This window comes from Thermobia domestica, chromosome 12 (assembly GCF_964235325.1).
Source record: "Thermobia domestica chromosome 12, izTheDome1.hap1.1, whole genome shotgun sequence".
In the NCBI taxonomy this organism is placed as follows: Eukaryota; Metazoa; Arthropoda; class Insecta; order Zygentoma; family Lepismatidae; genus Thermobia; species Thermobia domestica.
The window spans coordinates 91,898,837-91,970,925 of NC_137465.1; the positions used below are offsets into that span (position 1 = coordinate 91,898,837).

The window sequence follows — 72,089 nt, forward strand, 5'->3', positions numbered from 1 at the left end:
GCCAGACGAGTTCCAGTGAAAAGAAGGAGGATTCATGGTGAGAGCCCACGGGCATAATCCTTCAGTATTTTATTAAGGAAGGTGAAGGCTAAAGAAGAGTTTGTCTTCAATTCTTGCTCTCAACATTAGATAACTCACAAAGGTTTGTGAATTACACTGTCACACAATCCACTGAAGGCTCAGCAAAACCTGATGATCGAGGACGCCACTCAGTTTGCCCCAATGCGACATCCGAGCGAGATGTGAAGCTCGTTGTTGAATTAATTCAAAGACTTCCTGTAGTGCCTTTCCACTACTGTAGAAATAAAACAACACGACTATATCTTCCCGAGGATCTGAAAAACGTGACTTATCTCTATACGATTTACTCACGTGGAATGAACGAAGAAAGAAATATTCCTGTGAGTGAAAGAGTTTTTCGTTATACATTAAACTCAAAATTCAACCTTGGGTTTCATAGACACAAAAAGGACAAGTGTCAGAAATGTATCGACTTTACTAACAAGACAGACGTAACCCAAGAAGAGAAGGCTGATTATACCCGACATATTGAAGATGATGAAGCAACTAAGGCTTGTTTCAAAAAACAGAAGAGTGAGTGGTAGTCAGGAAGGAACACTTATCGCGAGTTTCGATTTGCAGAAAGTTTTGAGCGTACCTCATGGCGATTCCATGCTTTTGTACTACAGAGGAAAGTATTTCGTATACAATCTCTCGATATATGAATCAAAAAGCAGAACAATTATGTATGGGGTGAGAGCGAGGGTAAACGAGGTTAGAATGAAATCGCTTCTATGCTTTCGAGATATATAGATGTAGTGAACGAACGAGGTAATGTTTCAACTGTAATCCTGTATTACGATAACTGTGCCGGTCAAAGCAAAAATAGAAATATTTTGGCCATGTTGAAATATGAACTTGAAAAACCCAAAAACTTACAATGAATCCATATCAATTAGTTGGTACCAGGTCACACATATATGCCTGTGGACAGTGTGCATAGTCAAATTGGGAAAGCATCTCATAAGCAAAAAATTGAAAGTTCATCCAAGTGGATTACCGTCATGAGAATGGCAAGAACAAAGCAACATCCATGAATTATAGAAGCATGTTTCTTTTAGAAATTGGTCAACTTTGGCAGCCCAAATCTTCAGTACTAAGAAACATGAGTCAGGGGAACCTTTCTTGCTGTCAAAATTGAGAGTTGTCATTTTTTCAAAAAATAGTGAATTTGCCAAAGTTAAGTATTCAATGACTAAGGACGCAGTGTATCTTACATTAAACTTCTCCCACAAGGACAAAAGCAGCCAAGCAGACTTTATGCAGCAGCCACCCCTATCAGTAAGGCCAAGTACCAGGATCTTGTCAAATTGTGTAATCAGAATATTCTACCAATGCATCTACACACGTTCTGTCAGCAGTTGCCACACACGGGAGAAGCACAAGATACTCTCCCTGAGACAGATGAAGATGAAGAAGAAGAAATTCAAGATTGAAACACGTTGTCATCATTTTTATTTTTTCTTGCAATAGTTAAAAATTGATAAAGTTACAGTTTTGTGAAGTTTCAACTATTTGCATTTATTTAGTAAATGAATGATGCAAATTTTCATTGGATCAGTAAGCTTAACAAATCAGTAATAATTTGCAATATTCTAAGCTTTAATAAATTAAAAAACGCTAAAAATAAATGAGAAAACTAAATAATGGTATCAGTTATTATTAACTTAACTATTCAGAATATTAGATTAAATTTTACATATAAAGGAGAGGTAAGCCAAAGCATTTTTCTTGCCAAATTTATTTTAAGCAGCATCATTTCAAGAAGCGTTCAGTATATTACCGATCAGTATACAACTAACATTCTTCAAGTAACGAATTGCCATTTATTTTTTCCCCTAAATGTCGCTTAACGCAATCTCACTATGACACCGTGTGCCTTAATGCATTAGTACATTTGAATGAATGTCGTTTGAAGCATTGATTTGTTAAAAATTTTGTAAGCAAAAATGAATTAAGCGCCAAAATAAGTGAGTATTTTTAAGCTATTATATACGTCACTGTCCTATTTGACGGAGCTTGTTTAATTATATTAGCTGTATTTTTCTTACGAAAATAGTCCAGAAAACAAAAAAGTTATTCAAGAAAAACCATCAAAATTTCAGTTTTTCGGCTCTCCTGTAAAATTTTCAAAATGTCGCTTACTGCATTAATGCTGGAAAGGGACGATATGTGGCATCACGCATACCTTCTATAGGAACGTTCTTACCTTAGTTATGCGTCATTCACGCGACGAACAGTGTAGTTCATCCAGGGTCACAATTTGAACCCTTCCGTAGTTAAACAATATTATATAAATTTTGCTCACTGTCACTTCCGATGTTCTCAATTGAAACGAAAATAAAAACAAATTCTTTACGGCAGTTAGTCGAAACACTTCCACCGGAAAAAGCATTAAAAGTTCACAGTACACCATTACGCTTGCACGAAAGCAATCATTTTTTAATCAATACTTTGCTTATAAATTTATCATAGGCGTCTTTACCTTGACCCGAGATTCCAAAAGATCGATTCCAGATCTCTTATTTCAGTCACTGTTCTAATCTTGGTGCCGAAATCCTGTCACAGAACTGACTCTGGATATAGAAGATATATCAGTTTCAGTTTCCTACATTCATTTGCAAAATAGCGCGGACAAAACACCGATTTACTATATTAATCAATTAAGTAGAAAACTCTTAAAATTAAGAAAGAAATATTCAGATTTGGCTCCTGGCAGTAGTAAGACATTCCAGCCTCGGCGCTAGAAGGGACGCTAATTTCAAACTACTGTAAAAAAAAAAAAAAATAGTATAGCCTCGGTGCCCATTGGACATTAATTTCAAAATATCATGCCAAAACTGAGAGAAACAATAAACATGCTAGTAACCAAATAATTATAATAATAATACTAACATTATTACAAAAATGCATACATACTCACAAATTAGAAATTGAATTTTACAAGAATCCACGACTATATATATATATATATATATATATATATATATATATATATATAGAGAGAGAGAGAGAGAGAGAAAGAAAGAGAGCGTTCAAAAAGTCTCCATACACCTGAATTGTCACATATTCAAAGCAACGATAAAATTATTTTACTCAAAATTTATTATATTTTATGGCATAAAAGCACTATGTACAGGGCGTAACATATACACATATTTTCACAGCAAATGTTGGAAATGGCCCCCATGAGCCTCCAAACATGCTTGCACATGATTCAGGTGTATAGAGACTTTTTTGAACGCTCTGTATGTATATATATATATTTTTTTTAAAGAAAAAGCTCTATGTAAACCTTAAAGATCATGGCAAAAAGACGAAAATTAATTCAAAAACAATGAGTAGAAAATAGAGGGGCACTGACGATATTATTATTCTCCGCCTATATGTGAGCAATAGATTTTAAGACCCTTAGAAACAACAAAGGGGAGATATTTCAAAATTTACATTACCTAATGTATGCAGCGAGAGATAAACGTAAGTATTGGTAAAGCCGATAAATGGGAACCAGAAAGCAATAAACAAAAACCAGAATTCAGGAACCCTACGCTAAAGAACTCAAGTAACGGAGTGCAGGAACCCATCAAGATAGAAATGGAATTGAAATACGTATAGTATCACATTAATTTTGTTTTTTGTTTTCTTATTGTAAGAAATGGGAGTTCAAGAATCGCGAAACCTGACTTGCTTCCTTCTCATTGTAAGAAATACCAATATTCAGAAATTAATGAACTACTCTATATGAATTACAATTTAATGGATTTCTTTAGGAAGTAAGTAAAACATATAGTTGGGTAATTGAGAAGTTAATTGAGTAGTAGTATGTCTTTATTAACCAATGTTTGCAAACCTTTGCTCATTCATGAACCACTCAATCAAAAAGAAGCAAAATTATCTTAACTATTTATAATTTTGGAAATCACACCATAGTTCAGAAATTAATACGTTAAGTAAGTACCTTCAGTCTATTGTCAATGTCTAAGCAAAACTTAATAGGTGATTAACTGTTAAAACAAAAGAGGGGAACTGAAGATTAAAGTATTCTTTTTTTTTGAAAAAAAAATAAGCATTAATCTTTTAAATATCGAGAATTATTTTTTTTTTTAATATCGAGACCGCTTCACTGCTACGGTATAAAGATAAGATTTCTTAGTGGACTGATGCTTGGGTAACCGAGTTCATCTGTTTTAAGAGATAGTGGCCAACACTCTTCCATTTTAGACTTATGGTCGTTCGCCTCTTCCCTTGTATCAACAATAAACCACATTATAACTAAATATAGTCAGTAGCAACAATATTAAATATTAATGAGAATGCTTAATAATAAGTAAACAAGTTACCAAGTAATTATAATTGCTTTGTGCAGCTGTAAACTTCCATTCGTTTCAAAACAAATTGTTTTGTTTTTACATTAAATAAATTCATGGTACCTACGGAATATTTACAACGAAGGTGGCAAAATTATGACTTTTTATAGAAATCTCCCATTAATAACCTCTCCCCGAATTTCCAGAAAGAAACTGACACACCTACTTCTGGAAAATTACTTATGACGCACGGACCATTGGACCAAACTCCATTAGAAACTTTTAAACAACAGTATCCCTTTATTTTCCTATGACATTCCACTTCTCCGACCAGCCATCGAATTGACCCCTTTCCCTCGGAAGAAGATTCATATTGTGATACTTTTGCGCCGTGGCGCCAAATTAAATGCTCACCCTGACGTGTTCTTTCAAACTTAAGTTAAACTCAATGTAGCTCATATCAAGATTCACTTATTTGCAAAAATAAAAAAACGGAACATTTATATAGTATAGAAAATCGAGACTCCGTAAAAAACCCTGTGGTATAATTAATGACAAAAGCTTGATTTTTATAACGAATCCTACTATATGTGGAAAGCTATGGTTGGTAGTGTTTATAATAAAAATATGTAGCGTTTCTTGACTCCTACCCCTGTTTTACCTTTCGGCATAGCATAATGAAAGAATTTGATACAATTTTGTCCATAGAACAAGGCCAAGGGTTTAAACCGTATACCTAGGTACAAGACCCTGGGTTACTTTCAAATCTACAGAACATTCTGGGTTTCCTCCCACATTTCCGTGTCACTACGAAACAACAAACGAACAGAAACCGTTGTTTTCTTTGGAAAAAGCACCATCACTCCCTCGTTCAGTGATACTTGAGAACGTTAATTTTCACCCTCTTTATATTCAATCCTCCGAATGAGTAGTAGTCAGCATTCTGACACCCTGTCAGGAATGACAGCACATTTCAGTATGACCACTCGCGTGGTACACAAGTTCAAATTATGTTCTTAATGATAAGTTGCCTATACATTTCTCACTGACAATGTGGGGTCAGCTCAACGACAACGGTTAGATAAATCAGCTGGCAAAAGATCAAAATTGCCCACAGTTCACATCTATCCATAGCACCTTGAAGTAAATTCAGAAGTAAATATTCCATTAATGTGTAGTCAGCCTCAATTACATCTATGTTACACAACTATAGAATTAGAATACTTTCCATCTTAACACTATCCAAAGTACCTCAAGAGTAAACAGTTATGCAACCCACATAACCAGTTATATTATAATTTGTGTTTTAATTATATATGAGTTTTATGAGTAAAATTTATACAACCGTAGTCCAGCCAAATGTGTTACACAAATATACTATTACCTATTTTTTATTGTTTTGTATTAAATAACTACATATTTGAGAAAGCAAGAATGTGAATTAAATTATAGGAAAGGTATGATTTCAACTTCTGTGATAATATTAAGAGTATCACATTTTCCAATGTATTGCGCTTCTGTGCTCAACGCTACTTTTTAAGTTAATGCGTCAATCGAATTAAAGAAATATTAAGAATTGCTTATATAACATATTTATAGGTAACATTGTAAGATCCTTCGCCTTGTGTATTAACAACCAAAATAATTACAATAGTGGAATTATACCTTGAACTTCAATGGCCTCCATGATGCTTGGTATGACTATAAAAAAGGAAACAGTTTCTTTGACCGTACCAAATTTTGTTACTTGCTGTATAAGGTTTTAGAAAGAAAGAAATATTAAGCAAAATTCTAATATTAAACAAAATTCTAACTTCCCTCTTAACATCAGTACTTCTCATCCAGCCAGTGGCGGCGATTGGACGTTAGAAGTGGGGGAGCAAGGCACGATCTGAATATTTGTATATCAGTGTTAGTTTTCCTGGTTGTTTTTAACGCTTTGACGGAACGTTGTATAACTAATAGAGTACTATCTTTTTTAGTTAACATACCAAATATCGTATTTCATATTTTATTAAGTAAATTGACAAGAGCAACGCAAGTAGTTACTCATAAATAACGAAAGTGTAAGAAGAGATTTTGTTGCTTTCTCATGAACACCTTACAATTCTGATTCGAATATTGTGTGATCAGATTATTTAATAACAAATTTGCAAAACAAATAAATAGAAGGGATAACAGCAATCATAGTAATGAATAATGAGGCTTGTTTTGTAGAAGTTATATTGAAACTGAGAATTAATGAACAGCTTATATTTTTAATCCCACACATGTCATTAAATGTATGTTATTACTCTTACTAGGGATGTACTTGAACCTGAACCCACAAAGTGGGGGTGATTTATATATTTCCTGAAAGATTGGGTTAAGGTAAGATCAAAACCGGTTACCAAAATTGGGAAGCTCTCATGCATTCCGCTTGAGGACAGCACATTATTCATTATTAAAATCTTAAGCGTGTCCATAAAGTCCGTTGCAACCTAGAAAAGTCTGAAACGGTGATATATATATATAGTTCTCTCTCTCCCCCGATATATATATAAGTGTCTTTCATCATTTTAAAAGTACAACGTATCAAAGTAAAATAAATTGTCCCGGGGTTCCACGCAGGTCCTAAACGGGGTCCAACTCAAAATTTTAAAATGGAACCGGGGTCAACTTCCACATGGTATGGAAGTTGGTGTTGAATGAAAGAAGATGAATCAAGTCTCGATTCTCTACGATAATCCTGGGTAAAATAGCGTTAGGTCAAAATATCAACACAATCTTCATTGCAAAGTCTATGGCCATTCATATGAATCTGTAACGGTGGGATAGGTGTAAAAACAATAATACGGATATGTCATTATTTCAAAACTATAATGATTCAAAGTAAAAAGTGTTCCAGGGTCCCTCGCAAGATCCCAGACGGGGCCCAACTCAAAATGTTGAAATGGGAAAGGGGTTCAAGCTGAGCATCATATGAAAGCTGATGTTAAGTGAAAGTAGATGAAACAAGTCTCGACTCTTGTTGATAAGTCTGTGCAAAATGGGTCAAAATGTCAACAAGCGTATTGATACATTCTAGGTTTTTTCTACACTTGTCTCGCCATTTCAGATTTATAAAAGTGGTCATAGACTTTTCAAAAACGCTTTTGTTGACATTTTGACCCATCGCCATTTTGCACAGGGTTATCGTAGAGAGTCGAGACTTGATTTACCTTTTTTCATACAACACCAACTTTCATACCATATGCAAGTTGACCCCCCTTTCCATTTAAAAATTTTGAGTTGGCTCCCTCTGGAAACCTGCGGGGGACAATTTATTCTACTTTGATACGTTGTACTTTCAAAATGATGAAAGACACGTTTTTCTGTTTTCATATCTGTTTCAGCGTTTCAGATTTTTCAGGGTTGCAACGGACTTTATGGACATGGTTAAAGATTTTATTAAAAATGAGTAAAGTGCTGCCCCCAAGCGGAAGGCATGAGACCTCCCCAATTTTGGTAACCGGTTTCGATTTTAACTTGACCCCAGCTTTTAGAAAATATATAGGCCTACATCATCCTCACTTTGTAGGTTCAGGTTCAAGTACATCCCGGGTTAGATAACACTAGTTAACAAATTTAAACTTTTTGTTTGTTACATGAGAAAAATCACCTGATCTTAAAGGAACTTTTTGCGCTGAATTCGAATATGCACTCGGTTTCTCTCCATCACGTACAGTTTTCCCGTAACAGAGGGATTTTCGGGAAATTCCCTCAAAAATTTCCCTTTTTCAGATATTTTATTCCCCTAGCTCTTGTCCCCTTACATATAGTAACATAGAAATTATACCTAAGTATACCTTGATTTATATTTAATAAACCCTAAAAGTTTCGTAAAAATCGCTTTGTTCTTTCTAGAGAAATAAATATATTTGTATATATACTGTGTGCACTGTTTATTGCACCTGATAGTAATGCTTTCAGATCTCCTAGGTTGGGGTAAAAACGATTTGATTTATTACTACAAACACAGACATAAAAATGAATATTTACAATAGTCAACAACACACTTGTATTGCTCTCTGTAAATTAGAAACGTGTATAAAAATAGAATGTACTTCCAACGTATATTTTTTAAACGTACAGTATATGTATATCTTAATACATATATATACAATTCTCCAAGTTTTTTCGTTTTGTTCATGAAATGGTTATCAGTATTTGTTATCAAATGTAACAGAATGCAAAAGAAAGAAAGAATGGAATACAGACTCATTGTTGACAACAATGAACTAATGCAGTCTGAATTTTCCACTACGGTATCGTTTCCCCCCTCCCCCCGCGCATTTCTTTCTTTCTTGTGTTCTTGACACCTGGTGAGGGAGTTTTGTACATTTTTATATTGACGTGTGGTTTAACACTACTTCACTTTCAAAGTTGTCTTTGCTGCTAAGAGTGCTTTCATGTTTGATCTTAACGGCATTATACCCAACTAAGACCAGAAGTTTAGTTTGTGATCAGTACAATGGCGTCAAGAGGACGGCGTTCGTGTGTTAACTCACCAAATAGTTTTTGTTATGTGTGTGGCCAGTTTGTAGTTAAAGGACAGTGTAGATCCATTACGCCATCGGTGAAACTAGCATATTATATATATTTCGGATGTCGTGTGGGAGATCAGGACAAAACTTGGGCACCCAACATAATTTGTGCGTCGTGCTACGTCACTTTACTTGCATGGGCCAAAGGGAAACGGAGGTTCATGAAATTTGCTGTACCAATGGTGTGGAGAGAACCCACCAACCATCTGGATGATTGTTATTTTTGTCTCACAGTAGTTAAGGGACATTCTAAAAAAAGCAAATACACAATAAGTTATCCCAACGTTAAATCCGCAATTAGACCTATTCCGAACGGGGATGAACTTCCACTTCCCGAGCCCCCTACCAACTGGGAAGAGATATGGCCAAAAGACTCTGATGATGATCATGACCTTGATGAACCATCGACATCAACATGTACATCCAAGGATCCAACGTTCATCCCTGACTGTGTTCGCGAGCCACATTTCATCCGGCAATGTGAACTTAATGACCTAGTCCGTGATTTGCACCTGACAAAACAAGAGGCGGAACTTCTGGGATCAAGGCTCCAGCAGTGGAACTTATTGGATGCAGAAACGAACATATCAGTGTACAGGAAAAGGCATGTTCAATTTTCAAGCTATTTCTCAATGCAAGATAATGTGTGCGTATGTACGGATATAAATGGGTTGATGGCGGAGCTAGGAATTCCTTACGTTCCAGAAGAATGGAGGTTATTTATCGACGCGTCAAAGGTCAGCCTTAAAGCTGTCCTTTTACATAATGGAAATAAAAATCCTTCTATACCACTTGCGCACTCAGTGAAGATTAAGGAATCCTATGACACCATGTCAACTTTGCTAAATCTTATAAATTACAAGGACCATTGTTGGCAAATATGTTGTGATCTCAAGGTAGTTGGTATTTTATTAGGACTGCAGTGCGGTTACACGAAGTACCAATGTTTTTTATGTTTATGAGATAGCCGAGCTGATGACAAACCTTATGAAGTGAAGGAATGGGAACCTAGAGTGAATTACATACCTGGAGAATGCAACGTCAAATACGCTCCTTTGGTAGATCCTAATAAGATATTACTACCGCCACTTCATATCAAGTTAGGACTTATGAAAAACTTTGTCAAAGCCATGGACACATCTGGTGAAGGTTTCAAGTATTTGCGAGATAAGTTCCCTAACGTGAGTGATGCTAAGATTTCAGCGGGAGTGTTTATTGGTCCCCAAATTAGGAAATTAATGCTTGATGATAGCTTTGACAGCAAGTGCTGAGCTAACTGCCTGGACAGCATTTAAGTGTGTTGTGCGCAACTTTCTGGGCAATAACAAAGCTGAGAGTTACACAGAAATCGTACAGGACATGATACAGAAATACAAAGAGTTGGGTTGTAGGATGTCTTTAAAAATCCACTTTTTGCACTCCCACCTCAGCTTCTTTCCTGCTAACCTAGGTGCTCTCAGCGACGAACAGGGGGAAAGATTCCACCAAGATATAATGGCAATGGAGAAAAGGTACCAGGGACGATGGGATCCTTCAATGATGGGGGACTATTGTTGGGGTCTTGTTAGAGAATGCAACATTTCTTACAAAAGAAGGAAGTAGTGTACGTTTTTGTAACCCAATGGAAGTTTCATATATTGTGATAGTTTTGATTGTCTTTTCATGACCTTTTGGTACATTTGTATTATTGTTTATTGTAAATTGTCACACTTGTAAATTATATTGTATTATATTTTATATATGTGTTTGTGGTAATAAAGCAAAACGTTTTACCTCAACTTAAGAGATCTGAAAGCATTACTATAAGGTGCAATAAACAGTACACACAGTATACATACAAACATATTTATTTCTCTAGAAAGAATAAAGCGATTATTACGAAACTTGGAGGGTTTGTTAAATATGAATCAAAGTATACTTAGGTATAATTTCTATGTTAGTATATGCAAGGGGACAAGATCTTGGGGCGTAAAATAAACGAAAAGGGAAATTTTTGAGGGATTTTCCCGAAAATCCCTCTGTTACGGGAAAATCGTACGTGATGGAGAAAAACCTAGTGCATATTCGAATTCAGCGCAAAAAGTTCCTTTAAGAACAGGTATTTCCTTTTATGTAACAAAACCTTTGTTAACTAGTGTAATGAAACACAGTAAATACTACAGGTATATCTGTATCCTACGACATTTAAAGATATACGGAATTGCAATATTAATTGTTTTTAATTGCAATTCAAACCCAATTCCTGTAGCTTTCTTAACTCAACGGGAAGACAAATAACCAATACGTACTCACGCAACGACAAATATTATATGGCACCATTTTTTCTACGAACCAGTAATACATACAAAAACTTTTCATTTCCAAACGAAACTATATACATTACGGGGTTACTTCAAAAAGTGAATGGGGGCAACTGCCCCCTCTTGCCCTCCCGAATCGCCGCCCCTGCATCCAGCAGTGATGTGACGCACTGATTTCAAATAAAAAGTTCCAAAAAGCAAAAGAGGGAAGTGTGATATCAAAATAGGTGATGTTACTATACAGTGATCTTTACAATCAAAAGATAAATAAAAATGTAATGGTGAGTGTAGATCCGTCACACTGCCTCCGCTTCTGTATTACCCATTTATTATTGGCAGAGTAGGTATTACAATACTTTTACGCCTCAGACTGACCATTCCAATATTGCTTCCCTAGATGTGTAGAGTGACCAGTAAATGCCATCAGCTATCTCATACGTACCAGTCTGAAAACAGTAATCAATTTCTAAAGCAGTCATTTAATGGGATCAAGCTGATGCAGTACAAAAAAAAAGAAAAAAAATCCTTTCAAAAGCCAGACATGCTAGGAGCCAGACAAAATCAGGGTTATAATACAATGATAATAACGATGTAACCTATATCTATTACTTCAGTATTCGATGTGCCTAACTTGGAACCAACACTGTGAAGCAGGATTCTGTTATTGCCCCTTGCTGTGTGCAACGCTTTCCTAACCAATCAAAATGGGATCTTACCTATTGAGTCGACAGCGATTAAGTTTATCAGAAACCAATGACGACTAGAAAGCAATCAAAGAACGACCACATAGCTCTTTTTTATGCACTGTTTCCCCACTATAGACCTACAAAACGGCCACCCAAGCTTCTTCGCCTCATTTCGTATAGCCAGAAAAATAAGTAGCAGGGTAACTTTCAATCCTCTAAGAGAAAACTCACTGTAACTTAGAGGAGAGAAAGCCATAAGTACTGTCCCAATTGTCTACGTAATGCAAACCAACGCCCGAAGAACAGACATGTCATACAAACATGAAAATAGATACCAAAACTAACAGTATAAACAAACAGCCTCTCTTATAGTGCATCGAGAGGAAGAGAAAATTGAAATTTTACGAACCAACGATTATCAGTGGAGGCTAAGACTCACCCCTTTTTTTTTTCAATTACAGTGATTAGATATTTAGGTGAAAAAAGGTGGAAATCCACAAGGAAATTTACACAGGCAAAAGACCCACAACATTCACCCTTATATTCAACTTCAAAATTGACATTGTTTGTTATAATTTAAGTGTATGTTCCTAATTTTAATAAAAGTTGTAGAAACAAAACGAAATGTTGAACTTAACTCTTGAAAACAGCAATGCGCTGAACTAAGTTTCCCCCATACTTTAATGTTAAATAATTTAATCAATTATTGCAAAGATTAATACTAATTTAATACTAGTGTATGGTGTTGTAGAGATTCAGTTATATGTGCTTATTCCGTATAAAATACGAAATATTTAGTATAAAAAAACTTGGTTCAATAATTTTGTGATTCCCTGAACAAAGAACTAATTATTGGCCAAGATCGCAATCTTTTGATGCATTTTTTTAGATTATTCCTAAAAGTTTTGGCCAAGATCGCAATATTTTCATCTCCCTCTTTTTGTCTTTTAGATCATTTCTAAAATTCTTGTAATGTAATCTTCCTGTGCTTCTAATATATGCGTATTGTTGCCTCCTATAAGGAAAACCGCTCTATGAATTAACGGATGTTAATCTACGTAGAAAGTAAAACAAACCACAAAAGAAAATATTTGTGTTCCTAACTAACTCGATCAATGGTTAAACGGATGTATGTACACTACCTGTTTATATGTAATATGACTGAAGCGATTTGGTAAAGGACAAATAATATTTTATTAATTTTGACATTAATATTTTGTAAACTTTCATATTTTAAATGCAAATAAAACTCAATTCCCAATCTGGTGCTGTTAGGTCGTTCAAACGTGTAAAGAAATTAAAGAAGTCTCGTAACAATTCAAAACCGACTAGATAAAACATTCTTTTAATAAGAAATATAACTTATGTAGTAATGTGTGAAGGCAATAAATCACTTCTACTTCAAGTTATGAGGTAATTCTAAAAATGTAATTGTAAGCGGAAGAAATGACACTACCTAAAGCTAGGAAGAAAAGGTAGGTGGACAAAAAGAGGAGTGAACTCGAGGGAGGTTTCAAGTGACGGTCAGACAAGAAGGATCAACCTCTCAAATCTTCACTGATCAAAATCTGGGTGAGTACATGCTGGTTACAAATTGATAACACACTTCTATTATTCAACTTCGTTGCCAAATTAATTCAACTCATAACCTAACTTCTAAATTCAATATGACAGTTGTTATTGACTTAGACGTAAGGCCACAGCACCAGTTTGGGTAATTATCTGATCTGATATCTCTAGTTTTATTTATGCAATCACAACTATGCATCTTAACAAATTAATCGCTCTACCCAAAATGAAATGGTTAAGTTTGTTATGAGATTTCACTCTAAATTGCCCTCATGCTAATATGGTTATTATTACATGAGCTATGTGTGGATATAAATTGTGTATGTCAACGACCGGATTTCGATCCAATAAGTTGGCATATGCTAATATGAAAGAAAAATTCACTTTTGCAATCCTGCCAAAAGCAAGAAAAAACAAATCTATAATTCTTCTTTGTTAATATAAATTTTATTCCATTATATTATTTTACTTTTTTCTTTTGTTGTCGGTCATTACAGTCCAGAGGATAAATGCATGATATCAAGAGAATTGTGCACTTTGGTATACCAACATGAAACTTGGCACACAGGTTCTGTGCGTCAATTTGTTCATCTTAAGATATGGAGGCATTTCGAGAATCGCCTATATTCAAGATGGGGACCAGATTTCAAAATGACTGAAAGTAAATACAGGAGAACTAAGTGGAAATAATTTTCGAGGTAACTGGCTGGAATTTGATACAGAAAGGTTTTGTTTGCTTCTTGACATTTATGCGTATATAAAGTGGCTTCTAGGAATACCCTGCATCGAAAATGGCTGCTAATTTTCAAGTTGGTGGACATTGTTTTAAGAAAGCTTTCATTTTTCGCATATGGATTATATTGAATTTGGTGGTTACAAAGTAAATGCCTCTTAAATGTTTTAAAAGTAAAACGTAAATAAGCTATCATAGAAATATAATATGGAGAGTGTCCCAAAAGTAATGGCGGAAATGAAAAAATCAAATGAAATCTTTCAGTTTTACGTACCACGGTTATGCCGGTTAGGCTAAAGGAGATGGTAATGATGAGAAATGAATGAAATGGTGAAATGAAGAAAGTGGGACGAAACGGGAGAACCCCGAGAAAACCCACAAGCAAGGTGTTTGTTCAGCACGAAGTCCACACAGCGCGAGCTGGGATCGAATGGCGGAAAATGAAACCAGATTCCTGGCACTAAAACGAGAAAAAGTTTTATGACATAGCCTATAGTCTGGAAGTGGACAGGGGTGGAGCTAGACAGCTTCGAATGTGGGGTGGAAAAGTTCACACTTAGGGAAGGAAATTGCCAATTCACAAAACCACATTTAAGATACGTGGAAACAGTTACGCAACACACTGGGAGTGATGGAATGCATTCGAAACTCGCGATTAGCACGTTGCATAGATGAGAGGACAGCATTTTGAACATTTTTTGTAGATACGTTTATTGTTAGGACGTATGATCTAGCAGTTGTTAGTGCTATTCTGTGTAAGATACTACGTAACAAATACAGTAGGTCGTTGTTTATTCTGCCTGTTATTTTATTACATGACCCGACTAGTTACGCTTGTTCTAATTTCTACCCTCTTTCTGCAAGTTTATATCTGGTATATCACTTTCCGTTCCTCCTGAGATTAAGCAACCATTCTCATTGATCTTTGCTTTGACTCCAATTGGACATGTGCATGCAATCGTACCACGAACAACAACATTTTTTTCTATATGGTTTCCATCTTTACTGCACCATTTCATTACCCCTGCCGTACATACGTTCGGCGAATCCCTAGAACTTCCTGTTGCAAAGAATCCTGCGTTGGCGGAAGGATTTCAATGTCTCTATTTTTTTTTGCAAACACTTTTTGCCTTGCGCTGTTGATGTGTTGTTCTTGACTGCATCTATAATAAAGCACAACCAAAAATCTTCCTAAAACAGGAAATATTTTGACAATATCTTCCTTGCTTGTTAAACGAGAAAGTGTTACTCCTGCTGAAGTCACGGCTTTGAATGATTATCATGCCGACCATGCAGATACTTTTCTTTTGCCTACGAATCTAGATGTAGTGTCACAAACTGTTAGGGCGTGAAAGGCTGGTAAACCCTTACAATATTCGGTGCCTGAAGATGCAGCAATGCCACTCATGTCGATGATTCTAAAATGTGTACTGGTTCCGAAAGATACAGATAGCTGTTCAAACTGAAGTTTAGAAGTGATGCAAACCAAGAATTACAACATCCGTATCAACAGTTCGTACCAAGGCACGGCAGCATTAACTGGAAAGACCGTGCGCAGCTTGAAGAAATATCCTAGTATCTTCTTCGTGGTTGCAGGGCATAAATCCAGTTACGTTGATCGAATTCGATCTGAAAGCAGATTGTCCTGAAGTTACAACTGTGTCACGGAACGAAATTTTTTATATTCTGTCTGCCAAAAGTAAGAAAAGCTCTTCTTTGTTTGCTTCTACGCGAAGAAGTTCGTCCCATTTCCTTGGAACTTTCTTCCAAGGTTGTACTTCACGCGTCTCTACTTTAAGCTATCAGTCCTATGTGCGTTAAAAATCGCATCAATTCTGAGAATATTTGTATGGCTGACGTTTTGGATCAAGTAAATGATGAATAGTCTTCGAAAGTGTCTGTCAAGGTTGAATTCATCATGTTGACTAAGGCTGTGCCATCAATGATTATCATAGTAAGGATATTCATGGCTTTGGATTGATTATTTTAACAAAAGAGACACTGACCAAAGCTTAAAACCCACTTTATTTTAAATTATAATTTGTAACTGTTTCGGATATCTAGCATATCCTTCTTCAGACACTATTTTTTTTTCGATACTGTCTGAAGAAGGATATGCTAGATATCCGAAACAGTTACAAATTACAATTTAAAATAAAGTGGGTTTTAAGCTTTGGTCAGTGTCTCTTTTGTTAAAAAAAAATGATTATCATATTTGCAGACTGATCGACCTTTTCTTCTATGATTTGCTTTTCCTTTTTTTAGGTAATCTTCTGACCATTCCGCCAGATCAGGCTTTCCACCGGATCGCATCAAACCATCTTTTTCTGTCAATGGTGGAGGAAACCATTGATTTTCATGTCGGAAGAATTCTGAAAGATTTACATCACGCACTTGATAAGAGATGTACACGGGTAGGGGAAGATTACTGTCTTGCTTCAGAAAACATAGTTGCTGTTTCTGCTCACGGAAACTTTTCTCGTATTAGTAGGATTACAAGAGTATACTAAATGTTAGATGGTCTTCTTCTGATAAAAGAAGCACTTGTCCCAATCAGTATCAGTACTTGATTCACTGTATGATGTATCTATTACCTGGAATGATCTATTTATTGTCAAAAATTCACGCAATACCAACACACAGATATTTATTTCAGTCACTCACAACGCAAGTTCACACATATAAGCATAAAAGTGACTTCTCTAGGCACTCTTTTAAGGAGCAACCCATTTCCTGCAACGATAAGAACAAGAGTTAGTCTATTAGTCATACTACAGAACTATTGAGCTTAAATAAGTAAACAAGATCAGCAGATTAAATGATAATAGAAAAAATATCTTGAAAGTATTAGCGGTGATATTGAGATGACACGGAAGCTGTTTCCAAATATCTTCATATTAGGGAATGGCAAATGAAACGTGTAAAACATGTTTCCAAACGAAAAGAGCAATATTTTCGTTAGTATCTTGAAATTGCAATCTGTCATTTTGAAAATCGCCCTACATTTTTATAAGGGGCTTTGAAACTAATTATTCTTTCACATGTAAAAATTACAAGTGTAACACAAGGAAAACATATAGTAAATTTCACTGTAGTAGTATAAAAAACATGACTTTTGTGTTGTTTTATAATAATTCCTTTCAGCCATTTTGAAAATTGGTAGCCATTTTGGATTAACTTGATTTAAAAAATGCCTCCATATCTTAAAATAACCAAGTGACCACAAAGAACGTTTATACCAAATTTCATGTTGGTATACCAAAATGCAAGATTTTTCCGTTATCCTCCGGACTATTAACAATGATCAAGTCTGAACGACTAAAATAGTCACTGGAGTTATTCAGACGGGATAACGGAAGACAATTGCCCTTCTCTCCTTTCTTTTATTTCTATGATATCCAATGCAAATTTTTCAGTTACTAGTAAAAGAAGGCTCGAGTGGATCAGGCTTAAATAATTGTTCATCAACCAGATTTATTATCCCAGGTACACTATCTTTTTCAAAGTGCCATAAGCAAAGTTGGAAAGAAAAATGAGATGAAATTGTTGTGTTTTCTTCAGTCATTTTATAAAAGAAATGGACTACCTACTTATATTATGGTTCTTTCTTTTGTTTTCTGTACGTGACAACTTGATAATTTTCTTTCACTGTGTTTTACTTATTATAATTTTAAAATTCGTTGTTAATTTATACTCATTAAGAAGTGTGGATTGCAGACTTGCCAACCTGGGAGAAATTTTAGACGAGAGACTTCCTATTTTGTTTCAAATAGGAATTTTTGTTTCAAAATCTTTTGTTTGAAAGTTTGGTTTGAAATTTTTTCGTTTGAAATTTTGTTTGAAAATTTTTGTTTCGAAATTTTTGTTTGACATTTTTGTTTCAAAATTTTTTGTTTGAAATTTTTTTGTTTCAAAGTTTGGTTTGACATTTTTAAAAGTTTGTGCACTCATTAGTAAAGAACCGGAACTGTTTAGAACAAAAACCTGTGACAACATTGTTTATCATGGTGCAATAGTACACGTCAGAACATGATAATGCAACGTCATCAGTTTTTGCATCATATATAAGTATCGTTCGAGTTAGTATTCATAATAACGTCATCATGGCTACTTGTCTGCAGTTTCTAAACACACGTGATGTGATGAAATTATTTACTGATTTACAACAGAATGTACCTTATAGAATCTTAGTTAGCCAAAAAATCCCTACAAAGTTTGGATTAAGAATCGTAGTGAAGCTTCAAAATGATAAGAATATAATTTTACCAGCAGGATATTTACCCATGGAGACATCAAAACAAGAAGATCTGCTGCGTTTCTTAAATACTGGATCTGTATCTTTATGTTACAAAGGATTCTCGGGTCGAAGTCATCAATTTGAATTTAGTACACAGCCGGATCAGTGAATTTATTTTCGTCAGCAATTGTGATGAAATCATGAATTCAAACGTAAGCACATTCCTTTGACATTAGACGTAGTTGTATGCTGAATGCGATCTATGAATTTGGTTGGCCAGCATGATGTCAGCAACTGTCATGAAATCATGAATTAAAATGTCAGCACATTTCTTTCCAATGACGTCTGCCGTAGTTCTACAAATCAATCAATACAGTGTTATCCCATGAAATCATTTGAGCAAGTGCGTTTCAGCAGGAAATATGTCTACTTCTAACGATAAAGAATTCATCTTTGCAAGCTATTATCCAATAAGTATATTTCAAACAAAACATGTGATGATTGGTATCAGTGCTAGAACATTTGAACCTGTGATTCGATTGGGCAAAGCAGAACAATTTAGTGTACAACTGAACTTTGGAGAATGGCAAATATTATGTTCACGAATCGACCAAATGAATGATTATTTTCATGATGAGCTAAATGTGACCATAGTAAATATCATTAGGCTCAAATCATGAAGTGTTGCTGCGTACAGTCCTCGAAGAGAAGATGGTGCTGTTACGTAAAAAGAGTACATTGCATGTTCCTCGCAACATGGTGTATCTAACGCAAACGGAATGGAACAAATTCATCAACGTATTCCAGTGTGTTAAACATGCAGTGGAAGTGTGCAACAAAACAAGTATATTCCTGAAAAAGTACTATTTTGAGATTTGTGTCATGCATATTGTTCATGTATCTAAATTTTGTGATGGTTGTCAACATCGTTCATGGGTGCATACCTGTATTGATAAATAGTTTATTTGTGATCAAATGGACATTGAGTTTCCACCAATTGATATTGCAATAGATCTTAAAAGACTTAAACTGGAATTAAAATTATACGCTAAAGACAAACTAGTGCAAGAAGTTCAAAATACATGGTATCGACAATATCCAGATCCTTTATCTGGTTTGGATGTATGTGATTAACCAGTGCAGTGTAATAAAATGATCTATTTCAATGATTTGTGTTTTTTTCATTTCAAGTAACCCCATGTTGTGACGTGTACTATTGCATCGTGATAAACCATGTTGCCAGAGGTTTTTGTTCTAAACAGTTTCGGTTCTTTACTAATGAGTGCACAAACTTTTAAAAATGTCAAACCAAACTTTGAAACTAAAATTTCAAACAAAAAAATTTCAAACAAAATTTTCAAACAAAAACTTTGAAACAAAAATTTCGAAAAAAGAATTTCGAAACAAAAATTTTCAAACAAAATTTCAATCGAAAAAATTTCAAACCAAAGTCTCAAACAAAATTTTGAAACAAAAATTTCAAAACAATTTTCAAACAAAAATTACGAACCAAAAATTTTCAAACTAAAAATTTCAAACGAAAAAATTTCAAATCAAAGTTTCAAACAAAAAAAATTGAAAAAAAATTCAAAAAAATTTTCAAAAAAAAATTCGAAAAAAATTTTCAAACTAAAAATATCAAACGAAAAAATGTCAAACCAAAGTTTCACCATGTTCTGACCTGTACTAGTGCACCATGATAAACAATGTTGCCACACGTTTTTGTTCTAAACAGTTCCGGTTCTTTACTAATGAGTGCACAAACTTTTAAAAATGTCAAACCAAACTTTGAAACAAAAATTTCAAAAAAAAATCAAACAAAACATTTTCAAACAAAATTTTGAAACAAAAATTTCAAACAAAAATTTCGAAACAAAAATTTTCAAACAAAATTTCAATCGAAAAAATTTCAAACCAAAGTTTCAAACAAAATTTTGAAACAAAAATTTTAAAACAATTTTCAAACAAAAATTACGAACCAAAAATTTTCAAACTGAAAATATCAAACGAAAAAATGGCAAACCAAAGTTTCAAACAAAAATTTTTTTAAACAAAAATTTCAAATACTTTTTTAATGTTAAACAAAACAAAACTGAATGCAGCAAAGATTTGAAAATTATCAACCAAACAGATTGCGCGAAAGATAGTGATCAGCCAATCACATTGCACGAAAGATAGTGATCAACCAATCAAATTGCATCAACAATAACTTTGGCAGTGTCAGATTAAATCACCTTGAAACTAAATTTCAATGTTGTAGCATGTATTCCCTTTAATACTATGAGTCATAAGATTCAATAAGGTTAGCTATCAGATTTCTAAAGCTCAAGGTCAAATCAATCACCACAAATGATCTTAGACTATGAGCTGTGACTAAAGTTCAAGATATTGTTTCAAATTTCGCGCCTTATGTTAAATTTCTGTTTATCACAATTCCCAAATTTAAAGAATACTTCCCTCGATATACGTAAGTCTTAGAATTAATCATATCATTATATGTTCAATAAGAGCAATAATGTCCGTCAATTATTTACCTGAGTAAAACCAACTGTTTTCTGCAAGTGTGTACTCAAACTTAAGAAGTACCACAACAAAGAAAATGAATCCCTGTACACTACCTCATCAAGGTCAATCACGTGGTACATCGTGTTGCTTACGTTTATATTTGGTCCATAGGCTGGAATAATCAAAATCAATGACGTAATTTCATTTGACAATTCTCAAATTATCCTACAAAATTTCAATGTACCAGAGTCCTGGACTCCTAATCCCGTCATAGGTCAATAACTGATCACGTAATCATACTAATAGTTGACAATGATTTACCCAATGAAAGAGATGCTATCCAATTTTAAGAACAATTACCAATTATTGATACGACAATAAGAAATAATAAACACTTCTGACCAGAGTATATACACTTGTTTATTAAAAACTAAATTGCAGTGTAACAGTTTCGACAACGTAACGTTGTCCTTATCAGACACTAACTGCTAGATCCGGCTGTGTACTAAATTCAAATTGAAGACTTCGACCCAAGAATCCTTTGTAACATAAAGATACAGATCCAGTATTTAAGGAACGCAGCAGATCTTCTTGTTTTGATGTTTCCATGGGTAAATATCCTGCTGGTAAAATTATATTCTTATCATTTTCAAGCTTCACTAAGATTCTTAATCCAAACTTTGTAGGGATTTTTTGGCTAGCTAAGATTCTATAAGGTACATTCTGTTGTAAATCAGTGAATAATTTCATCACATCACGTGTGTTTAGAAACTGCAGACAAGTAGCCATGATGACTTTATTATGAATACTAACTCGAACGATACTTATATATGATTCAAAAACTGATGACGTTACATTATCATGTTCTGACGTGTACTATTGCACCATGATAAGCAATGTTGTCACAGGTTTTTGTTCTAAACAGTTCCGGTTCTTTACTAATGAGTGCACAAACTTTTAAAAATGTCAAACCAAACTTTGAAACAAAAATTGCAAACAAAAAAAAATTCAATCAAAAATTTCGAAACAAGAAGTTTCAAACTAAAAATATCAAACGAAAAAATGTCAAACCAAAGTTTCAAACGAAAAATTTTTAAACAAATATTTCAAATACTTTTTAAATGTTAAACAAAACAAAACTGAATGCAGCAAAGATTTGAAAATCATCAACCAAACAGATTGCGCGAAAGATAGTGATCAGCCAATCAGATTGCACGAAAGATAGTGATCAACCAATCAAATTGCATCAACAATGACTTTGCCAGTGTCAGATTAAATCACCTTGTGACTAAATTTCAATGTTGTAGCATGTATTCCCTTTAAGACTATGAGTCATAAGATTCAATAAGGGTAACTATCAGATTTCTAAAGCTCAAGGTCAAATCAATCACCACAAATGATCTTAGACTATGAGCTGTGACTAAAGTTCAAAGTATTGTTTCAAATTTCGCGCCTTATGTTAAATTTCTGTTTATCACAATTCCCAAATTTAAAGAATACTTCCCTCGATATACGTAAGTCTTAGAATTAATCATATCATTATATGTTCAATAAGAGCAATAATATCCGTCAATTATTTACCTGAGTAGAACCAACTGTTTTCTGCAAGTGTGTACTCAAACTTAAGAAGTACCACAACAAAGAAAATGAATCCCTGTACACTACCTCATCAAGATCAATCACGTGGTACATCGTGTTGCTTACGTTTATATTTGGTCCATAGGCTGGAATAATCAAAATCAATGACGTAATTTCATTTGACAATTCTCAAATTATCCTACAAAATTTCAATGTACCAATGTCCTGGACTCCTAATCCCATCATAGGTCAATAACTGATCACGTGATCATACTAATAATTGACAATGATTTACTCAATGAAAGAGATACTATCCAATTTAAAGAACAATTACCAATTATTGATACGACAATAAGAAATGTACCCCTCCCAAAATTTAAGATTGGTACATAAAAACACCTGTGTCTTATGAAAAAGTAATAAATCCTGTACTTATTCAATAATAAAGCCGGTCAATAACCTTTAAATTTTGAATATTTGGCCATAAGAGGAACACCAACATCTACAATGGGTCCTAGAAAACGTTTACCGAATTTTGTTATTTGATAATTCCCAAATTTGAAAGGGAACATAGACATATGAAGGTAATAAACCTCTGTATATACCCATATAACGTGCTAAATCCTTATTAAACGGGGTCAATAACCTCCGAAATTTGATTTTTCGTAGTTCTTTACCCATGAAAGGGAACGAGGTGGACCACCCAAATTTATAGTAATATATATTAGGGTCCTATACTATTATACCAAATGTCCAAAATGGGCAATTTCTAAAATTTAAGGGGTGGGCCAAGGTATCCGTCCCAAATTTTTAAAGGGGTGCACAAATGTACCTATGTCTTATGATAGGGAATAGACCCCTATACATAACCATATAACCATATAAGGTAATAGGACCTCATCCAAGGGGATAAATTGAGCCAAAACCAAACACGTGGATGTACATAAATTTGGCAATTTCGTACGCATGAAAGGGAACAAGGTGAACCACCCAAATTTATAGTAATATATATTAGGGTCCTATACTATTATACCAAATGGGCAATTTCTAAAATTTAAGGGGTGGGCCAATGTATCCCTCCCAAATTGTTAAAGGGGTGCAGAAATGTACCTATGTCTTATGATAGGGAATAGACCCTATACATAACCATATAACCATATAAGGTAATAGGACCTCATCCAAGGGGATAAATTGAGCCAAAACCAAACACGTGGTTGTACTAAAATTTGGCAATTTCGCACCCATGAAAGGAAACGAGGTGAACCATCAAAATTTATAGTAATTTATATTAGGGTCCTATACTATTATACCAAATGTGTAAAATGGGCAATTTCTAAAATTAAAAAGGGTTTGCCAAGGTACCCCTCAAAAAATTTTTAAAGGGTTGCACAAATGTACCTATGTTTTATGAAAGGGAATAGACCCCTATACATAACCATATAACCATATAAGGTAATAGGACCTCATCCAAGAGGATAAATTGGGTCAAAAGACCAAGCACGTGGTACAACGTATTGCTTACGTTTATATTTTGGCAATTTTGTTGCCCTAAAAGGGGACGAGGTGGACCACCCAAATTTATAGTAATATATATTAGGGTCCTATACTATTATACCAAATGTGTAAAATGGGGAATTTCTAAAATTTAAGGGGTGGGCCAAGGTACCCCTCCCATGTTTTTAAAGGGGTGCAAAAATGTACCTATGTCTTATGATAGGGAATAGAGCCCTATACATAACCATATAATCATATAAGGTAATAGGACCTCATCCAAGAGAATAAATTGGGCCAAAAAGACCAAACACGTGTTACAACGTATTGCTTACGTTTATATTTGGCAATTTTGTACCCCTGAAAGGGGAAGAGGTGGACCACCCAAATTTATCATAATACATGTTAGGGTCCAGTACTATAATACCAAATGTTTAAATTGGGCAATTTCCAAAATTTAAGGGGTGGGCCAAGGTACCCCTCCAAAATTTTTCAAAGGGTGCACAAATATACCCATATTCTATGAAAGGAAATGGACCCCTGTATACGTCCATATAACTATATAGAATAATAACACCTCATCAAAGGCGATACATTAGGTCAAAAACCTCCGAAATTTAATTTTTTGGTAATTTTTTAACCATAAAAGGGAACGACATAGACCCCCAATACTAATAGAGGTACATACCCTGGTCCTAGGCTACCAAACCCAATTTTTAGATTTGGCAGTTTCCAAAATTTAATTTTGGGGTGGGACAAGATACCCCTGCCAAAATTTAGAGGGGTGGTCCTAAGTACCCCTAGGTCATTGACCCCGGGCCGAGGGCATTGACCTTTGACCTATGACGTCATAAATGTCGGGGTCAAGGTCTAAATTTGCCTCAGCTGGGGCAATTACTACTTCTAGACTCATGCTGGCCCGAAAGGCTGTTTTATTTTTTTAACCATAGAAAAAAATCCTTACCTCTGAAGAGTTTGAATGGTGAAGTACAAGCACTCACTGCCTCCACTACGTGGCCAGATATTTAAAAGTCTTTGACACATTAGTGTTCTCTTTCTTCATTAGGAAACTAAAAATTACGTCCATTCTGAGGAAACTATTTTCATCTGTTCCATCCTTCCATACTTCCTCACTCACATCGTTTTCTTCCAATAATTGGTAGGTTGTGAACTCATCAGCAAACTTGTCATATTCTTTGGAGAGTGAACGCCAGTCCGAGTCTGTTTACAACGATAGCCACGTATTCAAAGTTGGTGTGGAGCCTTTCCTTGAAGTTGACGAATTTCGAACTTCGTTTAATTTCATCATGTAAGGGGAGAGTCCCAAGGGATAAGTAATAGCTTTAACCAACACAGCATTGAAACATCCCATGGACATTCATGAAACGTAACATGTGGGACATTGTGATGTCCCAGAGATATCCAAAAATGTCCACGCGATGTAAATGGGACCTCTGTGCGACCTCCAAATGTCCGCTTCCGGCTACATCCCTGGGATATCCAATGCGGTGTCCCTGGTATGTTCCATGCGACATCTCTGCGACCTCCAAAACGCCTATTTTAGTTACTTTCCGGGATATCCCGTTGCGATGTCCCTGGGATGTCCAAACTGCCTATTTTGGTTACATCCCTAGGACATGTCATGCGATGTCCCTGGGATGTCCTATGCGACATCCATGAAATATCACTAGTGGGATGTCCCCAAGGTTTCTGAAGCTGAACTAATTTTAGTTTCCCGAACAGTGTGTTCAATTACACAACTGGTATAAACGATATTACACAACAAAATTGCACAACAGAAATAAACGATATTTCTATAACATGGCTGTAGTTTCAGAACAATTTTGAAATTAAAGATGACAAGCTACTGGTAATAATATTCAACTTCTCGAAAGCGTATATGTTCAGCTCTCGCTTGCACTGGATGCTTCCATTTAACGTGTCATTCGAAGAGGGGAGATATTCCACTTTTTGCGAAAATGAAGTTTTCCATCGTCTTTTAAAGCAACTGATGTAGTCCATATTTTTGAGAAATAAACTACAAACACATAGTTTTGACAATTATTCGATGACATAATAGCACACATTTAAAGAAAAAATTGTAAGCAGGAAGTGTGTTTTTATATTCTGAAAATTAGCTAAACGGAATGTTTCTCTTCTTTCACTTTTGTATATAGTAAGAACTTCGAAAATGAGCTTAACGAGCAGCAAGGAGATTTGCTTACATGCTATTATGTCAGATAGTGACAGTTGGCTGAAGGCTCTCTTTCCCTTTGCACCGTACCAACTGAAATGCTCAGCTACTGCATTTGTAATTGTCCTTTTCAATATGTTTATAGCTATTGCTTCTAAGCTGTAACCTCCAATTTCTCTCAGCTCATGAATCTACAATGAAAGCCACATTATGCACTCATGCAATAGTAATGAAAATTTAGAGCATGCAACTATGGTATAGGGAAATTTGAAGTTTAATTGCATTACATGCTGTATTGGAATCAACAGGATATTTCCCTTCTTGTAATAAATATTATAAATTATATTTCATGAGAGCAAAGCGAGGCGACCATTTATTTTTTTTTTTATTTTTTTTTTTATTTTTTATTTTTATTTTATTTATTTTTTTTTTTTTTTTGTACTGAAACTTTACTACTTTCAATTATATTTTAGTGGATTCCTTGCCTTCTCGTTTCCGGACTGAAACTTTCAGGTTAGAATGGAAAAGTTTAGTGGTGGAAATAGTATCGTTCAGGTGGTTTCAGAAGCCATTGAACTACTCTCGTTATTACTGCATTTTTCTTCCTTTTCCTCGGCATAGGCTGTAGTTTCCAGTCAGGGCTGCAGCCAGGATTTCATTTCGGTGAGGGGCCAGAGTCTTTCGGAGAGGTGTCACGGGGTCCTTACCCGGAAAATTTTTGGCTGAAAACGTGATTTTAGGCTTTATTTTAACAACTTATCAAAGTTTCGGTGGGAGGCAGACCCCTGAATCCCCCTTAGCTACGTCCCTGTTTCTAGTCAACCTTAAACAAATTATACTGATTTTTACCTACAAGTTCAGCGAGCGTATTGCAATTAGTGCATCTTCCAAAATTAATGGTTGCATTCCTATTTTGTCTGCAATAAAAGAAATGTCATATTTATTTAAGCAGTTTAAATTGGGAATTAACGAAAGCAACATATCAATAACGAACATTACGAAATCTATCAGGAAGACAAGGAATCGTGTACTGTTTCCAGATGTTAATATCACTAGGGATGTAGGAAACACAAACCACTCGAATTTAAAAAGAATAGAATAGGTACTTCCAGAATGCTCAGAATAACAAATTACATAGTTCTAAATTACTTACAAAGCAAAGGCTACATCCTTGTAGAATTGATATGGCCCTCAAACATACGCCAGAAACAACACCGCCTACATGCCACAGAGCAGTTTTCAGTAGACAAAAAAAAAAAAAAAAAAAAAAAAAAAAAAACCCTTACTGACAGAACTAAATGGAAATAGCAGTTTCAAAAAATGCGATAGCAGTGGATTCTGTTGGCTTTTCGTCGTAATACTTCGTGAGAACGTACGAAATGAATATGTTTCCATGGAGATACAATAAACGCAATAGCGACAAAAATGTCGCTTAGGCTGTGTTGTTTCTTAAGCGACGATACACTAGTTTACATATCAAATTAGGACTGTTATATTTTAAACCCATGAGGCAGTGGCGGTTCTAGGCCGGGGCCGGGGGCCTGCCCCCCAGTTTTTTGCTGTGAAGATAAACTAATATCCTCAATTGTCTTTCAATATTTAGGATAATTAATATTTATTTCGCAAGAAGTATAATGTTATCGATTCTTGAACATGCAGTGAAGTGTATAGTGATAAGTTTCTTCTATAAACATGGGGTGGGGGAAAAAGTCAGTATGTTAGAAACTGTATTTTGTTGAGAATTAAATGATTTTGTAGTTCTTAGAACAAGTTTCAAGTAGTTATTTTATTGTGTTTCGGTTATGTAACACAGTATTTCTTCTCCTTTTAAAACGTTGTAGAAGTCTTCACTATCAACAACGTTGCGTTAAAGGGAAGGCCATATAATCTGAAAATTTAATTTATTGCTTATACACAATGCGGTATTATATCGAAATTATACCAGTAGTAGCTTTTACCAAAAACGACAGAACGCTAATCGTTTTCCGACTTACTTCTTATCATAAAAATAATATAGGAAATTCTTGTTTGACCTACAAATAAAAAGTAGAAATCGAAGTTGGCGTTTTTTAAATCATCTTATTTAGGTCTGGTCGTTGTAATTCTTGTGTAGGCGCTGGTTTCTTAATAATTTTTTGACGTTGCTTTGAGACTGTTCAATATATTTGCATTTCATAACACACAAGATTATATGAATTCAAAAAATACAAACTTGCTAGATGAACATTATTATATGTGGATTAATGCGATATTAACACAACACACATTAGTGATGGGTCGTTCATGAACGAACTGACTCTTTTGAACGACACCTTCTTGTGAACTAGTATGGAACTAGTTCATACATTTGGAACTGTCCGTTCAAAATAACGACAGCTCCGCAGACGGACACCAGCACTTGAGTAATGAGAGCACCGTACACAATTCCAGCAGTTCAAAGTAACGACGACTCCTCTCCGAAACAGCCAATAAGAATGCACCAAACTATCGCACACGCCTACCGACACCGATATAGCCAGAAGCCAGTAAGAATGCATACAGGGTTACAATACATCCTCTTTTACGCGGGCACCGGACATGTTTATCTTTCAAAGTAAGCGTACGGGTGGGTCGGTTTTTTCCTCGCAAGGCGTCGTCTGCTAATACTGCAGAGACACGAGGACACGAGCTATACACAACAGTAGTTTGTTTTTCTCTCTCATTCGTGAGTTTATTAAGCAATAAATTTGTTAAATTAGTGTATAACATTTCTTTTCATTTTAAGCATTTCAAAGATTCTCGTAATTTATTAGCGCCCCGGATTTTCATTTTTGAAATATGGCAACTCTACGTAGATAGGTATAATACTTTTGTTCTTCATAATCTGAAGACAGATCTGCGTTACGTGACGATTCGCTGGTCGTTAGTATCAGTCTTTTTCGACAGAGGGACTCTGGCTGCGAAAAGGCTACAAAACAGTCGTTACCTTTTGAATGACACAACACCAGTTAACAAAGAACTGGCACCTTTGAACGACGACTCCTAACCATTCAAAAAAGAACAGGCTCCTTTTTGAACGACAACTCCCAACCGTTCAAAGAGGAACTGGCACCTTTGAATGACTCCCGTATCGGTGCCGGAGCGAATGAGCTAGCTCCACCAAATGAACTGCCTCGACCCATCACTAACACACATAGCTACCGTTGCTTTCTTGGTGTCCTGCTTTTCACACACACACACACTAACCCCTGTTAGGGAGAAAAGTATTAGTTTTTATGTTGCTGCCTCTTCATTTACTTACTGGCGTTAGTTTTTATTGAGAAGTACGCTCAGTTCTGAACATACCGCCCGCCTTGAAGGAATCCCTTCAACAAATCTATGAATGATTAATTTGGTTCATGAACTTAATATACACAACAATAGATAACACAAGTTATGAATGAATGATATAAACATAAACAGAATAATGCACACATAACACAACACTATGAATCACACAATGTACACACTATGAATACACCAACACATTAACTCTCCTTAGGAAGCGGGCACAATTGACGAATAGATCTTGTTGTTGTGCCTCTGGTAGTTTTCACTGTCGCCACTCGTACTATTCCGTCCTTTCCAGGAAACAATTGCACAATACGTCCAGTTTTCCATTTTAGAGGAATACTATTCCAGTTTTCTTTGATGAGCACCAAATCACCTTCCAGAAGGTTGGGGAATTTTCTTCTCCACTTAGATCGTTCTAGAAGACTTGATGGATACTCCTTTGACCATCTGGACCAGAACTGCTGATGAAGTTGTTGTATGTATTACCATCTCGAAAGTTTGTTGACATGAATATTTTTCAAGTTAGGTTCTGACATGGTAGTGAGTGCGTCGCCTATTAGGAAATGACCATGTGTTAAAGGATGTAGGTCGTTTGGATCATTTGATAATGGTATTAGGGGTCTAGAGTTTAAGCAAGCCTCAATCAGTGTCAAAATAGTGTTCATCTCTTCGTAGGTGAGTGAAACATTTCCCACAACTCTCTTTAAATGGTATTTGAGAGATTTAATTGATGATTCCCATAAGCCTCCAAAGTTTGGTGATCTTGCTGGAATAAAAACCCACGTGATGTTATCAGCTGCTAGAAAATTCTGTATTTTTTTCTTTATGGTGTTCTGATTCAAATAAAGTCTTCAATTCTTGTAGTTGCACCAACGAAGTTACTTGCATTGTCAGAATACAATTTACGCATTTTCCTCGACGAGCCATGAATCGCTTTAATGCTCCAGTAAACGCCTCTGTAGTTAGATCACTAACAAGTTCAATGTGAACCGCCTTAGTCGCAAAACACACGAAAAGTGCTATATATGCCTTATGGAGTTTGGCTCCCCTTCGGTTACTCGATTTAAGGTAAATGGGCCCACAGTAGTCAACACCGCTGTGAAGAAATGGTCTTGTTGGTTGAACTCTGTCAGTTGGTAGATCTCCCATCATCTGTTTACCATCTTTAGGATTGTTTCTGAAACATGTGACACACTGATGCTCAACTTGACGAACCAAGTTTCGTCCACGTATTGGCCAATATGATTGTCGCGAGGATGATAACAATAATTGAGGCCCAGCATGCAATAGCTTCTTATGTTCTTCTTGAGCGATTAACTTTGTCAAGTTGCAGTTAGCTGGAAGTACAATAGGATGTTTCTGTCCTTCAGTAACATCTGCTGCATTTAATCTTCCTCCGACTCTGATGATTTGCCTCTCATCCAAGTATGGGTTCAAATACCTCAGTTGACCTTGGTTGTCGACTTCCTTTCCTGATCTCAACGCATTTAATTCCTTGTGAAATGCTTGTTGTTGTGATAGTTTAATAAGACATTCGAGGCTTCATGTAATTCACTTACTGTAAGATGTCCATGCTGTCTGTTACAATTAGATCTTCTCATGTTGTGTGCAAATCGTAGACAATAAGCAGTTACACGTTGCAATCTTCTTAATGATGAATATCTGTCTAAGAGTTGACACGGTGTAGTAGAAACCATTACTGCTGTATTCTTTCGTCGCTCGGGAACATCGCTTATGTCACAAACATCTTCCCTCGTCTGTGAGTCTAATTTCTCAGATAACCAGGAGGCCCATGCCACCATAGTTCATTATCAAGAATCTCTGACGGTGTTAATCCTCTCGATATTTGATCTGCTGGATTCTCCTCTGTTCTGATGTGTTTCCATTCATAGTTACAAGTCAGTTGTTGAATTTCCGCTACACGATTTGCAACATACGTTTTCCATTGAGAACAAGGTCCTCTTATCCATGCTAATAGAATTGTGGAATCTGACCATTAAACAACCTTATCGATCTTGCAATGTAATACTTGAATTACCTTCTGAGTTAGCTGTGCAAGTAACAAAGCTGCACAAAGTTCTAGGCGAGGAATAGTTGTCTTCTTCAAAGGTGCTACTCGAGATTTTGAACATAGTAAGTTTGCTGTGAATTTTCCATTTTTTGTACTAGATGTTAGATATATATATACAAGCTCCATATCCATTCTGAGATCCGTCGCAAAATCCGTGAATTTCTACCTGCGATTGTGTTTCTTAAATAACCTTCCGCTGAACATGTAGTGATGGCAACTCTTGAAGTTGCTGCTCAAAAGTTTCCCACTCTGAATGCAATGGGGCTGGAACTTCTTCCTCCCAATTCAATTTTAGTTCCCACAAACGTTGCAGAAATATTTTTTCCTTAAGAATAACTGGTTCTATTAATCCTAAGGGATCAAATATGCTCACTACTGTAGCAAGAATAGTCCTCTTCGTGATTTGTTGAGGGTTGTTTCTTGGTTTGACAGAGAAAGAAAATGTGTCTTTAATGGGATTCCACAACAATCCTAAACTTCTTGTGATGCAATCATCATTTGGTTGAATGGTGAAATTTGATTCTTGAAGTTCACTGTGTATTTTTAAAAGCAGTGAAGTGTCGTTGCTACACCATTTTCTCAAACAAAAATCGCCTCTTTGCAGAAGAGTTGTGAGTTGACCTTGTAATTCATGTAGTTCCTTCTTCGTGTTTGTTCCTGTTTGAAGATCATCAATATAGAAGTCCCTCGATACAACTTCTGCTGCCTCAGGGAAATTCTTCTTTTCTTCTATGGCTAATTGCTGAAGACATCTAGTGGCTAGGAAAGGAGCTGCTGCAGTACCATATGTTACAGTTTTGAGTCGATATATCTTTATTGCTTCTTGAGGATTTTCTCTCCACAGTATTTTCTGGTAGTTTGCATCTGAATCATGTACCCTAATGTTGCGATACATCTTCTCTATATCAGCTGTCATGACGTATTGATGTTGCCTGAATCTTGCTGTTATGGAAAATAATTCTTCTTGGATTGTAGGCCCGACTCTCATTGTGTCATTTAATGAAAGTCCAGAAGTTGTTTTGCACGATGCATCAAATACAACCCTGAGTTTCGTAGTAGTACTGGTCTCCTTCATAACGTAATGATGGGGAAGATAGTAGTCTGGCATCATTGTATCGCTCTCTGCTCTAGTTATTTCTTCCATATGGCCCAAATCTTCGTACTCTTTCATGAACGCTATGTATGCCCTTTTTTCTCAGTATCCTTCATAAGCCTTTTTTCCATTGAATAAAGTCTTCTCGTTGCAATCTCCTTGGATTTACCAAGATTCCCCACATTTGCTTTAAAGTGAAGTCTGACGACGAATCTCCCAGTCTCGTCTCTCCGGTGTGTTTCTTTGAACTGTCTTTCACATTCTGCTTGCTCTTGACTTAATGGATGTTTCATTGAACATTCTTCTATCGTCCAGAATTTTTGTAATTGCTCGTGTATTTTTTCTGTTGTGAAGAGGTGACACACATTTGTCGAAATGTATGGTTGATTGTCTATTTTTCCAGCTACAATCCACCCAAACGTTTTGGGCAAGGTTGGATACCCTGCATTGAGTTTTATTTGCCCTTCACAAAGTAGATCAAAGAATACTTCCGCCCACAATAACATGTCAATACGCTGTGGTATGTTGAAGCTAGGATCTGTTAATTCAATGTTGGAAGGTATTTCCCACGATGACGTGTCTACACGAACCATAGGCAAGTCTTGTGATATTTGCGGCAATATGATGAAGTCTAATGTGGCTGAATAATTGTTATGTCTTGACTTAATTGTAGCCTGAATGCTATGGCATGACCTTGTATTAGCATTACCTATACCATTTATGTGTATAACGCTATTACTCTTTGGTAGTCCCAATAATTGAACCATTCTGTTTGTTAGAAAATTGGACTGAGAAGTACAATCGAGAAGTGTTCGACACATTTGAAAATTACCCAGTTTATCTTTAACATATACTACAGCTGTGGATAGCATAAGGCTTGGTGGTCTCCTAAGATTCTGCGGTACACTGTTTGTAGAACGAATATTCTTACCTTCACATTCCTGGTCGAGTGATGTGGTCGCAGCGAGGGTGTTTTGACCTTGACCTATTTCCCTTTCATCTTGTGGTTCATTCGCTCTAGTGGGCGATGGACAACGCGAGTAGTGCAGTAATGTGTTATGCCTTTTATTGCATATTTTACAATTACCTGATAAGCACTCATTTGCATTATACGCTCGTTTGAGACAATTTATACACAAAGAAAGACGTTTAACTTCTTTAATTCTATCTCCTATTGATTTTTTTAACAATAATTGGCATTCAAATAATTTGTGTGAGCCTTTACAGCTGGGACATGCATTGTTGTCGGAACACGTTACGTGTGCTGTCGTTGAGTAAGAACTCTTTTTGCCGGCCTTATTTGTTTGTTGATATTTGTTACTTGGAACGGAGGGTGTGTCTTTAGGTCTACGCTTATTATCAACTGCGTCTAAAACTTGGCAACGCTGTTGTAAAAATTGTGTCAGCTGTTACATGCTCGGTAATTCATTCGTTTGATTGTGTTTTCTCCCACTCCTTATGTGTTGTATTGTTTAGTTTGGTCGCAATCAAATAAATAAGTAATGCATCCCAACTTTCTGTCGGTTGACCTAATGATTTTAAAGCCCTCAAATGTTTTACTGTGCTGTCTAAAAGAGATTTAAGCGAAACAGCCGACTCACGTTCCACCATTGGCATTTCAAATAAGGCTTTGACGTGTTTGTTAACAATATACTTTTTGTTTTCAAAACGTTCTTTGAGTAAAGTCCATGCTACGTCATAGTTTTCAGAAGAAATTTCCAAGGCTTGTATTACTTCAAGCGCCTCCCCACGTAGAGAAGAACGTAAATAATGAAACCTTTGCACTGGCTGCAATGTGCTATTGTTATGTATTAATGCCTGAAACGTGTCATAGAACGACAACCACTCATCGTAGCTTCCAGAAAAGGTCGGAAGGTTTATCACCGGCAACCAAACTGATGGATTAGAGTTGCTTGCTTCATTGTTTTCATTTTTCTTTGCACTGGAGCTGTGTTGATTTATGAACACTTCCGCCTTAGCTGCTAAATCAAAATAAGTACTCTCGAATTGCTCTCTTTCTTGCGTTTCCTGATCAATTTCTGATGAACACTGTAACATTTCTATTTCGGATTGTATTGCATCAAATTCATCATAGCACTGTTTTATTTTCTCGTAACGTAACACTAACTGCGTAATATTCTGATCTTCTGTAAAGCTATCTACAAAAGGTTTAAAACGAGTGAGTTTGGCCTTAATTTGACCTCTCTTGAAAACTAATTCTTTCATTCTGTCCGTCATGCTTCACTCAAATTAAATACACTTTTAACACTTACGTTCTAAATGAGGCTTTGCTATTACAGGCTTATTTTGTATAAGTGATACAAGGATAATATATTGAAATATGCACTCACTACCTACCTTGTTAACTGCACTGTTGAATCCTGATCCGGCGTGGATGGACCATTTGGTCGTTGTAATCCTTGTGTAGGCGTTGGTTTCTCAATAATTTTTTGACGTTACTTTGAGACTGTTCAATATATTTGAATTTCATAAAACACAAGATTATATGAATTCAAAAAATACAAACAAATTTGCTAGATGAGCATTATTATATGTGGGTTATTGCGATATTAACAACACACGTAGCTACCGTTGCTTTCTTGGTATCCTGTTTTTCACACACACACACACACACCCCTGTTGGGGAGAAAAGTATTAGTTTTATGTTGCTGCCTCTTCATTTACTTACTGGCGTTAGTTTTTATTGAGAACAACGCTCAGTTCTGAACAAGGTCTAAACCGGTGTTAAATTATATCAATATATCCGGTGTGGTATTTATAGATTCTTGTGTGTGTAGAGGGAGGGACTCTTAATGCCGTTTTATGTAGTGTAAAATTCAATCAGTCATTTTATCCAGGGTAAATTTGGCAGCTAACTATAAGTTTCCGTCTGTAAATTCCATGAATTCCATGTACCGATGAGCTTCTCTGTAGCCTGATGGTTAGGGCACTACAAAACTAATAGATGTAAAATAGACTTTCATTATAAAAAAAATTTCCCTCCATTATACTGGCCCCCAGATATAAAAAATCTTATATGTGAGAGCGATAAAAAGTAAGCAAGGGGGAATTTTCCACTTCCCTCCGCTAAATTCCACCTTGAATATTCACTTTGTTCTTTCGTTTTTATGAAATTTGATTTACGTTTTATAACTACATTGTACTGTACTGTTTGGTAGCAGAAATCTACACCGTGTATAAGGAGAGAGAAAAATATAGTATTCAAAAACACATCAAGAAATGGGCTTTGCTCTTTGAGACCTTATACCGCCTTGAAAGAAATTCCCAATTAAAAAAATGAAAACAACACGGTCATTCGCCGAATTAAATTCTACTTCTTAGAGTAAAAATCAGTTTTCCCTTTGCTGTGTGTCTTTGCGGGTGATGACAGTGTGTGCTCGTAACGCTTTGGTAAAATGTCTAAATCACAAAGTACAATAATTAAATATTTTGCGAAAAAGCGTGCAATTACAGAAAACTTAGTTTCATCTCCTTTTTCGAACAATTGTGAGTCTCCTGACTGTAAACGATCCAAACTTGCTTCAGAGACTGTAAGTGATGATCCTAATAAAAATATTTCAAATTCAGAGAAGTATGTATCTGTTTTAAGTGATGAAAGTGGAGTGGTGCTGGATGGGAATGAACAACATGAACTATTACCAGAATCTGTGTGCAGTGATCAAACAAATAGTTTGAATGAAGACAGTCCCGTTCCACTTATACATGACTTGAGTCAGTCAGTGTACGCGTATGATGGACCTTCTCAGCCTCGAAGAATTATTTACAAGCAAACTACAATAAATAATAAGGTAAGAAGTTTTAACTGTAGCTGGTACGATAAATACAAGTTTATAGAATATTCGGAACAGCGAGACGCAATATTCTGTTTTTCTTGCCGCTATTTCCCACCCACCTCTGGTAATGCAGATCCCACTTTTGTGAATTGGCTTTTCAAATTGGAAGAAAATTGGTGAAAAACTTCGAAGACATGCTGAAACTGAGTGTCCAGTGGCGGAGCCAGAGGAGGGCCAAGGAGGGCCAGCCTCCCTTGTTCAATTTCTTGGCCCCCTAGTGCCCCCCCACAGAGTGATACTGATATAGGTCGACAAACGGAGTCTCCACAAGTCGCCTAGTTGATAGTCGCCACAAGTGAAACTACTACCGAAACAACAGAGTTACCAACTGCAGAATACCGTATGTTGCAGTAGTCTGCGTTTCGGGTAAAAAGCTTCAGGCAGCTCTTTTGTTTGTAGTTCAACAAGATCTAATTCATCGAAATTTGTATCGTACATACATTGACCTCACCATCTGAACGTTCATTTAACCTCTGTCCCTTATCTGGTTATCTTCTTTGTTTTCAAGAAAGAATCAGAAAAAAAGCAAAATGAGTAAGCATTCTCATTCACTTGAATGTTGAAAGTCATATAGATGCTTGCTTACAAATAGCATACACTACATTAAAACATGACATTTGAGTTGAACGAAAGAAGTCTGCGCACGCTGCTTATTATAATTCGTACAGTAAGTAATTAATTTGTATTGATTATGGTGACAGAACAAATGCATAGCATCCATTAAACAATTTGGTATTATTATTATTTTCAAAGAATCTTAATATCGAGCCGTCTTGTTTAATATACAGTACAAGAAGAGAACAAAAGTTTTTATGAGGTCCTGTTTCTGCAATAATCATTCTCCCTGTTGTTCGTATCCAGATCGCTTGAGAAAAATAAGATACTGAATTCTATCTACACCTATTACTTGCTACCGATAATGATTCTTCCTCTCGACTACCTTCTGGACCTGTCTCTAGTATGTCTTTTTTTCCTAACGCTCTTAGCCGTTGGCAACTCTGTAGAAACCTTCTGCTATGACTTAACTAGCGATACTACTGAATTCCAAGGAAAAGGATATTACTAACTAAAGCCTGGGGAAATGTAGCAAAAACCAGTGATTTTTAAAAATAAATCAGAAATATTTTGTTTTAAACGATTTTAGCTGTACCCTAATCCCCAAAATACTACTACTAGAGAAATTCCGAAGCTTATCAATGCCAGTGCTACAATCTCCTGATTACTAACCATCAGGTAAGATACCGAGATGATACAACTTGGTAGCGGCAGTAATACTATTTTGTGTAAAAGTGATAGTTAGTCCCGTGACCAGGTTGTTTCATCCCGTTTTCTAATGTTTAGTAATCAGAGAGATATGAGGAGTTTGTGGGACTGGTCCACAGATATTCCATACAGTAAATTCAGTCTGTGAATACCCAATTTTATCGCAGATTTATATTTGTTCTTTGTCAAAATATGAATTTCTAAGAAATTAAGCATTTAGCATTTCTGAGAAAATTACATTGTAAGAATTATGCAGAACAATAAATCAGTGGTGACGAATTTTTAACAGGATATTCTAACTAATGGCCCTCCTTCCAATTTAATCTGAAAACTAACAATATTAATTAGTATCGACTACAGGATAATAGCGTTAAGTTGCTTCAACTACATTTGGATTCATTTTAAGGCTTTGAAACATTCGAAGCTCAGAGGATAGAAATGAGGGAAATGATTCGATAGGGCAATAAAAATTTCTCTACTGACGCCGAGGAAGAATTTACCCTCAATCGAAATATTTACCCACGAGGGATCACCACATCCTCTTCTGAATATTAAGTTGGTTCTACCGCTAAGATTTGGCCATTCGGTATGACTGTGAAGTGTTTATGTATTTGAATTCACATCAAATTCTAAAAGCTAGTGAAGTTAAACAAACGAAAGAAAGAAAAATGCCACCTATGCTTCTTTTGGTGTAAGGAGTCCCAATTGAAATGTCTGTTCTAACACCCTTTGATATTAGGAAAAGAAAAACACATTTCCTCTTTTTGCTTCAAAGAGTGTTTACTTTATAACTTTAATGAAGTAAAGGGAAATTCATTACTTAGTTTTAAATGCGGGATTATTATGTGGCATTAAACCAAATCCGAAACATATGATATTTATTTACTTCCATCATTCCATGAGGCAAATTAGTGTGACCTGCACAAGTGGGAATTTTTCGGGCTGATAAAATTTGAGATGACTGCTGCCATACTATAACATTGAGATTCGCCTTATCTCAAGTAGATGCAGACATGTCAGAAGGTTTGATTCTTTTAGACTAACTAGTTCAAAAGCTGTCGAAGATGAAGTCTGGAGAATACTCTCATATGACTCTCAACGAACAACATTCGAAAAAATTTATCAAAAATATTTGGAAACATGCAAGAAAATGGTCTTGAAATTCCAGAGCCGGAAACAGATAAGCTATAGGGATTCCTCGTGAAAACGAATTAGACATTTGCCTTCAAAATATCACAAATTCGATTTGGATGAATCTCTTCCTTCACTGGAGGTAGAAAACGAATTTTCTAAAGATAATGTACTAAGAGGCATTTTTCTGCCCACTATTGATAAGGCAATCAGTGAGACGGAAAAACGCTTTGGATCACGTAGCAAAATCATTAGATCAATCACCGCTCCACATCCAAAAAAGTGAGAACTTCCTAAATTACAACATTGTCGAGCCTATGGATCAGCATCATGGAAGTGATCTGGAAATATTCAAATGTAAACACAAAATCCCCCCAAAACAATTAAGTTGTATGAAGACGAGAGAAACCCAAAGTTGATTTCTTGATGAATTTAGATCGTTAGATCTTGATGAAGTTGTTGATAAGTTTGGTGCTGCCCATAAGGAAAGAAAGATCCTCTTTTAAGTAGAGGCATGAACCTATAAGTTATTTTCTTTACCTCGTAAAAGTGTATTTCTCTGTTTCCACTTAAGTCAACAAGCCACACTTGTTTTAAACGCCAGGATTAAATAACTACTTGCTTACGTTAGAAATCAATTGTATTAATGTACCCTAGTTGTTTGAGATAGTAAATTTTTACATTTTCACTGTAAAAGAGCATAATTATGAACAACAAAAATGAAAACATTCACACACACACACACACACACACACACACATATATATATATATATATATATATATATATATATATATATATATATATATATATATATATATATATATTAATGTGAATACAGTTTTTCATTCATTGGAGATGGCACCTTCAAAATTTTCTTGTGACCTTCATTGGCCCCTCCCGGAAAAAATTCTAGCTACGCTACTGTTAGTGTCACAAAGCATCAATAATTAAATGGAAAAGTTTTACAAGCACTGAATGTCACGGGACTGTAACATCTATGCTGAGTGCAAAACATGAAACAGATATTTCACGAAATCGCTTGGTAGTGGCAACAATGGCGCGGGTAGCTATAGTATGTGCGCGACAAGACATTGGACTTAGAGGTAATCATGAGACTAGGAGCGATGAGTGTTTAAATAAAGGAAATTTTTTGGAGATTCTAAATCTGGTTACTTTGGAGAGTGATACAGCTAGAAACAACGTAAGGAACTTGCCAAAAAAAAATGCAACATACACATCTGCGAAGAAGAGGTTTGTAAGTACAGCAATGGTATATTTTGATACTAGACGAAGCAAGAGACATTAGTAAAACGGAACAGATGTCTGTCTACATTATGTACGTCAAACATGATGAAATAGAAGAACGCTTTATCAGTTTCATAAAACTATCAAATTTGAGTGTAAAATCACTCGCGAGTAAAGCTTTGGAACATCTTGCTACTGTAGGCTTTGACCCAAAGAAATGCATCGGCCAATCCTATGATGGTGTGTCGGTAATGTCAGGATGAGCTAATGGTGTATAGAACGCATTTCCTCAGAAAGTTAAAAATCCATGTATTTATATCCATTGTTATGCACATAGATTAAATTTAGTGCCAGTAGACGTTTCTAAAAGACTTGATGTGGTTGGTGATACTTTAGGTTTGTGAGAAGCCATCTATTCTTTCCAGTCGGTGTCCACGTTACGTCACGAAAAATTTATTGAAGTGCAGAATGAACTTTATCCTGAAGAGCGAGCTCTAGAAATGCCACTTCAAAGTGACACACGTTGGGTATGCAAATACAAGGGCATCGTGTATTTCATAAAATGCTTTGCATCAGTTAAAACAGCCCTTGAGCATTTTTCAAACTCAACAAACAAAAGAGAAGCTGCAGAGGCGCGAGGACTATTGAAACAGTTCTGTGACTTTAAAGTGATGTTTGTGCTACAAATACTTAATTTGGCCCTTACAAACGGTACTTCGTTGACATTACAGCAAAAAAAGTTGACTTCGGCAGCGCAAAACTATTAGTTAATGGACTGATTTGTTCGTTGCAAGATAAACGTAATGATGATTACTTTTCTATCATTTGGAAGACAACATGGGAGCTATTCAGATCTTTCGATCTTCAAGTTGATGCTAGCTTAAGAATTCAAACTACATCAAAGAAATTGGATGATTAGTCATAGCATCGATTTCCAACGTAAGAATCTACACGTAAGAATCTGAAGAATATCAAAGGGTCTTGTTTCAAGTGCTTGATAATATAACCAGTGAACCGAAGCGCAGATTTACTGAAAATGATTTTGTGTGTGATGCTATAGACGCATGCAATCCTAGAAGTGGTTCCTTCCTTAATCCATCTTTCATTCAGATCTTCGCGGAGAAGTACAAGGACTTTTTCCAGGATATTAACAAATTAAAATCGGAACTGGATTTGGCTAAGAGTGTGTTTGCTAACGACAATAAACTGAAAAGCGTAGGTGTCATAGAGTTTTTCGTTCAGCTACAAACTATGGAATTGGCTTTTCCTGAATTGTTGACGTTTCTAAGGATTACCTTAACACTTCCTGTGTCATCTGCATCTGCTGAACGCAGTTTCTCTGTTATGAAGCGCGTAAAGCAATATTTGAGATCTACAATGTCAGCGAAAAGACTTTCTAATCTTGCTCTCATATCAATTGAGAGGGAGTTAAGTGGAACACTTTCACAGGATCCATCTGGGATAGTGGATCAATTTGCGAATATTGGAAACCGTAGAATCAATCTTTAGTTACTGATTGCTCATAATATAAATACATATTTCTTTGGTTATAAATATTATTACGTTTGCTTTTATTTTATTTCTAAAAGAACAAAGTAATATTCCATTGTTAGGCTCTACTTTAGAGTAATCACAAAATTAATATTTTCAACAGGACTTCTTTCTTCTAAGCTTCCGATCAGGATAAAACTTGCTTATAAACAATGGAAATCAAAAAATAATTTATTGTCATTCAGTGGTAAAAAACAGCATAGCTTTTACTATATTAAATTGAGAAAAATGTTTTACATTTGTAAAAATATAATGTTAGGTTTATTTGAATTTATTTTGTGCAATAATTATTACATAGCACTACCTAGAATGTAAACTTTATTTTATGAATTTTCATTCAAACGTATTGCAAACATTACATATATCCAAATCCAATGTTTGAATATTAAAATGTTCACTCTTTTGCTTCAACTAATTAGTGTTTTCAAACACTGAAAAGGGTTTTAAACGTACATATTTGTTTTTCCTTCATAAATATACCTCAGGAGAATTAATGTAGATTATGTATGACAGCAGAACTATGTATGGATTAAGTGTTCCAGATTATGTATGGAAAGAGAATGTAGATTATGGACAGGAGGACAGCATCAAAATAGAAACACATTATATTACACACCCACACCCACACACACACACACACACACACACACGTCTCCTTTAGCCTAACCGGCATAAGCGTGGGGCGTAAAACTCGAAGATTTTATTTCATTTTTCATCTCGCCCTCTCCTGTATGAAGTACCAACTCTACTCCCATGCGCAATAAAAATTGCGCGTATACTGTAACTCATGATTTTTCGCATTTATTCTATTTTCCTTACGCTTATGGGTAAAATTCAGTTATTATTATGTAGAGATAATGGAAAGCAATCCATCTAAGGAGATATTTCCAAAAAATATAATAAAATAATACAAATATAAGCAAAAAACAAAATTGTGCTCGGTTTTGTGTATACTGGCAATCATGATGTCTAGGGAGTTTCTCAGTAGCAGAGCACGATTGCGGAGGGTATTCAGTAGGGAAGTCGAGGAGTTGGATCAAGGAACTGGATAGTGGAGTAAAATTTTGCATTTATTGGTTAAAACCTAGTGTGTAGATTGTCAGCCAAATATAAATTAGCTTCTGTAACCAAGATATCGTACGGAAATATAGAAACAAAGAGGAAATCTCCTGTCTTGAGGTTGGAAGTGGCATGCGCTATGGATATTTGCATTTATTTGTTAAGAAAAAGAGAACAAGCAGAAAGTAGTTTCCGTGGTTAAGTGGGTAGCGTGGGGATTAATAGTTCTTACACTATTTTGACACTAGATCGAATCCCATCCCATCATTTTTTTACAAATTATAATTTACATGTTAATAAGAACCGAAACAATATAATGACAAAACTTATTGATATTTTGCTGTAATGACGTATTTATCCAGTATTAGAGTACTATTGGTAATAGCTATTGTTTTCAATTCATGCTGTTGTATAGCTTCTCTCATACTGTTTCCTTGGGAAAAGAACGATTTTGTCTCCAACAAAGTGTGAATGATATATACGGACAGAAAAATACATCTTAGTACCAAACGTGATTTATCGTGATGAAATGGACTATTTTGCCATTAAGAAAAAACCTAAGTAAATTATTGAAGTAGGCTTCTCTTTAGCTTTTAGCTAATTTTTTTTCTTTATAAGACTATACTTTATAAGGCAAGGTGTGTGATCATACCCACAAATTTAGCTAGGGAGTGAAAGATAATTGTTTATGCAAACATTTTACAGATTTAGTTGCTTGAAACACCAATACACCATGGTCTCGCTTATCTGACCTTCCTTTGTTCCACATATCGAATGATCCGACATATCATTCCAGATAGCACCAAACGGCAAGAAGAGCTGCAAGTTGTGGTCTTAATCTATTTTTCATGCTCTGGAGTCTATCGCCTAGCGCGACCGTCTACAACTTGACTCATATGTCTATCATTCAGTACAGACACGTATCCAGGTTATCTATTCGGAGGGGACCAAACACGAATCCTCGAAAGCACGTAATTCTAATGTTTTAGAAAATATCAATAATAATAATAATAATAATAATAATAATAATAATAATAATAATAATAATAATGCAACAGTTTTGTATTTCTCTTAAACTTCTTCCTACTTTTCATTTATAAACCGGTTTACTTTGGAAACTGCATTATAGCAGAAACAAAATGAAAAATATTTTCGAGAGAAATATAACTAAAGAAAACTGTCTTCTACGTATATCACATAACAAAAATAGCAAGAAGACATTGAGTGTATCGTTCTAATATATTAAAGTTAAAAACAGAACGGAAACGAAATATTAATCCTATTTAAAACTGTTCTTTAATTCCACCTGGTATAATGGCATTATGATAGGTTCTTAGAATCATAACAAGACAACAGAACATTGCCCAAAGTTTGGACACTGACTCCAAGTAAACTGATATAAAAGAACCTCAAAAGGGTAAAAGCAAGTTTATTAAAAAGTGCTTGAGTTTCGGAGGGGGACAGCCCTACGTCCCTGATTCAGTGCAGGACATTTATTTGTTAAAAAACATGATTATTAGAGGAATAATATGTAAAATTATATCATAAGTTTTACTTTTAATAGCAGTTTTCTTAATACATTCATATTATCCGAAGTTCTGCATGCCTGTTTATGTCGGATAAGCGAAACTCTGCTGTATTTCCAAAGCTAGCATATTCATGAACTAGAATTGTATCGTCCTAGAACAGACAATAGTGTGAAATGCTTATATTAAAAGCTTGGAATAAAAAAAACTAAGTACTGTTTTGGTAGCGTGAGAACAAATTAAAAACAATTCAATATATTTCCTAGGTATCAGATTATCATCTTATTGTATCGATTTGCATTCTTTTTTAAACATAGTTTTAAAAGTCATACCATTTGCAATATTTCTAAGGAAATCGAAAGAAAAACTCCTATGTGCCTCTTGTGGCAAAATGGCTTAAGTGCATGGTCCAAAACCGATTCCCACGTTAAGGTATAGATAGAATTCCCATATTTCAAAAATGCAAATCCGGGATGCTACTAAATTACAAGAATCTTTGAAATGCTTAAAATTGAAAGAAGTGTTGAATACTAATTTACTTTCCTCCATTAGATGAATTGTTCAAGTATTACGTTATCACATTTTTATTCATTTCACTAGACCTTCTTCCAAGGGCGCGGATTTATCCGTAAATTTGGGGGGAGGCACTCAAATGCAGAAGATATATCGGCGCCCTTGCCATCTTCCTAGTTAAGCAAACGTAAGCAGATGATTTACTCCCTCCCCCTGGTAAGCAAAATTATTTTTTCCCTCAAGATCTGTTGTGTTTCGTGAAGTAACAGCAGCAACTTCCTGATTACTTAACCATGTAAATGAATGTTTTCACTTACGAGGGAACCTATCCAAGTGCAACTCTGACTTCGAGTCGAGACTATGGTCGTTGGATACCTTGTAGCAAAAGAACATAACACGAAAAGTGATACATCCTCGATCGCAACCGTTGCGGAGATATAAGCGTGAAAAGTTAGAAATTGAGCTCCATACTATACATTACAAAGTCAGCTTCCGAGTCAGATTTTCCGGAAACGGTCAGGTAAGGAAACTCAGCGAATACATATCAAATTAGTGTTGGGAGCCCACCACCTTTTGAATGAAAACAATGTTGCCCCCGGGGCACTCGCAGGGTCCCAGGTGGGGTCCAACTCAAAATTGGCAAATGGAACCGGGGGTCAAGTAGCATATTGTATGAAAGCTATTGTTAAACAAAAGAAGATAGAACAAATCTCAACTCTCTATGATGACCCTGTGCAAACGGGCAACTGGTCAAAATGTCAATACAACCTACATCAGAAAATATATGGCCACTCTTCTAAATCCGTTAAGTTGTGACAATAACAAAACAGAAAAACACGTTTAAAAGTGCAAGGTATTGATGTTAAACAAATTGTTGCAGAGTCTCTCACAGAGTTACACAACGGACCTTATCCAAGTATAAGTGTGACTTCGAATGACCAATGGACCATAGAATGACCATGGCCATTGGATTGCGTGTCCTAGAAGAGAAAGGATACATTGTCAATCGTACATACTTTTGTTTACTTATATTTCATCCAGATATTCTCCCAATAAATTGCATATTTCTGCAAATAAATATTGTATTGTCACAGGGTATTTGTGTGCTAATTTTGCTAATGTTAGAGGAAACACTACCTTCTAGTACGTTCTTGCTATGTTTTGACTCATCTCCCACCCCACTTGGTTATCGTTTTCTTTCTCGAGTTTACAATATATCAACTGGTTTACAATATATCAACTGGTATACAATATATCAACGAAATATTAATTTTGACCATTCCCTATAGCCGTAGAAAAGCACCCTCCGATATAATTTATTTCTGCACCATTATTCCAGTTTTCTCAACCCCACTCCTCTCCAAGTTGCCTCACAGTTTCAAGGTCAATCCTTTTCGTCTTTACCATCATGTTTCTAGTTCAGCAAATTTCCCGACAGAAATTTCACGGTCCAATCTGCGAATTTGGGGTCCCGATTCGCGAAGTATATACCGTTGCCTTTTGAATTTATCACCCTCCATGACGGTTGCTATTGACAATGTATCATTTCTCTTCTAGGACACGCAATCCAATGGCCATGGTCATTCTATGGTCCATTGGTCTTTCGAAGTCACACTTATACTCGGATAAGGTCCGTTGTGTAACTCTGTGAGAGACTCTGCGACAATTTGTTTAACTTCAATACCTTGCACTTTTAAACGTGTTTTTCTGTTTTGTTATTGTCACAACTTAACGGATTTAGAAGAGTGGCCATATATTTTCTGATGTAGGTTGTATTGACATTTTGACCAGTTACCCGTTTGCACAGGGTCATCATAGAGAGTTGAGATTTGTTCTATCTTCTTTTGTTTAACAATAGCTTTCATACAATATGCTACTTGACCCCCGGTTCCATTTGCCAATTTTGAGTTGGACCCCACCTGGGACCCTGCGAGTGCCCCGGGGGCAACATTGTTTTCATTCAAAAGGTGGTGGGCTCCCAACACTAATTTGATATGTATTCGCTGAGTTTCCTTACCTGACCGTTTCCGAAAAATCTGACTCGGAAGCTGACTTTGTAATGTATAGTATGGAGCTCAATTTCTAACTTTTCACGCTTATATCTCCGCAACGGTTGCGATCGAGGATGTATCACTTTTCGTGTTATGTTCTTTTGGGACAAAGTATCCAACGACCATAGTCTCGGCTCGAAGTCAGAGTTGCACTTGGATAGGTTCCCTCGTTAGAGCCATCCCGTCGATTCGCGTTGCATATGACTAAAATAAATTAAGGGTCAATAATGAAGATGAGACTTCCATATCAAACATGAAGGGACATGTGGATCGGAGAACTTTCTTTGTTCGAACTTTGGATTTTTCAAATCCAGGATGGAAAATTATATTATGAGTACAATTTTCGAAAGTAATATTATACGATCGTAAAAATATCTTAAAAAACGATGGTTTATTGCAAAATACTTTGACTCAAAGAATAAATTACATCTAATAAACTTGTTACTTTTCCTGAAGAATCTAAGTCTTGAATGAGACGGAGGGTGTCGAGCGTAGCTATTCGAACGATTGCCACACTTGTTCTACCTTCCCGTGGGGCAGCCTTGATTTGACTTGATTCTAAACGGATTACTCAGAAGTCGAAGTCGGAAGGTGTTCCCGATTTTTACAAAACACTGTTGGTCAATTACAATCTGCCTCACTTCTAAGGGGACAACCCTATGCCGTAAGCGTCGGTGAACCACCGTTAGGCAACTAGCGACATGTCCCCAAAAATTGGCGGTCCCGCAGCGACGACCGGCGGTGGTCCCAATTCCGTTTCGAAAATTATACCACAAGCGGCAGAGAAGCGACGGAACGCCAACGAACCACAAAATTATTCCCCTAAAATACGTTAAATTGCCTATATGCGTAATTTGTTTTCATTAAGATGAGTCTAAAAACATTTTTTAAAAAGTAAAAAAAAGTGCACTGAGCGGGGCGCGAACCACCAACCTTAGGGCTACTAGTTGTGTGTACTTCCGAGTTCGCCACGGAGGCGATTATGAGGACACTGTTTGTAGTGCTAAATTGTTGACGTCTTTTTAATATTTCTAATCAGAGTGCTCCTTTAACCGTGTATATTTGACGATAACTGTTTGGAATCAGATAAATGCAGTCACCATGTAATTTTGTAACAAAATGGCAAGCGTCTATTTACTTTTTTCATAGTTTTCCCAAATTCACTTGCTAGTGATCGGCGACAGTTGCCATCTAAATTCTACAATTATACGCACCCATCTCAAGATTTTTCACTTCATGCTGTAAAGGTAGGAGTTACTCTTTACCCCCGGAGCTCACGTATTGTCTTTATAATAAAACTTTGTCAAGGAAAAATAATTTATAATAATAACCGCATGTACATGACTGGCGATAGTTCGTGTTGTTCCTTTGCGATTCTCCGTGGCAAATCAAAGGAGCGCGGATCAAAATGAAGTACTCACTGGTACGCGGTGGTAACTTCAATACCCCCCGATTTTTTTTTTTTTTTTTTTTTTTTTTTGATTGCTCAGACGTGCCTCTTCGGTTTCGGCACCTGAAGATTTGAACCGAAACGGGCTATCATCATTGCAATCTTGTCTTCCTTCTTTATTTCATCATTCATTTTCCTTTTTTTTTTTAGAGCGGGGACAAGGACAAGGACAAGGACGAGGGCGAACCACAACACATTGAACAGACAAAACAATCAAAACAAAACAAAATACAATAAAATTTAAAGAAAAAAACCCAGCAAATCCTTACTACTAACTACTATTCTCTAATGATTATTAGTCTTCTTTAACTAATCAAACTAATCTACTCTACATTCTGTCTCAAGTCGAGCTTAACATTGATCCTATCATAAATATCATCATTCATTGCTTTTTGCCTATACTTAGCTCATCCATGTGGTATTCCCTCTTCTTCTTTGTTTCATTTCGTTCAGGTTTTCCCTGTATGATTAGGTTATTCACCTTTGTATATAATTTGATTCTCTCCTGTATGTTTTTTTATTAATTTACCACATTCTCCTACAAAATCACTAAACACACACTTCACTTATCACTATTAAGCACTGTCCACACTGGTATTTATAATATTACACTCATACACTATCACACTCCTGTGTGGAAACACAGTAATTCCACCACACACATTACACTTGTTCCGTTCATTTTGTGCATTCTTCGTTAAATCTTGTCTGTCTCATGTAAGATGATTTTGTTTTTGATATATGTTCCTCGGTTGTTGTACGTATGTCCACGGTCCCCAATACAACGGCTTGGGGTTCAGGACCCACTCGGAGCACTTAGTGCGGGCCCTGGACAGTTGTGTCCCACCGCCGTAAGCACCGGAACCGAAAGCGGCGCGTACGCAACAAGATCGCGGACGGTCACTGTTTCCTTTTACCCGAGTTCATTTGTCTCATTTCTTAATTCTATGAGATATTAATGTGCTGTATGTTAGAATGCACGATGACCCACCACCGAAACACGAAATTCACTCCGGCCCGACGCATCCGGAGTTCCAATCCGGTCTGTCCGGGGATGTGTCGAGCTCACTTTTGCTCCCGCGCTTCCTTCCGGGGCATGCGGAATACCAGCAATCCTGGAGGAGACCTCCGGTCCGAAAGGAACGCCCCATACACACGTTCACACATTCAAACTAATTCATTTATATAACTGTTAATTTCTTATTGGTTTCTGTTTGCTAGATTCCTTTCTTCATATTGTTTTTTGATGCGTTCGGAAAATTCAGCCGTAATTCTATTCAGCACTTTAAAGTCTTCCTCTTCGCTAATAATATCCTCTAACCTTCCTGTTCTTATATTGTTCCTCTCGTTCATTCGGTCTTCTAGTAGGGGACACCACATTACATAGTGTTCCGGAGTTCCAAACTCACCACAACCACAGTTCCCTTCTTCTTTTAAGCCAAACCTTTGAAAATATTGGCCATAGGGTCCATGTCCCGTGAGGAAGTGGACAGGGCCTGCAGATGGTTCAAAATGGTTCCATTTTAGTCTTTCACTTATGTTTGGGATTAATTTATGTGTTCTTCTTGCCTTCTCTGAGTTATTCCAGTCTTGTTGCCACTTTTCTAATATTACTTGCTCTATATCTTGTATGTTATCTATTTCTTTCCCTATTAGGTCCTGTACCCTACTCCTTTTTTAAACTAGTACATTGCCGCCCGTTGGATTATTAATAAATGCATTGGTTTTAACCCCAACAATACAGCTAGTGCATTATGGGGAGTAGTACCAAATGCCCTGCTTAGTCTGATCATTATATTTCTTTGGGGTCTTTCTATTTTCAGTTTTAGTGCATTGTTCTCTAACAACCTGTGAGCCCAAACGCTAGCAGCATAATTCATAGTTGCCCCTAAAATTGAGTCGTGGTATATTTTTATTATTTTTCGTGGAAGCTTATATTTATTACTTGCTATATTTATTAGTTTATTGGTAACTTTCTGTCCTTTATCACTAATGTAATTTATGTGATGTCCAAAATTTAGTTTATCATCTACCTGAATACCAAGATATTTGAATTCGCTTACTCTTTTTATTTTTTCTTCTCCAATTTTGATGGTTGGATCTCTTACCAGTTTTGTTCCGAAAATCATATATTTGGTTTTTTTCTTGGATAATTTTAGTTTACTTTCTGAACTCCAATCTTGCAATATTCTTATTATTTCTTTTGAGTTTTCTTCTATTTCCCTTCTTGTGTTTGCTGATGTTATTACTGCTAGGTCATCTGCAAAGGCTATTACTCTATCTACGCATTTATTTTTGTTTAATGCTTCCAGGCATGGCTGGAATTCAATGTCCCACATCAATGGACCTAGAATAGATCCCTGTGGGCATCCTTTTTGTGTATTAATGCTTATATCTCCATTCTCTTCTTTTATTATTATTTTTCTGTCTTGAAAATAATCTTTTATTGTGTTCACTAGGTATTCTGGTATTTTTAGCTCTTTTAGTCTTCGTACCAGCGAGGGGATCCACAGATTGTCGAAAGCCCCTTCTATATCTACAAACAAGGTTAATACGTACTTTTTTGCACTCCTGCGATCCAAAATGTTGTCCACAAAAGCATTTAGAGCGTCCTCGGTTGATTTGGCCCTCCTAAAGCCGTATTGCAAGTTATCTCCTTCAATATTTCTATATTTGCGTAATCTGGAAACTATTGTTTTTTCATAAATTTTGGAAATATTACGGAGGAGGCATATTGGTCTGTAGGAGCTTACATCTGTTGGGTCTCTGTCTTCACTTTTCATTAATATTATTAATTTTGATTCCTTCCAAGAAAGCGGAAATTTCCTCTTCCTTAGTAGAGTATTGCATAATTTAGTTAAATAAGGTATCCATATTTCTTTCTTCTTTTTATAAATTTCATTTTTTATTCCGTCTAATCCAGGGGCTTTTCCTGATTTCAATTTCTTTATTATTTGTTCGATTTCCTCATTTGTTACTAGGTCAATTTGGTCTTCATGTTCTTTTCTGATAATTTGGTTATAGTCTTCTCTTAGTTTCCGTTGTTGATCTGTTTCTTCATTTACGTCATCTCTTGGAAAGAATTTATTTGGCAGTTTAAGCATAGTTTCTTCTCTTGTTTTCGTATATGAATTATCATTATTCTTTAGTGTAGTTAGCGTTATGTTGTTAATTTTCTGCATGATTAGTTTGTAGGGAAACCCCCATTGATCCAGTTCTATATCATTTTTTAGAAATAGTTCCCAACTCTTTTTTTTAGCAGCTAATAATTCCTCTGTATATTTTTGTTTCGCTAGCCTACAATTTTCTAGTCTTCTTTCTTTAAGTATAGGAATTATTGTAGACTAGCAGCGTTCACCCCGCTTCGCTGCGGTCACCCCGGAACGCAATAAACTTTGTTACTTAGATAATTTTTACTTTTTCGCTTTCAAGTGATATGATAAAAACCATAGAAGATTACAGTAAATGTTAACATTATATCGCCTGTCATTTATGTTAACCCGCCCCGCTTCGCTGCGGTCACCCCGGAACGCAATAAACTTTGTTACTTAGATAATTTTTACTTTTTCGCTTTCAAGTGATATGATAAAAACCATAGTAGATTGCAGTAAATGTTAACATTATATCGCCTGTCATTTATGTTAACCCGCCGAGTGACACGGTCATGCGGGTTGCATATAAATACGTTTATTTTTACCTATGATGAACTAACAAAGGATTTGTACGTTATGGACACTTGAATGGTCAATTATCTCAAGACACTGGTAATTAAAAATTAAAGTGATATGATAAAAACCATCTAGGGTCCAAATCCTAATAACCCCCCAAAAATGAAAGAAATTGGTTCAGCCGTATTAGCGTGATGAGGGAACAAAGGATTTGTGCGTTCTCTTTTATATATAAGATTGGTAGCTTTTTCTTTTTGCTTTTGCTATCTTCTTTAGTCTTTCTAGTTTTGGGGACCAAAAGTCATTATATTTTTTCTTTGTCTTGACTTCTGGAATTGATTCCTCTATAGATTTCTTTGTTTTATTTTCTATATCGGTTACCAATTTATCTAGGTCGTCGTAGTCATCAATTTGTGGTAAGCACAGGTTTTTCTCGAAAAGTTCCCAATCTATTTTTCGTATGTTATAATTCTCACCTTTTGTTCCAAGTGTAGTATCTTCTATGTTAAATGTTATTACTTCATGGTCGCTTGTTATTACATTGTCTTGAACTGTCCAGTTCACTATTTGTTCCTCTAATTGAATAGTACTTATAGTAACATCAATGAAGGACTTTCCTCTCGGGCCTGCGAATGTTGGTCTGTTGCCTTTATTTATAACCCTTAAACCATTTTGTAGAACAAAATCTTCCAGGATTTCGCCTTTGTCATCTGTTATCGGTGAGCCCCACATGCTTGATTTTGCGTTTGCATCTATTGTAATAATAAAATTAGTCCTTTGATTTTGCCAAATTATTGTTTGTATTTTCTGTATGAAATCCTGAATATTTAAACTGTATTGAAAGTAAGAATTTATCAGCCAAAAGAATTTGTTACCGAAGGTTACCTCCGTGCATACTGCCCATTCGTCACAATATTGCGCAATTTTTAGTACTTCAATGTTTTTATTCATGATTACCGTTATTGCTTTTGGATCGTTTCCTTCCTTTATTATTCTTGCTGTCGGCGGAAATGCTATTAATTTGCTCTTGACAGTGTATGGTTCCTGTATGTTTATTATGTCTATTTCGTTGATTTCAACAAATCTTCTTAATTCCATCGTGGCAATTTTTGACCTTTGGGCGTTGTTTTGCACTATTTTTAATTTTGTAAATTTATTATGCATATTTAGTATGGAACAATGCCTCCTTGCCGGACTTGCTGAAGTCGAAATATATTCGTCCATGAGCATTAACGAGTTGTTTGTACACATTTTCCAAATTCCAATAAATTCCCCGTCGTTCAAATGCTTCGTCGATTAAATCTACTAATTCCCATCCGTTCGCTGGTAAGTCATAAGTTCGTAATTCCATCCTGTCCACTTCCTCCAGAACGGGATATGTTATAGATCTACCCTTCTCATGAAGATCCCTTGTTATTTGCCTAAACGCCACTGTTAGTATTTGCTTATCTTCCAACTTGGCCAGCTTATATTGTCTTTCCATTTTTTCATAAAGTGGCCTTGGTTCTTTGAATATTGGAGATATTTCTGAAATATCTGTGGATGTTGTAATTGTTGAGTCTTGGATTTTCTCTTCTTTGGGTGGAAATAAGTATTTCTCTTCGCCTTGTGTGAACGAATTTTCCAATTTCGGTATTTCCAATTTTTCTTCTGATGTATGTTTCTTCTTTGGTTTTTCTTCCTATTCTCCAATAATGTTGTAAATTCACTCTGTATTTCTTTCACTGTATCTGGATCTTCTGTTTGTACATATTTGTTCTTTGTTGTTATATTCTCTTTTCTCTTCCTTTCTAAAAATGCTTCCAGTCTTATTCTGTCTCTTTTAACTTTGCTCGGGGGTTTGTTTTTCTTATTTTTATCTTTTTGTTGGATATCTTTACCCATAGTTTAAAAAGACTTGGACCAACGGACCAATCTGAATCAAATTTTCAAAATGGATGAAGTTCGAGCCTGAGGTGCTTTTCATCATAATACTTTGACGGTAAAGTTTAGGGGAGAAGAAAGGTACATAAAAAAAATAAAACTTAATAACTCTTATCTACGGGAGTTTACTCGATCAAATTTTCAACCTAGATGAAGTTCGAACCTGAGATTATTTTCGTCATATGACTTTGATGGTGAAATTTAAGAGAGGGGAAGCGGAGCAACGTTTTAAAAAGAAGGAAAAATGACCGATATTAGTATCGAATCTATAAGTTTTGGAGTCTCTGAGATGAACAGTGACACATCTGATGCCGTTTAAATCCAACCTCAGGCCCGCAACATAGGGGAGGAGAAGACATAAAAACAATCGAAATTACCAAAGTCATTTTCGAATTTATATTTTTTCGGGTCGCTGAGATGAAAAATGACACTGAAGATGTCATGGTCCCCACATGGGGAGGGGGAGGGGATATATGAAACTCATTGAAAATGACCGATATCAGAGTGCTATAGGAATAATAAAACGTGACTAAATAACGGATGATATTACCATGTTTTCTTAATTTAACCCAGCGAAGCGTGTAACTGATCCTAATAAAAATAATAATAATAATATTTTTCGTGGATTGTATGATATTTCCTTTATTAGTGGACACTAATTTCTCTCTAGGTCGTCGAATAAATGAATTTCCTTGTGTATTTAGGTGCAAAACGTTACAGGAAGAGGCTTGTTCGTTCCAAAGATCAAGGCTCAAGTAAGTTGTATTAGGCTTATAGTTTCATGTGGCATGTTAGTGTAGGGGTAACGTAGTTGATCTAATACAGTTGTTAATACAGTTATACAGTTGTGAAATAGAGATTCAAATCCTATTTACGGCAAAGTTGCTTTTTTACAAAGCAATTCTGAAGAATCAACTTTTCGTACTAGACAAGCAATACTTAAGAATGTGGAAGAAAACACCTTTATAATGATAGAGACGATTTACGAATTTTGGTTGGGAAAGGGCAAGGAACTTAACAGGACATTCGAAACACTTCAATGATCTGCAGTATATACTTTACATGTTATAGTTTTCAGAAAGAAATACTACACCATTTGTTGAACAAAGGTTGGGTAAAGCAATCGGTGGTATAGTGGTAAAATGCCAGACTTCCAAATGGAAAAATCTCGGCTCGGTTCGCCGTCAGGTAGTATCATTTTTTGTATAAAATAAAGGCTGCAAACTAAGATTCATCTTCTGTTGGAGAACTTACAAGCATCCCTAGCGAGACTTCGGGTAAACAGTGTGTTCGTTCTTCATCACACACTGTAATGATAAGTATGTTTCATATTTATATTCATCTCTCTCTCTCTTTCTCTTTCATTCTTTCTTTACGTTTCCTTATCCTGTCTTTGCATCTTTCTATTCTCTCCCCTCTATCTCTCCCACGCACAAGCACACTTAATGTTCGTGTGCTGATCCAAAGTTAAAACGAAGCAAGACAAGATAGACCTGGTTTGGAAAATGTAATTAACTGGCAACTTAAGTGTTGTGTTTTTCATGTTCTGGGGTAACATCTCCACTCCTGGTCATCTCTGAAATAAATACTGTTTAAACGCAAGGGAATAAGTAAAATAACTTTTCTTGTTTTCTGGGTGACAGTCTCAGTCGAATTACAGGGTTACTATGCGTTTGAATCCTGGACCCACTACTGGTTCATAAGCTAACCAACATCATCCAACTGACACTATGATCCGTTTGAGCTCTAGCGTGTTCATTCTGTCTGTACAAATTACAACATTATATCCGCAAGAGATTAAATTGATGCTGGATTTTCGGAACAAATAAATCTTCGCAAAGGACTAGAAGATGGAAACCTCTTTCATTATTTGAGAACAAATTTTTTTTATACAAGTTAAGCAAAATGTTTGTCTCCATCCTGTAATTCAGTGTGTATTATTCACGTTGTACTTTGAAACATGCAAGGTCTGCAACATCTATAAGGAACACACAATTTTCCATTTCGACATTTGTAGCTTTTCATTATGATAGTTTGGACTTTAATATATGGATTTCTGATTAAAAAAAATTAGCAGTAAAATAGCATTTATTCAATATTTTCTTTCTTTCTTTATTTGTTTCTTTTTTATTTCTTGTTGTTTTCATTTCTTTTTTCTGTTCAGTTTACATTAGCAGTGCGAAATGGAAGATATGACCTACGCTACCTTCTAGCTTTATTAGAATGTATTTTGAATCAGTACCTCCAATGAATACTATCGAATTTGCTACCAAACCAATTGAAAACAAAGGATGAGTGTTAAACTTTTGACATTATCTTAGATGTGTCTCGGAGATATACAGTTCTACTAGAAGCTGAGTATGCTATCCTTTCTGAAAGTAACTTAATGAATGTTTCATAGTCCTGAAAAAATACCTGTGCATAAAAACTAACGTTATTTCTATATTACTGTTGGAGTCTGGAAACGGAACTTAATAATGTTATGTTCTTTTCTTACTACGTTAAAATTCCACTTTTTTATCCTGTCTGCCTTTTCTTTTTCTTCTTCTCTCTCCTTCTCTCTCTCTCTCTCCCTCTCTCTTTCTGTCTCTGGCTCATTTCTGAACCTCTGTGTAATAGACATGCATTGGTTTCAATTTTTATTGTGTGTGTTTCTGTTTCTCCCTACATCAACTTATGAATCATGTTTCCTTTCAGTTTTGTTATTTCATTTAATCGATACTAATACATGTGTATTTTGAAATTAGAATTGCGCTCGTGTTGTTTGCTAATTTTAGTATGGGAAAGAAGAAAGAAGGAGAGAGAGGGGGTGTCTTTATCAGACACTATTATTTGATAAGGTGAATATTGGGGGGGGGCAGCTGCAACGTGTTAGCTGTCGCAACTTTTTAGATGCGGAGTGTACCAAATGTAAGTATTAGAATTAAATATGTCATATCTGTAGTTTGGTGTGGAGAAGAAACTAAATCGTGAACTAAAGGTTCAAGAACAACTCAAGTTGTTAATTTAAACTATGTCAAAGGTTATTGACTTATAGTAAAAGAAATATGAAAGACTTTTTGAAGCAAAAAAATAACGTATAACTTTGTAACTCGAGGGAAAGAAACCTAACGTATACGCGCTAAAGGTGAACCAGTCATCGGATAGTAATCGTGGCTCAGTGGTCAGGGCAATCTCTCAGTTATCTGAAGGAACTCAGATCGGATCCCCAGCTGGTAACTTTTTCTAATTTAGAATTCTTCCTGGCAATTGATCAACGATGAATCATGTTTTATTATCTTCAGATATCTGAATACTTAAATGTTTCAATACCTGAACTACCAAATGTTCAGGATTAATAATAACACTGGTCGGCATGAAAATCCTCTCACGAGGGTGAAAGGGTGTACCGGATAGATTTCGAGACGCTGATTACGAATATCTCATCAAGAAAGTTCCAGCACGTAAGTTTTTTTTCTTTCTTTGGCGGGGTGCTGTTTCCATAATTGACAGCAAAATCGTATTTTTCGTATTTAACCCCCGTCTGGTACCACGAAAAAAATTACACTAACGGTACCATGGGGTCAAATTTGACCTCACTTACCAAACACAATTATACAAATAATATTACATCTAGAATTATATTTCTTTATCCAGACATCTTTATTAACGAATGTGAACAACATTTTCATTATGCTGCAATATCAATGTGTTATTTGTGTACACTCATCTTTTAGAACATTACACATTGCATTTACACAAGAGTATTCATTATTTCTATAATTGGGGCCGCGGTGGCTCAGTGGTAGAGCGTTCACCTCTGGTGCTTGGGGTCCCGGGCTCGATCCCAGCCCCCGCCAAGTGAACTTTGTGGTGGACAAATACCGTGTGCGTGGGTTTTCTCGGGGTTCTCCCGTTTCCTCCCACTTTCTTCATTCCACCATTTCATTCATTACTCATCATCACCGTCTCCTTTAGCCTAACCGGCATAACCGTGAGACGTAAAACTTACAGATTTCATTTCATTTTCTATAATCGCTCCTTTGTAGTTCTGTTTAATCGTTTGTTGTTTGCATACAAAATTGTTGCACTTGGTGCAGAATTCTTTAGATTTTGCAAGGAAAGAAGGTGGTATGCATCTCTTGCTTTTCTTCATGGCTCAGACCAGTGTCAGGCCCCATGACTTGAGTTGATTGGCCAACGGAATTGGTATATAATAATTGACCGTTGTAATGTAGCGATTGGTCGTAGCAAGTGCTCCTATCAAGTCGAATACAGCTTGAGTAGGAACTGAAAACCAGGATCGTGAGTACCTTTACTTATATACACTTTGGAACACAACGAATAGAAAGCCGTGCTATCAGATAACACGTACATTTTTATTCCATATTTGCTGGGCTTTTTCGGCATATACTCTTTGAAACCGCATCTTCCTCGAAATCCTAACAGAAATTCATCCACGGTACACCCACTCCCAGGCATGTAGTTTGCTTTGCAGAAGTCCAAAAACATCTCAAAAACTTCCCCGACTGTGCCAATTTGTCAACAGCCCTACGCTGGTCTCGAATACTCCTGTCATCGAATCTCAAGCAGTAAAGGAGAAATAAGAACCGCTTCGGATTAACAGCTGCAATACAGAGCAGTTTTCCAATACCATCCATTGCCCGAATGCTTCACAAACTTTACTTTGAACCTTTGGTTACGAAGAGAAAGAGTCATACTCCCAAAAGTTGTTTTAGTTCATCCTCATCAGTCTTGTAGTTGAAACAGCATCTAACCTTGTACGTGGTTTTCACAGCTTCTATTTTCTGGTTTGTACATTTCACTATCACAGATATCATGCGCTATCACGTGAACAGCGAAAATGCTTTCAGAGGAGTGTCGGCTTGACTTCCAGCTCCTTTAGGACCTGGTTTTCCGTTTACCAAATTTCTTGCGGGTGTTCTTTTTGATCGTTTTGTCTTTGTTTCTCAGACGTATCTATCCTTCCCGAGCATCACACCACTATCGTTTTCTTAATCGCACTCAGAATCACTTGCACTTTCCTCACTCTGGAATCAATCGCTTCGTTGAATTCTTTGTCAGTCTCATCCCAAACTGTTCTGAATAGTCTTCTTTGTCACTGGCTTCCTCCAAATAGGACAATGTTTCTTCAACAGATAGCTTTTGTCTCGCCATAATGTTGTTTTGTTTACCTCTGCTTGAAAACAATGTGTCTATTGATGCTAGCGTTGCCAGCTACAAGTGGGGTAATGTAGCCAAGTCTAGGAAGAAAATAGCTCATATTCCAGTAAAATATATTAGACTCAATATGATTCTATATTCAAAGAACTGTTCACTTTGCGATTGTAATAATTATAACTATTATTATTATTATTACCTGCTATTTATTTTGGTAGGAAAAATTAATACGTAAGGTCTAAGTCATAAAAAATGAATCTAACATATTACATAATTTAGAACACAAGAAGTATCATGGGGTCATATTTGACCCCAAACACTTATACTAACAAATACCTGTCATTATGTAAACCCGAGGTCAAGTGTGTACTAAGCATACTTGCTGTCTGAAAGCAAAGGTAAAATACAAAAAAGGGCCTGAAGCTATTTCAAATGTATTACAAGTTACAGCACTGGAAAGAACACTGGGGTCAAATTTGACCCCATGGTGCCTGACGAGGGTTAATATGTGTTTTCCGTGTTTGGAGTGCATAATTCTTAACTTTTACGAGGGTGAAAGGGTGTACCGGATAGATTTCGAGAAGCCGATTAGGAATATCTCATCGAGAAAGTTCCAGCACGTAAGTTTTTTCTTTCTTTGGCGGGGTGTTGTTTCCATAATTGACAGAAAAATCGTATTTTTCGTATTTAATATGTGTTTTCCGTGTTTGGAGTGCGTAATTCTGAATTTTTATCTTAATCCAAGAACTGTTACTAGGCTATATCCCAGGAACATTCTTTTCTCTAGCTCACGTACCCCCTCTCCTTGGGTTGCAAACATTTATTGCCGTCCCACACTGCATACACTAAAAGCTAGGCGTTATTGACGGAGAAAGGTTTCGTAATCAACTTGCGATTATTCGTCGGCTCTCTTTAGCCTAGACGACAGACAGATTGTTAAAAAAAGGCTCCAAAATATACACCACGTTGTCACGTGAAACAAATATTTCAGTTTCGAGTTGATCTTCGTGTTAGAAGGTGGTGTTACGCTGGGTCTGTGCATACTGTAGGTGAAAAATATTTCTGCGTGAAATATTGACGTTTGTGTTAAACGAACATGCCGAGAACTTGCAACATATGTGGGGAAGTGATTTTCAAGAAACGAAGTAGGCTATTGTTACCGTTCATGAAGACAGCCTACCATCTATACTTCGGGTGTAAAATCGGCGACCAAAATCTCGTTTGGGCACCGAAACAAAGTTGTAACTCGTGTGCGCGTACTCACATAGGATGGTTGAAAGGTATACACAAGGGCGAAAATGTTTTGGTTTCCAAGGGGGTGTTGGAAGTATAAGCGACGTTACAAATAAAGTTTCAAATTTTGCTGTAACTAATATAAAAATTATATTGGGGTTTCGATATTGCCAAGTACAGTTTCCTGTAAGAGGGGGCTAGCGCCCACCTTGCCCCCACGCCCTTGGGTACACATAAATCGATGCCGTTCGCCATACCTATGATTTGGCGCGAGCCCCGTGATCATGTTTCAGACTGTTATTTCTGTCTGACTAATATAAAAGGTTTCTCCAAAAACATAATGCATAAAATACAGTATCCTAACTTGGATTCCGCGAGGAGACCTGTGAAACATGATGTTTGTCTGCCTGTACCCGTACCACCAGACTCATACACACTGTGCAGTGTTTCATCCGATGAAGAACCTGCTGCTTGTGAGGATGCTGCACAATCTTCGAGTACACAGTCAGATCCCAATTACGCTCCAGTGCTTGACACTAATGAACCACATGTGATAAGTCAGGAAGAACTTAATGATCTGACTAGAGACTTAAACCTTCCCAAGTCTAAAGCCCTGTTGATTGCATCACGACTTCAGCAATGGAATCTACTAAAACAAGATGTGAAGATATCGATGTATAGGAAAAGAGAGGTGAGCCTAGTTCCTAATTTTACAAACGATGGTGATTTTGTGTATTGCATTGACATTCCATAGCTAATGGGACAACTGAAGTTGAACTACAACACTGAAGATTGGAGGCTATTCGTAGATTCCTCTAGGATAAGTCTCAAGACAGTGTTACTACACAATGGCAATGAAAAGCCAGCCATCCCTATTGCTCATGCTGTACATATGAAAGAAACATACGAGAGCATGCGAAACCTATTGCAGAAAATAAAGTACGAATAGTTCCAGAGGTCTGCATGAGCTGACCTTAAGGTTATTGCCATCCTCACCGGTTTACAAGAAGGTTACACAAAGCACTGCTGCTTCTTGTGTCATAGGGATAGTCGAGCCAAAGATTAGTACACCATCACAAAATGGCCGCCAAGGAAGCAACTGGCCCCAGGGGAGATGAACGTGGCTAATGAACGTCTTGTGGATCCGGAGAAAATATTCTACCACCCCTTCATATTAAATTAGGGCTCATGAAGGTCTTCGTCAAGGCTCTGAACCGGGATGGTGAAGCATTTACGCACCTCAGAAAACTATTCCCAAGACTGAGCGAGGCCAAGGTGAAACGAGGTGTTTTTACAGGACCTCAAATCAGAGACGTTTTTAAAGATACTACATTTTTTTCTAAGCTTAATGAAGTGGAAAGTGAGGCTTGGGAGGCCTTTCGAGAAGTGTGAAGTAACTTTCTAGGGAATCATAAGTCACCTGACTACAAAGACATTGTGGGCAGGTTAATTACTTCATTTCGTAACATGGGATGTAATGTGTCCTTAAAGTTACACTTCCTGCATTGCCACCTGGACTTCTTCCCTGGAATGTGCAGTTTGGGGGAGGTCTCTAACGAGCACGGGGAAAGGTTTCACCAGCAAATAGCTACCATGGAGAGGCGCTACAGTGGTAAATGGAGTGTGAATATGTTGGCAGACTTCTGTTGGAATGTGACACGCGAGACACCCTGTAGTAATTAAAGAGGAGTAGGAAAACCAAGTGACACGTAATTGTTAAACTTTAACTTTTTATGCAATTTTATCTGCATAATTTATATTGATATTTAAATTATAACGTGCAAATTATTGTGGGTGGAGAATAGCATCTTTGGCCGGATATTGATACACCCCCCTCGTCCCTGAAAACTGGGACGTCCTGGAGAAAGACGGGTTGCTGATTCGAACTCACGAGCTCGAAACCTATAGGAATCACCTATTTTCGTTCGTGGGAGCGAAACAAAGTTTCATTTTGCCGACAGTGTAATTATCTCGTAGAAGACTAAACGTTAGGAGCTGATTATCGCTCAGATCATACCATTACAAGCAGAAAAGTGACACGTGGCAAGAATATTGCGGTTTTCTTTAGTGTTGCTCACGAGAGGAAGAATTTCTCATATTCTTATGAAAAGAAAATAGAAAAATTCGAGACAAGAACGTACATTTTAAATTCCAGACGAGACAAGGCTAACTCAAATTATCGTATCACTTTGGAGATGGGAATCGACACGAGAGGAATAGTATCGTAAATATTTCTCATCTTATCTCGATTCTCGGGATACTATATGTCCATTCTTTAGCAATTATTGCTCTGTAGGCTGAATCTTTTTAGCTGTTTTGTTACTTTGTATTTCAGAGCTCATCGAATTATGAACTGTGTAGTTATTTTTTAAAGCGAAGCTTTTATAATTACTTCTGCATGTCCTAAAAATTAGTTTATTATATGAATTACTGTTCACTCATATTCATTTATTTTTTAGTTGCAGAGATGTGTTTTGGAGGTCCGGACTCCATCCTTATATTTCTGTAAGTTTTGCCTAATTTTACGGCAATATAAAAATTTTATAGTAATGCTACTACTATTACTACTACTACTACTACTACTACTACTACTACTACTACTACTACTACTAATAATAATAATAATAATAATAATAATAATAATAATAATAATAATAATAATAATAATAACTATTATTATCATCATTACTATTATTATTACTATTACTATTGAAGTTTTGTGAAGGTAAAGCCCATTTTTGATGGTTGTTTCAGTCAGACCACTTAGCTCTGGAGCTTGTCTCCCTGGATTTATCCCAGCTCCCACCAGTGTGCATTATGTTGAACAAACGCCGTGTGCAGGGATTTTCTCGGAGTTGTTTCCTCCCACTTTGTACTTTCCACTATTTCTTTCCTTCTCATCGTCGCCCTTTAACCATGGAACGAAAAAAAAATTAAAAACATAAATTTTTGTAAGGGTTTTGTGGGGTCAGGAGCTCTACTTTCTACATGAAACTTTACTGGAAACCTTTCGTTTAACATTTAGTTACTTCTAGTTACATACGCAGGGGGTATGTCTTGGTGGTACGGACATTTCTCTCCAACCTCGAATATTTTGTAACTTTTGCCTAAATTTAGGGACGATTTTAGAATTTTAAATACTATCTATCCTCATAGGGAAAATGTATTCTAAATTACTGTTCTTCTTCTCAATATTATTATTAATAATAATACTATCATTATTAATATTAGTCAAGGTTTGAGATCTCAGTACTAGTTCATACTCCAGCAAGATCGAGGACATTTTCGGGCTGTTTGAGTGGTACACTCCTGTTCACATAAACTTGGAAACTTGTTCAGACACCAAGTCCAAAAAATAAACCTAGATCCATCACAATTCCAGCAGATATATACAAAGGAATTTGCGTTTTCCCTCTGTTCTTTATATAGGCGCAAGCTGCAAGCCGTGCATATGCCGTCAGTTGGTGAACGTGTTCAGCCTTCGTAAACAACTTGTAAAATTTGATCGAGAGTTCGAAACTTCGTCTGAAATGATTATTTATTTTTTAACATGAAGATATGACGAAATAATTAAAAGTGTAATACATTTTACATTTGTAAATTGCAAATATAATCAATTGATATTAAAATTTGTGTTTCCTGCCTGTTTTGCATGTTTTTTCATATTTAGTTCAAAAGAAATACTTATAATATTTCTCGGTTTAAAATCTCTAGAATAATCAGTGACACTTGAATGGGTGAACTTAGACTGTAATAAATGCAATAAGCGTACTGAAAATAATAGGAAAAAGGAAGATAAATTGTTTCTTTGCACTGTCTAAGGATGAATTGCTTTATAAGAGATACTTTGTAAGGATTGGTGTCTAAGCCATATGCCCTAAGAACGAACCTTATGTATTCATGAATTCTTTGCTAATACGTTACGTTCTCAAACAGTACGAATCGAGATAGTAGATATGTGACGTAATGTTGTTAGTATTTGCCCTGTGAAGAAAGTTGTTTTAACTCTAAGACCAAGAGGAATTTCATGTTTTTCATATTATACATTAGAAGTATCGATATTGTGAATGATAAAAATCGAACTCAGGAATCTTTCAATATGAAACAAATGCTCACGCCACTACTCTAAGTTGGCTTTGTTTACTAAGAGGAAAAAACACTCGTGTATTTAGAAAAATGAACACGTTTACCATTCAAAAGTTTTAATAATAACGAAACACGCTGATTTCAGTCGTGATAAAATATTATATTGCAGAGAATTCTAATTTAAATTTGAAATAAAAAAAATACCAACACGCAAGGACATGAGTGAGAAAGTGGTCTGAAGAGTCATTCAAAACCTTAACTACAACCTGGTGCTACATACCAATATTGTTGCTTTTTCTGATTCACCGAACATTTCTCCGTAACTTGCCTCTATTTTCTACTAGGTTAGACACATTTTACAGTTCCATAAATCTTGAAAGAGAGGGACACAAACACAGAAATCGAGAACATTTAAATTTTAAATTCTCTCTAACGGGTGTCCAACTCTGAACTCCAACTACTGAACTATCTGATGATTAGGGCACCTAGATCGTTTGCAAGGCAAGTAATCTTGAGGTGGACAACATCGTGCTCATAGGTTTTCTCGGGCACTCCAATTTCCTCCCACTTTCTCATCCCACCAATTAGTCCTTCATAATTCACCTGCCTTAATCATGGTCTCGCTTACCCTGACAGGCATAATCGTGGGGCATTAAACGGAAAGCAATTTTTTCATTTCATTTTCAAACGGTTATCCGAAACCAAAAGGAAACGAACAGAATTGTATTTTCTATTGCTCATTAACGTGTTCGCACTAAAAGATATAGAAAAAAGACATCTAAAATTGTAATTACATTCCAAAGTGAAACAGCAGATACTTTAACTTAAAACAAAAGCATTACATATCTTTTTGAACTTTCCCAAAATATGTTTGGATATTCTACAAAGCGGTAACATAATGTCTGTTTTCAAATAAAACTGAACCAAATTACAGTTCGGCTTCTGAAATAAACCGAAACATTCTGTTTCAACGTTAAGCGGAGCCGAAACCAGTTAACCGGGTTTGGGACGCGCCCAGTAGCTATACTGTAGTTGATGTTTCTGTTTTCGATTTCTGTGTTTGAGTCTCTGTCGCTAAGGGTTAATGGAACTGTAAAACGAGTCTAACCTAGTAGAAAATTGAGACAAGTTACGGATACATTTTCGGTGAATCAGTAAAACAAAAAAGAAAGTGGTATGAAGCAAAGGTTCCAGTTAAGGTTTCGAATTACTCTTCTCACCACTTTCTCCTTCACGTCCTTGCGTGTTTATTTGCATTTTTACAATGACCAAGATCAGAGTGTGTCATCCTTTAAATGGTAAACTTGAGCAATTTGCTAGATACACAATTTTTCCTCTTATTTAACAGAGCTGTCTTAAAGTAGTGGCGTGAGCATTCGTTTCGTAATGAAAGGGTCCTGGTCTCGACTCCCTCTTAGGTAATTGGGAAATGTTTATCATTTACAATATTGATATTTCTGATGCATAACAACATGAAAAATTCCATTTCCCTTGATTTTACAAGAAGAAAGAGACTTTGGTAAATGAACTTCAGGGCCATCCTGTGTATTAATATTACAAACTGGGAGGAGGTAATAGCCAGAAATATCCTACAAAAAGCGTCTTAAAGTTGCCGACTCGCGGTATATATGATACGACGCGTAAAATTATCAAGTGATGACGTGGTAGAGTGAGGAGAAGCCATGACTCACATGGAGAGGGTCTCGGATTCGATTCCCATTCAAGTCTGCTTTTTCTGCTTTTTCTTTTACCAATAAAGTAGTCATTTGTAACTACAAATTAGAATATTAATTTACCGTATGTTTAAAATGCAAAAAACAACAGAAATATTCAAATATGTTGTAAAACCTTTCAATGTTCCATGTTAACTCGCATTAAAAATATAATCTATTTTCAAAATATACCATTATGGTTACCACAGTCACGAGTTACATTATGGTTACCACAGTCGTTATGTGAAAGTGTTCTTGACCCTTCGTGTCGATATCTGTGAACTGTGCGAATTGCAAAGGAATGAGGGGGAAAGTAATCTTGGCTAGAGTATACATCTGGTATTCCCAAAGGCTATTTCCCCTTCATCCCCCTTGTGGCACACTCTCCAAAGATATAGACATGAAGTATCAATAACATTGTTTATTGCGAGATGGGAGGACAATATTAAGATGGATCTCGCCGAGATTGGAATACAAAGTAGAAACTGTATGCAGTTAGCTAAGGCTAGAAGTCAGTGGAGAGCTTTTGTGAACGCGGCATTGAACCTCCGGGTTCCATAGGTCATAGAGTTAGTTAGTTAGTTATTGCGAGTTGTTTCGATGCGAGTAAACATAGAACATTGAAAGATTTTACAACAGATTTCAACATTTCTATTGTTTTATGCATTATAAACATATGGTGAAATAGTACATTACTTGTAGTTACAAATGTCTACTTTATAAGTCAAAGAAAAAAGAAAGCTAGCTAGAGCTGGAGTCGAACATGAGACCCTTTGTACGTGAGTCATCGATTCTCTGCACTCTGCCCACGCAGTTACTTGATAATTTACACGTCGTATAATATATGTGGTGACTTGGAAAATTTAAGATGCTTTTTCTAGGCTATTTTCGACTATTGCGCTCTGTCAGTTCGCAATATTAATACTTTAGATATGCACTACTTCCCTGCAAAAGAAAACCACGAAGTTCATTCACTAAAGTCTGTTTTCTCCTTGTTAGAGTTGAAACGCGGCACGGCGCACACGGCAAATAAAAGGACATGAGAACACATGTTTACTACCACGATTCGTACTGTTTGAGAACGTAACGTGTTAGCAAAGAATTCATCCATACATAAGGTTCGTTCTTAGGGCATAGGGCTTAGACACTAGTCCTTCCAAATTATCTGTTATAAAGCAATTCACCCTTAGACAGTGTAAAGAAACATTTTCTCTTCCTTTTTCCTATCATATTCAGTGTACTTATTTGCATTTATTTTAGTTTAATTCACCCATCCAAGTGTCACTAATTCTTCTAGAGATATCAAACCCAGAAGTGTTAAAAGTATTTCTTTTGAACTAAATGTAAACAAACGTGTAATATAGATAGCAAACACCAATTTTAATATCAAACGATTATATTTGCAATTTACACACCTAAAGAGTGTTTTACACTTTTAAGTATTTCATCATATCTTCATGTTAGAAGATTAATAAAACATCTCAGACACGGGTTTCAAACTCACGATCTTCAAATTTTACAAGTTGTTTACGAAGGCTGAACACGCTTGCTTACTGACCGTATATGTACAGCCTGCTGCTTGCGCCTACATAAAGGACAGAGGGAAAACGCAATTTCCTCTGTATAAATCTCCGGGAATTGTGACTGATCTAGGCTTATTTATTCTGGACTTAGTGTGTCAAGTTTCTAAGTTTATGTCAACAAGAGTGTACCACTGAAACAGCCCAGAAAATGTCCCTGATCTTGCTGAAATAGGACAAAGATTGAGGTCCCAAACCTTGAATAATAATAATAATAATAAGAAGAAGAAGAACAATAATGTATAATTCAAATTGACGTATGAGGATAGATTGTATTAAAATTTGTAAAATCGCCTCTAACATGAGGCAAAGGTTGACAAAATAGTCGAGAGTAGAGAGAGGTGTTCGTACCACCAGGATATACTCCCTGCGTAGGATCCTACATGTAGCTTAATGTTCAACGAAAGGTTTCCAGTAAACTTTCATATAGATGTAGGGCTAGATCTCACAAGATCCGTACAAAAGTTTGTTTTTAAGTTTTACGTTCCATAGTTATGCCGGCTAAGCTGAACAAGACGTCGATGATTATCGAAAGAAATAGTGTAATGAAGAAAATGGAAGGTAACAGAATCCCGAGAAAACCCACACACACGACGTTTGTCGAACACAATGCACACTGGGGTGCACACTGGGGGTGCTGGGATAGATACACGGACAAAAGCTCCAGAGCCGAAAAGTCTACGACAGAAACAACCATAATGAAAGAATGTAACCTTTTTGGTGTAGGGTAGGCCATTAAATTCACAAAGCTTCAATAATAATAATAATAATAATAATAATAATAATAATAATAATAATAATAATAATAATAATAATAATATGGGGTCATCAATGGGCAACTAGCCTCATTTCGCCAAAAATTGGCGGCCTGGCAGCGACTTTACGCAGTGGCCTCACCTCCATTTTGAAAGTTATACTAGCATTGGTCCACCAGCGGGAGACACGCGACGTCACCAATGGATCACAAGTTATTCCCCCAAAATACTTCAATTCGCCAGTATGCGTGATTTGTTTCCATTATGGCGAGTCTAATAACACTTTACAATAGTGAAAAATATGTTCTCCTGGTTGGGCGCGAACCACTAACCTTGTAATTAGTACAGGCATTCTCTTCCGATTTCTCCATGGAGGCGTTAAAGAAAGTATTGCTTGCAGGGGGATAAATCGTTGAAGTCTTTTTAATTTGGCTAATCAGAGTGATTTTTAACCGTGTATATTAGCCAATAATCGTTTGGGATCAGATAAAATGAATTCGCATTGATGTAATTTTAATCAAAATGATACGCGTTTCACTACTTCATTTCATACTTCTCTCATATTCAGTTTCTAATGATCGGCGATAGTTGCTATCTAAATTCATACAAGTATACGCACATATATCAAGAGTTTTCACTTCATGATGCAGAGGCAAGGATTACGCTTGACTCCCGGAGCTAACTTTAGGAAAAATTCGTCATGAAAAAAGAAAATATACGTGTTTGATGCGTAAAAGTGGTTAAGTCCAAAATGTTCTAAACGTTTGAACTTAAAAAAACTTTTTTATTATACTTTGTGGGGAACTATTTATGCAGATATTTAAAACTCTACTACTCAATTTTTAAACGAAAGCGTTTCACTAAGGTTTCATGTAGAAAGCATTCTACTGTAGATTTTAAGAAACATAACTGTAATAAAAAGAACTGAATGTCAGTCAAAAGTAAGGCATAAAATAAACTAACTTTTAGGATATGCAAAAGTAATTACACAAAAATACCTACACAAACCATAATTGGATCAGTTTCGAAACAAAGTAACAAAATAGCATAAAAAGTTCAGCCTACAGAGCAATAATTACTAAAGAATGGGTATATAGTATCCCGAAAATCGAGATAGGACGAGAAATATTTACGATACTCTTCGACTCGTCTTGATTCTCATCTCGAAAGCGATACGATAATTTTAGTTAGTCTTGTCCCATCTCGAATGTAAAATGTTCATTTTCGTCTCGATTTTGTTTTGTTTTAGTAACGAGATGTGAAATTCATTTTCTCTTGGTCAACACTAAACAAAACCGCAATATTCTTGCCAAATGCCATGTTTCTGTTTCTAATGGAATGACCTGAACCATAAGCTCCTAGCTTGTAATCTTCTACGAGGTGATAATAATTATTACTAGTTTATTATTACTATTATTATTCCTGAAGATTTGATAGTCAAGGATTGAAACATCCGATTATTCAAATATGTGAAGATAATCAAACATGATTTATCGCCGATCAATCCCCATGAAAAATTCTAAAGTTAAAAAAGGAATATACTTGCCCTCTGTGGATCCAGTTCGAGGACCTTAAGATTACTGGCTGAGCGCCTTGACCACAGAACCACGGTAAATGGACAGTAAAAGAATCATCCTTACTTTAGAATGTTTACTTTAAGTTTCTTTGCTTCCGCTTACAAGGTTCTACGTAATTATAATTCTTTTCAAAACGTCTTTCGAGTTGATTTTAAGATGATATAAGTCAAATTTTTTTGCATAGTTTATATTAATAACTAGAGTTGTTCTTATAAGTTTGGTCCTTAATTTAGTTTTTTCTCCATACCAAACTACCACCGCCACTAGACAAAAGTCTGCTCGACGTAGTATTGAAGCACAAGGATAACGTGTTGAGCCCCAAATGGAAATCATTGAAGTGTTGTCTTCTATTTATGGTTCTTTTTTTAACAAGCATTACAAAAAAGAAACGTAAACCCTGTGTGGCAGATATTCGAACCCAAGACACATAACAGCCATTTCAGTGATCAAGTACGATAGCTACTCACCTAACAATACACAACGGAAGTTTCTGTAGCAATTGTAATATCTTGGATTAGTTGAATACTTTTGTTGTGTTAACGTAAGTGCTAAGCTATGAAGATTTGTTCTGATTTTTTTAAATCTTTTTACAGGTTGTTGTGTGAACTGCAACAGTAAAACAAATCTAAATATCTATTTTATTCATATTTGCAACTTGAATAGCTTTCTTAAACATAATTAAATTAGAACGACAGCATTCGACAGCATATATTATTCGGCATGCATGAATTATTCTTTACCTGCACCATTTAGATATTTTAATCAAAGGTGTTATAAACTAGCCAACTATTTAATTATTTTATATAGGTTAGAACAAGAAGTTATGTATACTTTAAAAAAATATAATTATATAAATGTTTTGTATTTTAGATTGTTGATTGTGTATCGATAGCAACTATATAATACATTGTGGTACGATGGCTGTAAACAGCCTAGATATAACTATACAATAAATACATTCGAATAAGCAACATTTGCAGTTTTTGTGCTAATCTAATACGTGTGCAACTCACTTATTTGTACTAGGGACCAACGATTACGTTATATAATGGTGCCTTCACACCGGAAATAGCTAAAAACTGGTAAGAAGTTTAGTAAACCAAGTTTAGCAGAGAACACAAGTGAGTGCTACGAAGTGGTTTTATTCATTGTGTACTGTTTGAAAGTATAGTTAAATACATACATCATTGAGTCGATTAACAATTATACCATCTTGAGGAGCGGAAAGTTAATATATAGAAATACTAAGATGAATTTATCAGATAGTGAAGCTAACGACATTAGGACTAATCAAAATGAAACTGGTGCATCTGAGAATTTGGCAGATGTACTCAAACAAATATCCCGTCAAATGAACGACTTGCAACGAAAAATTGATGTGTCTCAACAGCAGTTGGAGGACAAAATGAACAATTTGCAACATAGAATGGATGTATCACAACAGCAATTACAACATAAAATGGAGATGTCACAACAGCAACTGCAACAAAAAATTGATACATCTCAACAGCAATTTAATGACAAGCTGAATGATTTGCAACATAAAATGGAAGAACAATTTGATGACAAAATGAACCGATTCCAACGCAAACTAGAAGATAATATATATCAGCGGCTGGAACAGCTACAGCAGAGAAACGACAATAAATGGGAACAGTTACATCAGCAGCAGAACCAAATGAATGTACAAATTAATGCCAGTTTCGAGAAATGCGAACAGAAAATGGAACAGGTAGCTGAAACCTATACCGGAGTACAAAATGCCGTCGAAGTTATAGAATCGGTTGTAAACGAACATTCTAATAGGATTAAAGGACTTCAAGAGGAGTTCCATACTTTCAAGGAAAAGTATATTTCTGCTAAGGAGACGGAGCACGATGATGGACCTAGGAATATCAATCGACCTCCTGATAATGGGACAAAATCAACACCTCATTCCCAAGCAATTTTTGAAGATAGCGGATCATCGGATGATAGTGAAGAGAGCACCGAATCAGGAAGAAGTACGAAGCATCCTACACGGAAGAGTAAGAACTCTCACGGTATCT

The 72,089-nt window shown here is 36.0% G+C and overlaps 4 protein-coding genes across 4 annotated transcripts; all 4 read right to left on the reverse strand.

The window, feature by feature from the left end:
* Positions 1 to 30,329: 30,329 nt before the first annotated feature.
* Positions 30,330 to 31,339, reverse strand: LOC145666029 (uncharacterized). The gene is made up of 2 exons (XM_081733130.1): positions 31,097 to 31,339; positions 30,330 to 31,031 (listed from the first exon to the last, which is right to left on the reverse strand). Exons 1-2 carry the CDS (start codon positions 31,337 to 31,339, stop codon positions 30,330 to 30,332), a joined length of 945 nt encoding a protein of 314 aa, XP_081589256.1.
* A 450-nt stretch (positions 31,340 to 31,789) lies between these two features.
* LOC145666030 (uncharacterized) lies at positions 31,790 to 32,779 on the reverse strand. Its single transcript, XM_081733131.1, has one exon. It carries the CDS (start codon positions 32,777 to 32,779, stop codon positions 31,790 to 31,792), a length of 990 nt encoding a protein of 329 aa, XP_081589257.1.
* A 5-nt stretch (positions 32,780 to 32,784) lies between these two features.
* Positions 32,785 to 33,468, reverse strand: LOC145666032 (uncharacterized). The gene has a single exon (XM_081733132.1). It carries the CDS (start codon positions 33,466 to 33,468, stop codon positions 32,785 to 32,787), a length of 684 nt encoding a protein of 227 aa, XP_081589258.1.
* Positions 33,469 to 34,126: 658 nt separating this feature from the next.
* Positions 34,127 to 34,759, reverse strand: LOC145666033 (uncharacterized). Its single transcript, XM_081733133.1, has one exon. The coding sequence runs from the start codon at positions 34,757 to 34,759 to the stop codon at positions 34,127 to 34,129; it is 633 nt and encodes a 210-aa protein (XP_081589259.1).
* Between the last annotated feature and the right edge of the window lie 37,330 nt (positions 34,760 to 72,089).

Coding starts and splice junctions, on each gene's coding strand:
- LOC145666029 (XM_081733130.1), bottom strand. CDS start 31,339: ATGGTGGCATGGGCCTCCTGGTTATCTGAGAAATTAGACTCACAGACG. Junction 31,032..31,096: donor GACAGCATGGACATCTTACA/GTAAGTGAATTA, acceptor GCATTTCACAAG/GAATTAAATGCGTTGAGATC.
- LOC145666030 (XM_081733131.1), bottom strand. CDS start 32,779: ATGAAAGAGTACGAAGATTTGGGCCATATGGAAGAAATAACTAGAGCA.
- LOC145666032 (XM_081733132.1), bottom strand. CDS start 33,468: ATGGTTCAATTATTGGGACTACCAAAGAGTAATAGCGTTATACACATA.
- LOC145666033 (XM_081733133.1), bottom strand. CDS start 34,759: ATGTTACAGTGTTCATCAGAAATTGATCAGGAAACGCAAGAAAGAGAG.